Source organism: Cornus florida, unplaced genomic scaffold (assembly GCF_030987335.1).
Source record: "Cornus florida cultivar Cherokee Brave unplaced genomic scaffold, ASM3098733v1 CherokeeBrave_3.0.0_Hap2_Chr04, whole genome shotgun sequence".
Classification (NCBI taxonomy): domain Eukaryota; kingdom Viridiplantae; phylum Streptophyta; class Magnoliopsida; order Cornales; family Cornaceae; genus Cornus; species Cornus florida.
The window spans coordinates 92,435,040-92,505,101 of NW_026775574.1; the positions used below are offsets into that span (position 1 = coordinate 92,435,040).

Here is a 70,062-nt window from a genome sequence, read left to right on the forward strand (position 1 = left end):
GATGGTAGAAAGTGAAAGAAATGAAGTGAAGGAAAAGAAAATTAAGTTTTCATGGTGCATTTGGTTAGCATGAAAATTTTTCAAGAAAGCTGTGAGAAAATATTATGTTGTTAGTTTGTATAGAATGAAAGAGAAAATAAAATGATTGTACTTGTCAAAATTGCCCTTGTAATTTTAAATACTAAAAATATAAATAAATTTGAGTAAAATTAATTCATGCATCAAATTTTGTTGTTGAAAATAATATTCTGAACATGTATAAGACACCAAGTCATCTGAATTACTTTAGTCAAAAATATTTTAATATATATATGTGTGTGTGTGTGATTTAGACACAATTTATATAGTAATTGTAAGGACTTTGATGAAATCAAATAAGATTAGGATTGCTCCACTAGATGTTTGTTTATATTAGAATAACCAAAACCAATAGAATTTTACAAATACCAACCATGTTTATGAGGGTTTTCTTTTTGACTTCAACTAAAATTATATAACTATAGAATATTTTGTATTTTTCTTTTTAATAAATGTATATATTTCTTAAAACTTATAATAACTCTAGTATCCAAATTCTAAAATCTAGTTGATATGTAAATGTACATATTGTAAATTAATATAATGCACTTAAAAAATACCCACCATAATATGTTATATGTATATATCTATTTGGAAGAAAAAAAAAAAAAATGAAGAAGAAGAAAAAAAAGGAAAAAGAATAAAGCGATAAAAATAGATTAAAAAAATGCTAAAAATAAGATCTCCTCACTTTCATGAGTTCATTTACTTTTGGGAAAAAAAAAAAAAAAAAATGTCTCTCAAAAAAGGAGAAAAAGATAAAAGGAAACCAACTGATAATTATGGGTATAATAGGAATTTAAAATATAACTTCACAACTTTCCCGAGAAACAAAATTTTTCGCGTGTTTTATACATGAATCGTTTTAAAGAAAATTAGCTACTTTCGGGAATCCCAGTTTCCTGAAAACTTTCACTTTCATCATAAATAAACGCGCAAAAAGTTTAAATATTTTCTGATTCTTTTCCTTTCTTGCTAGTTATATCTAACCAAACGAACCCTAAGATTAGAGATCAATAATATCTAGACTAAAAGGTCCAATGGTGGTATAAAAATAAATTGCAAGAGCAGTTGTGAATTTGTGATCGAAATGGTTGTGGATCCCAAATGGATACAATCTTAGTCGATTTATTTTCATTTTTATTTAGTATTAACTTGGGTTTTTTCTATTTTTTTTTTCCATGTTCATCTGTCTCCAAGAGGTAAGTAGTAGTAGTTCCGGAGCATATTTATAAGTATCTATCATTCTAGCTACAGATCCATATTATAAAATCCACTTCGATTTGAATTTCGAACGAAATCTGACCCATATAATTTAAACATGATTCAAATAATATAATAAAATACTCAACTCATGCCAAATCTCAAATAAAATTAGGGATGGTAATTTCCTCCACCCCGTTGGGTTTTTGCCCCACTCCGCTCCTAATGGGGTGGATTTGGTAGCTCCATAAATGGGTTTAGGGCAGATATGGTAAAAGAATTGAAAACCCGAAGCGGGTTTGGGGTGGGGGCGGATTTAGTAATGCCCCCACCCCACCCCCGATTATATATATATATAAATTATATATTTAAGTTAAGTGTCCATTAATATATTTTGATTAAATATTCGCTAGAATCACTACTTACTAAAATTTTACAATTGTGCACGTGATTCAATCTTCAAGAATCAATCAAGGATTCAAGACCTTAGTATTCTATCCCAAGTCCAAGAATTAATTCAACAGTTTCAACTTTACCGCAATTAAACGAAGTATGCGGGGCGGAGTTGGTATTTTGTCTATCGGAGTAGGGGCGGGGATGGTATACCAATTATAAACCTGTCCCGGAGTTGGAGTGGAGTTGGTATGACGGATTTTTTAACGTGGCGGAGTAGGGTTTAGCCAACTCCACCCCAACTCCGCCCCGTTGCCATCCCTAAATAAAATTCAAATTAAAGTGTCAACAATCACCCAGATACATAGCCAACTCGAATCCATGCCCAACTTCGGATTTATATTGAGTTTTTAAACTATCAATTTTTTTTTCAGATATTGGCATTATTAAATGGGACAAGTGCAGAAAAAACTCCTAAAGTATACTCCCGTGTAGCATTTTTATCCATATTTGAAAAAGTGTGCAAAAAATATCCATAATCTTTTCACATTGTGCAAAAATATTCCACCTGACATAAATTAGTGTTGTAATACCCGCTTTGTCATTTTACTCTTCTGAAAATGCCCAAGGGGTATATATGCTATTAATATCATAGAATACGGTTGTTATGTGCATATTGCCTTATAGATATATATTTTTTTTTTCTGAAACTTTTTTCTCTATATATATCTCTAAACATTCTTTTAAAAAAAAACTTAAAAAATTTGTAGAACAAGTATTTGAATATTTTGAGATTTCAGTTTACTCTTTTCTACTATTTTTTTCTTTACTTTCTTTTTTTCGTAGTTAAACAAAAATTTAAAAAAATTTCCCAATATCAGTGTGGACTGGTTTTCAGAGCTTAGAGCAGATTTGTTTTCTTTAGTTTGCACTTTATTTTCGTTTTTTATTTTCTATTTTTATTTTTTTATAATTTTATTTTCTTTTATGTTTTTATCTTTATTTGTCCATTGCAGGCATCATCCAATAGTGTCATTTTGGTTATTTTATAGATTTATTTATTTTTATATATTTTATAAAAAGGTTCAGTAAGGGTAATTTAGGGTTTAAATTTGTCAGAGGGACCTATTTGTACTAGATTGAAACTTTAGAGGTATTTTTTGCACGTGATGCGCATCCTCCAATAGTGCCATTTTTGGTCATTCTACAAAATTATTTATTTTTATATATTTTATAAAATAGTTCAGTAATTTTGTCAACTTAGGGTTTAAATTTGTCAAAGGGATCTATTTGCACCAAATTGAAACTATTGGAGTGTGATATGCATTGTAAGCATACTTTATGTAAGTTTAAATTTGTCAAAGTGATCTATTTATACCAAATTGAAACTTTTGAGGTGTGATATGCACTGTAAGCATATTTTATGGGGTTTTCTGCACTTGACCCTTAGTAAATACTACCTTTGTCCTATATTAGTAGTTTACTTATCTCATTTTTATAGATATCCCAAATTAGTTGTCCTCTCTCAAAAGTCAACGTAAATAACTTTAAAAAAAAAAAAAATCAAACTGGTAACTATACATGTCTAAACTAAAAAAAGACAAATTAATAATTTAAAAAGACAACAATGCATTAATTACATGTCTCTTTAAAAACTCTAAATTCTAAATATGAACATCTAATATGAAACAAAAGGAGGATGTGAAATTACTAAAATCCACAATATCGTTTTGTAAAGAAAGCATTGAGTGGGAGCAGGTCAGGGCTCCTCCCCCTGGATGCAATTGGGGAACGATGCTTCAATGCTCTCCCCCATTTCTTTCTGAGCAATGACGTACACTGGGATTAAAAAGTTTACAATAATTTTTTTATTATTATTTTGCTGTTATGTTTAAATTTAAAATAATAATAATCATAATAAGATGACTAAAACTCGTACAACAGAAACTCGTCTCCATTATCTTCTTCTTCTTCTTCTTTTTTTCTTTTTTTTGATAACCCAGAACTCCCTGAGGCAGGGCCCTTCGGAACCACCCCCAGGGCACCAAATTGTGGATACAGCAACCGGCCCCATTATCTATTTTGTCTACACATTCTTGCACTAAAATCATTCAATACTTGACCAAACTATCATTATAAGAACAAACTCATATATACTCATAATACTCTGTCACATTCCATTGTCTATTGTTGATTTAAATGCATTAAACGAAGTTAGATAAGTAAGATGAAAAAAAATAATAGGGATGGTTTAATAAATGACATGTTATTTGTGTGGGATTACAAAAATGACCATGTCCAAAAAAATATTACTTCTAGCAAAAATGTATTACAAATACAACAATTTTATACTAATAATTACTTATTTAACAAATGCCTATACATTTGGGTCCAATATCCATTACCAATAATTTTTAGGGTAAAATGCAAAAAACCCCCCTGAACTATTGGGCAATGAGCAATTAACCCCTTGAATTACTAAAGTTGCAACTAACCCCCTAAATTATGCATATTTGTTGCAAATGACCCCTTCAGTCACTGTTCCGGTCGGATCGTCATCATGTGATGGTCACATGACATACACTATAACTTTAATGACTATAATGCCCTCATGGCCATGAAAAGACACTAATGCCCTTACTTTAACTATTAAACCCACACCCCTTTTAAACACCCAAACACACCCTTATACTGTTCATATTCACTGTTCATCTTCCTCGCTGGAACATAGCTCTCATCTCCTCTCTCCCTTCCTCTGTTTATATATATGTGTGGCCTGAAAAAAAAGAAAAGAAAAAACACAATCAATTTCACAAAGGATGCATACAGGCATGATCGACTCAATCTTCTGTACTGTGTCGACTCGCTCTTCTAGGCCCTTGATTAATTGAGGCACATATATCCAAACCTCAAATACCTAAAAGTTATTTAGTTCCTTCTTTGCACCAAACACGCAGATCCACCGATAAAACCACAAAATTGATCACAAATCAACCAAGCCACACAAAACCACGGTGGCGATCTGTGACCTTCCACTTCCAATTCCAGCGACGGCGAAGAGAAGCGGACCGGACAACGGCGACGATGAGCAAACTATCCGGTGATGACCAGCTGATCCACAGCCATCCTCTCCACCACCGGCCACCATCATCCAAAGCTAAGCTTCCAGCATTCAATCCCATCGGTCACCATCAAACCCAATCACGGCCCATCACCGAAATCGCAATTTCTTTAGTCGCTGATTCGATACCGTCCCGAACCAGCCATCTCCATTGGCCGAGCACACCACCGTCTGTGTTCCGAGCACGGCCACAAGCTCACCGCCGCCTCCTTTACAGCCGACACCATCAAAGCCGAGCTAGCCGCCGCGAGTTCACCATTACAGCCCACTGTTCACTGCCCCAAGCTCTCCACGGCCGAGCCAATAGCCAAGCAATCCCATTGCAAAATTCTGGTGAACCTTGACCCATTAACCCCAGCGAAAGCTCCGAATAAAAACTTCCCATTGAAAACCCAATTCCATCTCACCGGAATTGGGTTATGTGGATGCTAGGAAGAGAGAGAATGGAGAACAGAGAGAGAGAGATTAGGGATAGAGGGGAACAAATTTTTTTTTTTTTTTTTTTTTTTCTGGTTTATGAAATTATTGATGGCCTCTCTCAAAACAACGTAGTTTTTAAAAAGGGTAAATTTGTCTTTTAATATTTCCGACCAAGTCACCTACCGGAATGCAACAAAACAATAATTTATGGGGTTTTTTTGCAATAAAATCATAGTTCATGGTGATTTTTTGTAGTTCAGGGGGTTAATTGCAAAACCCCAATAGTTCAGGGGGGTTTTTTGCATTTTACCCTAATTTTTATTCCCTCTATGTCACCGCAGCTCTCTTCTATATCACATCTGAACAAAAACCCAACCACCCATCAACCAATAATTCTTAATGACTCAAGCTTCTTCTCAACTTCTATTCAAGAATCTCATAAAACCAAGCATTTTCATTAGAACTCGAACAAATGCGACTCATACTATTTGGATACGGTCATGTTGGTAACTTAGCAAAAATAAGTTGTCATTTAAATTTGTTTTTAAATGTAAAAAAAAATAGTTATTTTTTTTAAAAAAAAGAGTAAATTACACCGACCTCCCTATGGTTTGCCATAATTACAAAGACCTCCTGTAATATCCTGTAATTTTAAGGGATAAATAAATGGGATTTATAGAATTTAAATTGGGTTTAAATTAATTAATTATGTGTTTATTTGTGTTATGGTTTAATTATTATGTTTTAATTGCATTGGGTTGTGTTCACTGGGTTATGTTTATTGGGTCGGATTTTATGTTGCCGGGTCATGGGGTTTCATGTGTCAGCTTAGAATTCAAGTTGGGCTTCTTGGTGGGTTTAATTAGTTAGGGCCTGTTTAGGAAGTGTTGTGATATTGTTTTTCTGATATTGATATCCAAATTTGGGCCCATATCATGTTTGGAACAACTGATATTGGTTTGTAATAGTTCATAACATATTAGATTTTTTGGTCAAAACCTATATCATCAAATTGGTGATAGTGTGTGTTTTGGTATTATAACGGAGGAACTAAAGCAAATTTATGAAATTTTCAAAAGAAATTTTCATTACTAAACATGGCTTCGATTTCCACCCAAAGCACTCATACAACAAAACAGTTATTTTGGTATTGACCAAACACATAACACCTAAAACACATCGGCTAAATGACCTTTAGTGTTGGAATAGTTAACTTATTATTCTTTATGTAAATAGGATGTACATATATGATTGTAATTTATATCCTAAGTTTTAGCTCTTAATTTAGGAAAGTTGCCTAGTTTAGCCAAACGTAGGTATACTCTTATATTTATATATCTATGTGATTCTTCTATAAAAAAAGTAGAGTGGTTCATTCTTCATAAACTGACACGATATCAGAGCCTATTTAGATTCTTTGGGAGTTTTTTTCCCAGCGGCCTTCATTGCTGTCAGTTTTTTCACGGCATTCACTATAATGATCCGGTCATTTCCTTTCATTTTCTTTCTCTCAGATTTTCACGGATATTTTTTTTTTTTTTCCATTAATCTTTTATTTTCTGAGTTTGGTTTCTTGTCACTTAATGTCATCTTGAGTGCTCGGGAATGGTTTTCGAGACTCTTTTCCTTGGATTGACAATTTTCTTTGAGGACCGCGTCAAATCCACAATTTCATTTTTCGACACTATTCCCTATTTCGTCTTTTCCCGTTTATCATTTTTCTTTGCATAACCTCACTTCTTGTGCTCGGATTGATTCCGGTTTTGCATGCATCCACTATATTTAATTTCCATAACATTTGTATTTTTACTTTTGTAGAAAATACATTCTAGCTGCTTATTTTTTTTGTAAAGGGTATGAATGCATAATTTTTTTGTAATATTCATAACTTTTGGGATTTTAATGTAATTATGCAAATCAATTATTTTTCGTCCTAGGGACCATTTTGCAATTTAATTTGGAAGATATTTTCAAAAAAGACTTTTTGCAATTTTTAAAAAATGTGACAAGTGTCACATTTTCATGGTGCCACTTATTGGCATTGGGATTGAGTGACTTGGATGCATCATCATGCGACATTTGGAGTGTAGAGATTCACCCACTTGTTGGCTTAGGTCATTGACAAGTGTATGCTTAAGATTAAGCCTAGGAAGGAGTCTTGGATTTGTGACAAGTATAGGCTCACAATTTAGTCTTGCATTAGTGTGTGTGAGAGGTAGTGTAAGATCACATAATGAGTGGAGGATTTCTATTTCCTCCACTCACACTTAATCTCATTTGTAACATTGTCTTCCTTACCACAAACCCTAGCCACCATTAGAGGAGCTCGATGCTTAGGCTTTGACCTTGATTTTTGAGGGTTTTCCATTCACCTTAGACTATATACCTTGAGAGACAAAAGTTTCATCTTGCTCTCCTCTTCAAAACCCTTGTCTTGTTTTTCATTTTTGAGCTTGGTTGTTTGGGATTATAGAGATTCAATTCTCTATTGAGGTAAGGGATGTTATATTTATTTTCCGAGTGTTTTACTTGCTTTTGTATGAAATATAAGTTGTATGCATGTCTTTTATTAATTTGAGAAATTAATGATGTATCTTGTCTTGTATATAACTCGTTTTAGACTTGATATATGGCATGGCCATGACTTGATCTTTGTTATATATTAAATTAGAATGATTTAAATGAGTTTTCAAATCTAGAGATTAAATGAATTTAATTTAATTTAAATTCTAGTTAATTGTGTTTTGTTTGTATTCCATTTTAGACTTGATATATGGTATGACCATGACTTAGTACTTGATATATATTAATTTGAGATCATTTGAACAACTTTTGAAATCTAGAGATTTAATTGATTTAAATTAATTAAATTCTATTTGATGGTATCTTGCTCATTTTGCACTCTTAATTTGATATATGTAATGACCATGATATGTTATTTAACATATATTAAAATGAGGACATTTGGAATAAAATTGAAATCTAGAGAATTTAATTATTTTGTTTAATTAAATTCTATCTAACGGCTCCATGGATTTATTTGTATTTTAGAAGTTACTTCTATATTCAAATCATAGAATTGAACTTATTGTGTATTCACTTGGTTGTGTTTTGAGCATTGGATAACATTGTTGTTATATTTATATTCACGAGAACATGTTTTCTTTATGGAATATATTGTTGCCTTGTGTAATGAATTGCACACTTTGTATTTAACATCATATATGACATTTTAGAATTTAAACTTTAAGGCATAGATTGTGTAGTTTCAACCTACTTGTGCATGGAAGGTGATTTCGTACATTATATAAATTATGTATAAGTTGTGAACTTATTTGATTTATTTTGGAGTCTTAGGACATTGTTGTTATAAGTGACATGGCTAGAGTTTGGCTCTAGTGCAGAAGGTATGAGTTCTCCCCAATTGAGATAGTGCGCACTAGGGTAGTCTTCCCAGCGGGTTAATGCCCGGAATAACCATTGAGGTCTCGGCAGAATTCCGAGCTTGATGTCCAAGTCTTCCACTATTTAATTTCGCATTTAATTCCAAGTTGACAATCATGTTTAATTGTGACTTGTGGTTTTGGTTATTGGCGAATTTTGATGTTGTTAAGTACATCTATGCATTATGATTTTGAATGAATCATAGTATACTTTTAATGTTGTTAAGTACATTTATATTTTATGATTTTTGATGAATCATTGTAAACTTGATGTTGTTAAGTACATTATGCTTTAAATGTTCAAATGTAGCTTAGGAATAATCTTATAGATTCATTTGGATCATAGACGTTAGGTGGCATGACCCACTTTTGTCATTTTCGTATTTTAGATTTAAAGTTGATGACTTTGAGAATCTATATTTTGTTGCTTTGTATATCATGCCCTTATGTTGTTTGGGATTGCATGCATGATGTGATTTATGCTAGAAATGTTCTAAGATAGCTTAGGATGCTCCCTGAGTCTAACCTTTGACCTAGACATTAGGAAGCATGATCCCTTTTGAATTGTTTCAAGTTAATATAAAAATCTATAAAATATCGAGTCGATGCATGTTCATTCCCTACGAGTAAACTTGTTTACTCACCCCGAAGTTACTAGGGTTTTGTTCAGGTACAGGATTCAAGATTTGGAGATTTGCACTTGTCTTAGGTGGTTTGGAGATTTGAAGTATTTTTGTATAATGACATGCAAATGTTTAACATGCCTTACTTTTGATGTCATATTTTGTTTACCATGGGTGTATGATATTTTAGAAGCCAATGTAGCTTCCTTGACATGTAATGATACTAAATTGCTTACTTTTGACATTATAAGCATGTATGTAATAAGGCCAATGGCCAAACATATTTACTTTATTACTTGTATTCATTGGTACCAACTTTTGCTTCAAAAGTGCATTTTAACAAAATTTGGGGTTTGACATGTGAGATCATTGTATTTGTCATGTATAAGGCCATAAGTTGTTGTAACACATTCATTTATTCATTTTAAGGTTGTTGACATGCTCACATACTCAAATCTCATTGAAAATCACATTTAAACTTTCATTTTTGAACCAAATCATCATCGGATTCAAAGCTTGGGTCGAACCTTAACACCTTTGGTATACAGCAGGTCATATAGCAGCATTTCGAGGTGTTTCGGTCGACTGATAGCTTTTGATAGCTTCATTGCACAGTAATTCATCAATTCAAGTAGCCATTTTCAGCTTTTAGGACCATTTCGGTCGACCGATGGTTTAATTCGGTTTACCGAACCAAACTCACTTTAAAAATCAAGATTCTAGCAAGTCTCTATGAGTTTCGGTCGACTGAAACTCTATTTTGGTCGACCGAAATAGTTTGAACATGCACAACTCCTCTATTGTGTTCTAGCACTGAAGTTTCAACTTCAAACGGTCATATCTCATTCATTTCTAACCCAAATGGGGTGATTCTTGAGCCTAAATTCATGGATTTTCAGTCAAATTTCCAATGGTACCAATGCCATTCTTAGATTCCAATCACAGTTGGAGTTATTTATGTTTTAGTGAGGTAGTATCAGTTTTCGCTTAAACCGGGAAAGGGCATTTTGTGGGATTCTTGTCCAAAGTTCTTAGAACCTGTTGGAATGTTGTGAAATGATTAGATTAGGTTGTATTCACCTTGTTTGACTTATTTAGAGTCAATTCTCTCTTTTTAATTGTAACGACTCGGTCATTTACCTTCCTTTCCCTTTTTTTGAAATTTTACGGATAAATTTTTTTCGTTTAATTTTCTTTTCTGAGTTATGTTTTTTGTCACATAGTGTCATCTCGAGTGCTCGAAAATGGTTTCTGTGACTCTTTCATGTGGATTGACAACTTCCTTTGAGGACCGAGTTATTTCTGCATTTTCACTTTTCGGACACTGTGCGTTATTTCGTCCTTTTTCTTATTTTGTCTTATCTCCGTTTGTCAGTTTTTAGTACAACCTCACTTTTCATGCTCAGAGTTAGTTTTTGACTTCACGTGCCTTCATCTTGAGTGGTTTTCTTAAAATACATATCTTTACTTTTACAAGAAAGTATTCAGGTTACTCTCGGTGTCCATAGGGGTATGGATGCACAATTCTTTAGAATCTTTTTCTTTCTTGGGATATTTTTCGTAAATATCTTTTGAAGATTTTTTATTTCAGGGGCATCTAAGAAAATATCTTTTGGAAGATATTTTCATTCTGGGGCAGTTTCACAGTTAACCCTTTTTGTAGGGTCCATTGTGCAATTTACGAAAGTTATTGCAAAATGTCTCGTCTGGAGTCTGGATCCTAGTACGGGATTCATTTTCACATTTCATCGAGTTGTGAATTCTTAGAATTTCCTTCTGGTCATTTTTCTCCAGTTTTAGAGTTTTTGGACCCGATTGCCGCTGAACTTGTTCGGGGCATATTTCTCTGCTCGGGACTCAATTTTTGATGTCGTTTCTTCCATTATTCATATTTTCTCATTTTGAATCTTTTTTGTTCACGGAGTTTTGCCGTTTGAGCACGTTTGCTCAAATTCCACTTTTCTAGACCTAGCGGGGCCCTTTCGGGGCACTTTTTGAGACTTACTATTTTATAGGGAACTTAAAGTCAAAAAGTCGGATTTTGATCATCTTCCTCCCCCTCTTGGCCGACAGCTATGGGAGCTCCTTGGGCTGCCACCCTTTCTCCTTCTCCTCCACTTGATTTCCTAAGTGAAAACTCTTTGGCCTTTACGTTTATTGTTCCCCTCGTAGTGCTCTACCATTCCCCCTTATTAGAATTCATTTTTAACCATTTCTTGAGTTCGGGTTTGAGGTCAAGTTGTGGTTTTGATGGGGCTTCTTGGGTATTCATTCAGATTGTGTTGTCCCGGACAAAACCCTTCGGTATCGTCGGATTCAGAACACTTTTTTTTCGGTAGAGATTTGAGATTTCCATCTCAAATTGAGGTAGGGGGTGTTATAATTTACTTTCTTGCTATATTAAATGTTTGTGATGCTTATACAACTTGATTACATGCTTGAATAACAAAATCTAGAGATTTTATTATTTATTTTTTTTGTGAAGGATTTAATTTTCCCCGATATCCATAGTTTTGTTTAAACATGTGGCATGATAGAATATTATCCCTTGATATGTTGATTGACATATATTAAATCTGGATCATTTGGACAACTATTGATGATTTTATTTAATATTTATCTTGAATAAAATATTAAATCATGTGGCCTTAACTAGCTTGAAATTAATATGTGTTAGCATATTATATTAGGCCTTAGCATGCTCTTCAACATAGGTGAATTTGAGAGTAATTGGAAGTGTTTTGAAATCTAGTAATATTTAATTAATTAGATTAATTAAATTGCTCCGAGTGTACTACTCGCTCCATTGGAATTCCAGCTTGATATTCTTGATGTGCATGCCATATAGTATCACATATATTAAATCTAGAATATTTGATTAGGTTTTGAAACCTTTTAATTATTATTTTTCTAGTGTTAAAGTTTAATACTCATGACCGTACATTGCATGGAAGTCACTTGTATCATGCTAGTAAATCAAGTCTTGACATGTTGCATAACATATATTAAATTGAGGTCATTTGGATGACTTTCAAAATCTAGAGATTTTAATTAAATGAAATACTTAAAATCTATTCAATGGTTCCATGAGCACAATTAAGTTTCTAACCTTGTATTCATGATTTTCTTGACAAGTTCCTTCACGTGTATCAATTTGAGAATAATCGGATAAGTTTTGAAACTTGTATTTAATTATTTTCTATGTATGGAACTTAACTCACATGGTCACGTCTTGTATAAGATGAACTTGTAACTTGATTCCAAACTTGGCCTTGATATGATGATCGACATAACTTGTTCGTAGAATATTTGGACTTGCCATGCAACCTTGATAATTTAATCTCTTAAGTAGATTAAATTCTCTTTTGTGTCTTCCTCGAGTTAATCATGCCTTAGTATCATGTATCTAGACTTCTTGTATCTTGGTTTCATTAATATGTTTAATGAATATGTTCATTGTCTTGGAATGGTTTATGTACACATGTGTTGTTTATTATGCAATTAATATCATGTACCTTATACTTGTGGTTTATTTGCTTCGATGGATTTCTTGTGCTAATTATCTTGGTTCTAGTTTATATAAATGCACACTTTGATTTCTTGACATTTCACATGCCATCATAATTGAGAACTTAGGGCATGACTTGTGTGTTCTAAAATCTTGGTTGTGCATGATATGTGGTTAATGCATTTCTTGTATTTTGGTACAATCTTGACTTGCACAACTTGTTGATTTTGGGACCTGGGATATCAATCAAGAATTGACATGGTTAGGACTTGGTTCTAGTATGGGTGAATGTCCCTCTACAACTATAGTGTGCACTAGGGGAAGGTACCCATGGGTTAGTAGCCCTAAAGTGATCTCAAGAGTACGATTTTAATCCAGGCAATATCCGAGTTTCCACATTGGTTGATTTCACTCTTTAAATTTCAAGTTGCTATTCCTTGAAGATTTAAACTTGTCGTGTATGTGAAATGCACCAATCTTGTCTCATTGCATAGATTTTATGCTTCAGTCGTGATTTAACTCCTTAAATTTCAAGTGTTGTATTCCTTGAAGATTTAAGATTCTTTTCATGTCGTATGGAAGATTTCATCCTTATTTACTTGCATAGATGTTATGCCTTATTCTTGGTTTCATGTATAACTCTTACCTTGTTAATTGGAATGTTCCAATCTTATTTCATTACATAGATATTGTGCATTATCCTTGATTCCATATACTTTCTTGTCTTGTTCATTGGAATGTTCCAACCTTGTTAAATTGCATAGATATTATGCCATGTTCTTGATTCGTGTATTAATCCTATCGTGTTAATTGGAATGCTCTGACCATGTTAATTACATTGATAATGAAATCCTTGTATTCTAGTATCCTTTTGTCGTGTTGTATGGACTATTCTAAACCTTGCTTAATTGTATTGATAATGCAATTTATGTTAATCTATGTTCTAGTATCCTTCTTGTCATATACTTGGATTATCCCAACTTGACTTGTTTCATATGTGTATATATATCATGATTCTTGTTGCTATTACTCCATGGTAGCTTAGGATGATCCATGAGTCTAATCTTTAACATAGACGTTAGGTGGCATGATCCCTTTTGAATTATATCATGTTAGTCCTAAAAATCTTTAAAGAAATCGAGTCGATGCATGCTCATTCTCTACGAGTAAACTTGTTTACTCACCCCGAAGTTACTGGGGGATTTGATCAGGTACGAAGACTTGGTTCGTGATGCTTGCCATTCATTGGGATGTCTTCCAGCTTTTCAGTTTCTATTTCATGTAAATGTTAGCATGAAATACCATTTCATAGCCTTTTATATAAAACTTATATTCTTTGATTTCATATATGTAAAGTGTGCATAAGTACACTTTTTTCATTGTATTCAACATGTATAAGATGAGGCCGGAGGCCAATGTCATGTATTATGTATTAACTTCAAGAACATTGTGAAAACATTGAAAAATCACAAGTTTTTGCTTCATAACTTTTGCATCGGGCATGGGAATTCCATTCTTTCTTTTTCATAGGATTTCTATGATCATGTATGAGGTGTGGCTAAGGGCCAAACACCATTTCATTCTAGGTTTCTCGTTTTACTTCCATTTATTCCATTTTTAGGCATTTTTGGCCGTTGAGAGGTCATATTTTGCCTTCTTGACATTTTGAGGCCGCAGACCATTGGAACGCGTTTTAAATGTCTTTTTACGTTTGCGTGCATGTCTACATTTCACAAAACCTTTAAGTTTTAACTTTTGACCTATTTTGGGGCGATTTTATGAATTTTTATGAAAAATTCCTCCATGGGGTGTCATTTTGAGTTCCCTATTGTTTTAGCATGTTTTGAATGCTTCAATGATGCTAGGGAATGTTTTCAAACATGTCCGGATCATTTAGAAAGCATATAGAGCCTTAGAGATGGCCCAAGCATCACACACACACATTGCAGCAGCTTTTCTGAGCTGCAACAGATGTGTCGGTCGGCTGATGGAGCATCATCAGCCGACTGACAATGCTCAACCCATTCCAGTAGCCAAAATGGCATTTCGGCCGACTAAACATTGGTGTTCGGTAGGCTGATGATTGACTTTCGGTCGGCTGATCCTTGCCGTTGGTCGACCGAACCTCCCTAGAGCTCTGTTCTTCATCTTTTTCTTGGGCAGCTTTGTTGTTCCAATTTTGGGAGATCATGTCTTGTTCGTTTTTAATCCAAATCTGGTCATTCTTGATTCTAAGTTCAAGAGCTCGAAGTTAGCTTTCTATTGGTACTAACAACTCATCAAAACTCTACCTATAGTGTGAGTTATTCCAGTTCTAGTAAGATAGGTTCATGGTAACCCTTAAACGGCGAAGGCCACTTTGTTTTAAATTCATATCTTTTCCGTCTGGACTCGGAATCAGGTGATTCTTGAGTCTAACTTCGTTCTTTTGTCGTTATCTTTCCAATGGTGTGCTCAATAGAGCCCATTCCATTTTAGAAATGACCATTTTGCCCTTTGGTTTATTCTTGTCCGTTTGTGAACCGTTGCTTCCGCACTTGTTTTTCTTGAGTTCCATGGCTTCATGGGAAGTCATCTTGGCATCTTAGGGATAACGTACATCTCTAGAGGCCCTTTTTACTTCTTTTGCTTTCGCATCTTGGATCCGGTTCGGGTCATCACAGTAGACACTAGGTTAAAAAATCCAGGGTTGTTACATTAATTGTGAATTGACCATTTTGCCCTTAATTGACGGATTTTGCCCGTTTTGACCTTTGTTTCCGCTTTTGCTTACCTTAAGTTCCGTGGCTTTATGGAAGGTCACATTGGTGTCTCAGGGATGATTTATATCTCTAGAGGCCTTGGTTTACCTTTTACTTCTGCATTTCGGATCCGTTACCGGGTCAACTTTTGGGCATCGTTGACTTACCGGGTTGAAAAACTCGAGTCGTTACATTCACTGCCGTCAGTTTCTCTACGACCTTCATTGCCATTTTTATCTTCCTTTTTTGCGGGCTTTATCACACCATTCAACCATCATGTCATCCTCTATTCATACTAAAAACCCAACCATGCAGATCTCCACTTCCAAGTTGAATAGAAGAAACTTTATGGAGTGGTCCTAATCGTCCAAGATTTCCCTGAGAAATAAAGGGAAAATTAAGTACGAAACCAGATCTGCAAAGCCTCCGGCATAAGATAATCTAAAGTATGAAAACTGGGAGGCCAAGAATTCCATGGTGATGTCTTGGCTACTCCATTTAATGCAACCAAGATCAACAAAACATATATACTCTGTGACGACCCAAATTTGCTGGATCCGAATAACTAATCGGGTCCTTACCCGAACCCGATGACATGCAAGGGTATTACAGTCATTTCACCTTAAATTAACACTTTAGGGTCCAACGAGGGCAAAATAGTCATTTAACTTAATTATAATGATTTAAAACCCAAAAAAGGTAAAACAGTCATTTGTTAAGGTCATACTATAATTAGGATGAGGTCCGGGGATAATATAGTTGAACCTGTGGCTAAAACACAACAATTAAATTTTTACTGGGTTATGTGGTAAATATTAGTAATATTAAATGGGTGATAAGAGGTAAAAGGAGAAAATAAATCACAAATGGTATATAGCATGAATCGGTCTATGCGGACACTACATGTCGACTGGTTTGGGACATTCGATCGACGTGTGAGTATTTCACGATAGATAGGGCCATCCACAGTGAAAATATTCGCTCTCCAAAATCTTGAGCTACCACACGTCGACCGAAACTCCATGCGTTTATTTGTTTCTTTTATTACTAAACCACGTGCAATGTGTAACGACCCACTCCATCACATGGTATGATATTGTCCGCTTTAGGCATGAGCCCGCACGGTTTGACTTTTGGACTTTACCCCAAAATGCCTCATACCAATTGGAGATAACACCACCATATATAAGCACTTCACCTTTCCCATACCCAAGCGATGTGGGATTGTGTACCCGTAGCTAACCTAATCTGGTAGCCTGCCAGTGCCTCGCACCCGCCCACGGCACACCCACCAACAAGGTTGCCGCAATCACCCCACCTTTGTGGCCCAACGTCCTCGTTGGCCACACTTTCGGCTGGGTCAAGCTCTGATATCATTTGTAATGATCCACTCACCATATGGCATAATATTGTCCGCTTTGGACCTGAGCCCGCATGATTTTACTCTTGAGTTTTAACCCAAAAGGCCTTATAGTAATCGGAGATAATGTTACCACATATAAGCACTTTATCTTTCAGGCGATGTAGGATTGTGCACCCGTAGCTCGACCAGTGTGGTAGTCTGTCAATGCCTCGCACCCGCCCACGGCATTCCTGCCCACAACGTAGCCAAAATTACCCCCTTTGGGTCCCAACATCCTCATTGGCCACACTTTCAGCTGGACAGGCTCTGATACTATCTGTAATGACCCACTCCACCACATGGTATGATATTGCCCGCTTTAGACATGAGCTCACACGATTTTGCTCTTAAGCTTTACCCCAAAAGTCCTCATACCAATTGGAGATAACACCATCACATACAAGCACTTCACCTTTCTCTTATCCGGGTGATGTGGGATTGTGCACTCGTAACTCGCCCAGTGTAGTAGTGTAATGACTCGGTCATTTTCCTTCTTTTTTTTTTTTCTCAAATTTTACGGATAAATTTTTTCCGTTGATTTTTCTTTTCCGAGTTCGGGTTTTTATCAACTTGTGTCGTCTCGAGTACTCGAAAATAGTTCCCGAAACTTTTTCCTTTGAATTGACAACGTCCTTGTGAGGACCGTGTCATTTCCATATATTTTTTTTCGGCACTTTTTATTTTTCGTCTTTTTCCCGAGAATGATTTTCTTCTCGTAACCTTACTTTTTGTGCTTGAATTTGGTTCTGATTTTGTATACATCCATGATATTTAAATTACATGTTTTGTGTATTTTTACTTTTATAGAAAAGCATGCTAGTTACTTACGTTTACGTAAAGGGCATGGATGCATAGTTTCTTCGAAAACATTATTTGTTTTTGGGATTTTTTCGTAATTATAGAAAGTAATTTTTTTATTTCTTAGGGACCTTTTTGCAATTTATTTTAGAAGATATTTTCAAAAAGGACCTTTTTGCAATTACCGAAAAAGTGTGACACGTGTCACACTCTCATTGGCCACTTGTAAGCATCTAATTGGTTCACATTTGGAAGCCTTGGATGGTGACATGTGGAGGGTGGAGATTCACCCACTTGTTGGCTTAACATTGGTGTACTTGTTGGCTTGGATTGTTGACAAGTGTAAGTTTTAGATTAAGTCTAGAATGAACCATTGGATTAATGACAAGTGTAGGCTTCTAATTAAAATTTAGCTTTTGTGTGTGTGAGGGTATAGTGTAAGACTAGGTGTGTTTGATTTCCATTGACCAAGTGAGTGGAGAAATACAATAAAGTGTTTTAATTATTTCATTTTACATATTAAACTTATTCTTCCTCACTTAGAAACCCAGCCACCATTGAAGGAAACCATTAAGCTAGGCTTAAAACTTTGGTTTTGATCTCTTTCCACTCATCTTAGACCTAAAAGTTTAGAACACAAAAGACTTGCCTCACCTTCCTTTATATAACCCTTGAAGGAAATTCAAAAATTACTTTGTTTGCTTTGGATTCAATAAAAACAATCCTCTTGTGAGGTATGGGTGATTTAGGTTTTTAATTTAAGTGTTTTAATTGTTTTTATAGCTTACAATAAATTATTTACATATCTTATACTTAATTTTTAAATTAATAGGTTATAGTACCTTGCTAGAAATTAAGGCAGGACATGATATTCTTGAAGGCCTGATCTATAACTTGTATTAGTATAAAGTCATTTGGAATTGTTTTAGAATCTAGAGATTTAATTATTTGAAATTAATTAATTTCTATTTAATTGTTCCACTTATTGTAATTAAGTTTTTGAGTTGATATATGTGATTACCATGATAGTACCATTGACATATAATTATTTGGAGTCATTTGAAATTGATTTAAATTCTAGAGAAATTAATTAGTTAATTTAATTAATTTCTATTTAGTGTTACATTCATTTAAATTGACATTTGACTTGATATATGTAATGAATATGTTCTTTAACATATATTAAATTGAGAATATTTGAATGAGATTAGAAAACTTTATTTAATTATTTTCTTGTATAAAATTTAATTCACCTAGTTGTACCCAGTGTAAAATTAACTTGTAACTTGATTTTAAGTAATGTCTTGACATGTTCTTTAACTTATATTAAATTGAGAATATTTGAATGAATTTGGAAAACTTTATTTAATTATTTTCTTGTATGAAATTTAATTCACCTAATTGTACCTAGTGTAGAATTAACTTGTAACTTGATTTTAAATAATGTTATGCATGTTCTTTCACATATATTAAATTGAGAATATTTGAATAGGTTTTGAAACTTTTATTTAATTATTTTCTTGTATGAAGTTTAATTTGTCTAGTTGTAACTAAGGTATAATTAGCTTGTGACTTGATATTAAATGAGGCTTTGATATAACCCTTGACATATGTTATTTTTAAAACTTTTGGAGTTGCTATGCAATCTTGAAAAATTAATTAGTTAGTTTAATTAAATTTCATTTATATGCTTCAATTGAGGTAATTTGGCATTGATGTTGTTTTCTTACTTAATTTATAATTTGGAACTTGTAATATGATTACATGATAGTATTCCATGAGTTGAAATTATTATTTACCTTACTTGTATACACATTATATATTTGACATGTCGTATGCTATTGTAGCTTGAAGATATAGGACATATATTACGTGTTTTTACATGACTTGTTTGTGCATGGTAGTTGACTAAATGTATTGAGTATATGTAATACACCTTGATGCGCAACTTGTTGATTTTAGGAAGCTTGCGTGGACATTGGAATATATTACGGTTAGGGCATGGCTCTAGTACGGGGGATGAGAGCTCCCTTTACAACATATAGTGCGCACTGGGTGGTACCCTGAGGGCTAGTAACCCAAAAACACCAATGTCTCAATTTTATTCCGGATTTAGTGCGCACTAGGTAGCACCTTGAGCGTTAGTAACCCGAGATCACTTGCTTGGTCATTGAGACCACATGTCATTATCTTTCCACCACTTGTTGATTTCGCATATAAATTCTAAGTAGTTTACTTTGTGAATTTATACTTTATTACATTACATTTAGAAGTTCCAATGTTAGTTAAATTACATTTATATTGTAACTTGCGTTGAAATGTTTTAAAGTAACTTAAGATGATCCATGAGTCTCACTCTTGACATAGACGTTAGGTGGCATGAACCTTATGAATTATGTCACATTAATGTGATAAACTTGTAAAACGTTAGGTCTATGCATGCTCATTCCCTACGAGTAATACAAGTTACTCACCCTGCTAAATGCGACTTGTTTCAGGTACAGGAAATCATTATTTGAGATTCATGTTATGCCTTGGATGCTTTGTAGACTTAAAATATTTAATTCATGCAAATGTTAGCATAAAATGCTTTGTTTTTATTTTATATGTCAAAACATGATTATTTTGTTTCAAATATGTAATGTGCACATAAGTGCACCTTTTGATATGTATTTGACATGTATGTAATGAAGCTTGTATTCTAAGTACTTTTACTTTCAAGCTATATTATTAAAAAATGAAAAAATAGCATGCTTTAGTATCTTACATTTGCATGGAGTGTGGGAAATGTGCTAAGGCACATTCATAGGGTTCCTTTTTATATGCATGAAGTGTGGCAAAAGGCCAAACGGTCTTTTGAAATCATTTTATGATTTTAAGTTTCAATTTTTTTTTTTTAAAGTCCATTTTAGGCCAAATTGAGCTTGGATAGGTCGTATTTTGCATTGGCTGTATTTCGAGGTCGTAGACCATCCTAGCGCGTCTTAATACTTGTATTACGTTTGCGTACACGTTCACTTTGGCACACAACACCTCATTTCATGAAATGAGCATCATTTGGACTCATTTTTCATTTCTTTTGCAAAATCTGATCTAAGGGCATTTTGGGGCTTTTCCTTTGAAAAATAAATTCCGACCTTGACATGGTCATATAGAAAATGTGATTTTAAGGTGGGTTTCTTCTTTGAGTTTTTGCAAAAAAAAAAAATTGTTTTGATACTGAAAACAGCTCACAGATCTGGAAAATCTGGTGTGCGCTCTTTTTCAATTTTTTTTTGAAAAAAGTTCTGATGTAAGGACATTTCGGGTATTTCACTTGAAAAATAAAAACTTCTTTTGACATGGTCATGTAGAAAACATAATTTGGGGGGGGGGGTTTCTTCACAATTTTTTTTTTATAAAAATATCGTTTAAGCCCTCAAAATCCCATTTGAAATCCAAAAATCTGTACAAGCCCTTCACAGATTTGAAACCCGTAAAGTCTAATTTTATGAAACTTTGAAATTTCATATCTTCTTCGTCTGGATTCCAAATCAAGTGATTTTTAAGTCTAAGTTGATTAATTTTTCCTTGTGAATCCAATGGTATGCACAGTTGCGTCCAATTCTATCTGAAAAGACCATTTTACCCCTTATCAAGTACCCTTGCTGCATTGATTTGAAACCCAAAAGTCTAATTTTATGAAACTTTGGAGTTTCATACCTTCTTTATCCGGACTCCGAATGAAGTGATTCTTGAGTCTATATTTATTAATTTTTCCTTGTCTATCTAATGGTATGCTCAGTTGTATCCAGTTTTATTTGAAAAGACTATTTTACCCCTAGTCAAGTACCCTTCCCATTTTATAATCTTAGCTTCTGCATTTGATTCTTTTGAGTTCTGTGACTTCATGGAAGGTCATCTTGGCATCTTAAGAATGTCGTATATCCCTAGAGTTCTTGTTTCTATTTTTTGCTTCTGCATTCCAGATCTGTTTCGGGTTATCACGGATGCACTGTTTTGAAAAACTAGGGCGTCATAGGTAGCTTACAGTGCCTCGCACCCGCTTACAAGGTTATCACAATCACCCCACCTTTAGGGCCCAACATCCTCGTTGGCCACACTTCCGGTTGGTCAGGCTCTGATACCATTTGTAACAACCCACTCCACTACATGATATGATATTGTCCGCTTTGGGTATGAGCCCGAACGCATAGTTTTGTTCTTGGGCTTTACACCAAAAGGCCTCATACCAATTGAAAATAACACCACCACATATAAGCAGTTCATTTTCAGCTTTTGAGTAAGCTTTCTAATGATACCAGTCTCATCTTCAAATTACAATTACAAAAAGAGTTGTGACTTTTTTAGTGGGACTTACTTATAAAATCTTATATACCGAGGGTGGGAAATTGTGTTAACCACTAAAACCTTATGAAATGGATTTAATTGGTTAAAATGAGTAGAAATAATCCAATTCGACTCATTTAGAGTCAATTAATCCTTCATATCTGGTATGAAATAACTATTTTACTCCTAATATGCCCTCAGGTTCAGATAAGGATCCGAAACCGAATTACCGCCCATTAATGACTCGAATACCCAATTTAGGTCGTTATAGTTCCGCATAAGGCATATTGACATTTGACTTGATCATTACGAGGTTTGTTATCAGGGATCGAGGTATTTATATATAATTATTTATTTATGCATTATAGATATTTGAGAATAACAAAATTCAATTTATTGGGATTCATGTTTTATTTGTGATTAATGGTTTACACGAATAATTATAGTTTATACCATCAAGTTATTTTAGTTCCTTCCACTACCTTGAAAGATCAAATAGAATCAACAGTAGTAAGGAAACTAGACACTGATATGTTTGAATGTTACTTGGGGTACGTTCTAGTTTTACCCACAAGTAGCATTCAAATAATTTGATAATGAGAATGATTGCCATGCAATAGTAATAATTGTTTATGTTAGCAAATAATTTGATAATCCATGCCTAGGAAAGACGGGTTATATTACATCCTAGTTTAGAATAGTTAGATAGACAATTCGTGCCAACCGAAAATAGATTATACTTTTGAAGTGCTAATAAATTTATCTCATTGACCTAATCATTGCAAGCTTGTTGCCACGTGATTTATAACGTACATATAATGAAATTTCCCAAATTTAATATGTTTGACCTTTGTTACGAGGTTAGTGGTGAAATCAATTCCCTAAGCCCCGTTCTTTTGATCACTACTTTTATTTAATTTTAGTTTTAATTTCATTCCATTTAGCAATAGAAAAACAACACAAACTTCTTCTTTTTGAGTCAAATTATAATTATTCTCAAACTTAACAATCCACCACAGTTCTTGAGGTTCGACACATTCAACATAGCTTTATCCTACAAGGATTCGTTTTATTAAGAGTAGTTTTATCATTAAAAAACTCCACATTAATTTTTGACGCGGTTTACGTAACAGTTATTATTAGGTTAAAGATTCATGCCTAATATGTATCATTCCAAACCCCTTGGCTTCCTTTCTTTTCCTTTAGAAAACTATACCAAACACACTATTTTATTTATATCCGTTACCATTCTTTTCTCTTCCTTCATTTACCCTCCAATCAAATTGGGCCTTAAAATTTACCAAGGATCTTGTGAGGCAGTAATACATTTTTTACCTCCAAAGTGGGAATGTGTTTCTTGTAATTGAAAAAAAATAGAACTAGGGTTAAACCTTCATTTTCCCTCATTTTTCTTTCAGACTCGCTCAACAAATAGTGAGTACAACACGCTCTAGTCCTGATTTTCTTTCCTTTTCCTTCCAATTCCTAGAATCCAAACACAATAACCTAAAAATCTCCTCTCGAAAAGAGCGTTCTTTTCTCAAGTTCCCGACTAAAAGGGAAGCAAAGCTACGGTACACACCCTGTGCGCGGGTTAAATAATGGCGCCTCACGATCTCCGCCGTCCGTTCAAGCGTCCGGCGATCTCCGACCAACAGAAGCGCCGAGAGCTCTCTCTGCTCCGGCAGGAACAGAACCGCCGCGACGCTCAACACCAAGCGCGCTGTTTAGCATCGTCCATTGTCTCTCTCCACAACCACAACTCCGAACCTCTCTCCGAACCAGAAGCCTCCCCAGAGCTCGACCTAGTACCCGAAGCCGAAGCACCAGAATCTGAGTCCGAACCCCAAACTGGCGAAATTGATGTTCGTCAGGCGTCGAAGCTCAAGGGCGCCGAAGCTCGTCGGTGGTTCGCGAGACAACTCATGCTTCCGGAGTGGATGATCGACATTCCCGATCGCTTGAATCACGATTGGTTTGTTTTTCTTAACTATTTTTTCCGTTGACATTACATATATGTGTGTATTTTGTGTGTGTGTGTAAATATATATATATATATATATTTATGATTTAGGGTTGTGTTTGTTAGCGAGAGGAGGGTGTTTGATATAAGTAACCGTGATAGGGAATGGATTAGGTTTTGCACACATATTATATATTTTTTCACATACACAGCTACACATATATAGCAAGCGAATTGTATGTATTTATATTGCTTTTGTGTGTGTGTTGATGTTGTGATTTAGAGTTGGGTTTATTAGCAGAAGAAACTGAAGTTATGAGGTAGTGGCCCATTCTTATATTTGGGGTCTAATGGTGCTTCATAGAAGTAGGAATGGACTCCTCCTAGTGCCCAGCATAGCTCATCGGACAACCATATGCTTGCTTTTGCAGTTCAATCCAACTAAGAGTAACTAAAATTAGGAAAAATCAATTGTTTCTTTTGGTTTACGGTCCTATTGCAAACTTACTATGGCTGCTTGTTGATAAGTGCATATCAAGTCCTTTGCCACATTCAACGTGCTTTACTTATGACTGGTTTTATTGTTTAGATTAATAATATCTTATATGCTTGCAAAATCAGTTGATAATGGACTTTGCTAGAAAATCAGACACCATAATAAACATGGATGTATTTTTAGGCTTTTTTCCGAAGTAAAGCATGTGTTGCCTTATGAAAGGCATGCTGGATGGATATCTTTGAATGTGACATTTTTAATGTAAATGGTGAGAAATGTTTATGTACAACATTGGGGGGTTTTTGTAGGTATGTATTTGCAAGGCCTTCTGGGAAACGATGCTTTGTTGTTTCTTCTAATGGAACAACAATAAGTAGGCTAAGGAATGGTTCTCTCCTTCACCACTTTCCATCTGCTCTACCCGGTGGTGCCAGGATCAAAGACGTCTCTCGTTCTGCTCAATCATATTGTATACTTGACTGCATATTTCACGAGGTAACACTTACATCTCATTATTCAGATGTTGGAATTTGGTTGTAAGTTGTTATATTTGTTCATTTGTGATGTCTCTAATGTGGTTGTGATTTGTGAATCTGAGTTGCAGTTGGATCAAACTTACTACGTGATTGACATGATTTGCTGGGCGGGTTATTCTCTCCATGAATGCACAGCTGAATTCAGATTTTTTTGGTTGAACAGCAAGCTTGCCGAGACTGGGGCTTGTGACCCTCCCTCACTTTACCATAAATTTAAATTCAGTCCGATTACTGTTTACAACTGTGATCAGGCAGGGCTACACACAGCTTATTCAGAGGCAGTACCTTATGTCAAGGATGGGCTCTTGTTTTATAACAAGTAGAACTCTTTTTCCTCTATCATGAATTGTGTAGGAGTCTCCTAATTGCATTGATTAAAACAGTCTTAACGAATATACTCCTAGTCAGTTGCCATGAAATATGATTTTGCACTGTTGATTTTAACTTCTGAAACAATCCTAATATGTAGCCTTGAACCACTGCAGCGCGGTGGTCCCTGCAATATCTACAATGTGGTGCTTGAAATGCACTAAGCCGCTGACTGGTGTTGTCTTAAAAGGGGTACCTCTATGTTTTTCAAGGCCAGGCTTAGAACCTGCAGTTAGGCAAACAGGTGCATACCTTTTGGCTTTTAGTGTTGTGTACTATAGGATGTACTGTTACTAGCCAGTATTATCACAATTGGCTCGAATCCCCACATTCTCCAAATTGAAGCATGTCATGCTTTGGTTGTAGAACACTAAATTCGGCTACCTCAAATTTTTTTTCTTTCTTTTTTTATAAAATAAAAATAATTATGAACCAAAACCTAATGGAACATAAATGTTTGGGACAAAAAGCTAAACAACCACAGCACAGGAAAAACCCAAGCAAGAAGGAAATAAGTGGTATTGTGCCATTATATTCTTTAATTTGCATAAAAGACCCCAGTAAAAAAAATTTGGGTCTAAATGTAGTGTCACTTGTATAAATTATAATCATTTGAATGAAGAGAAAAAATCTGTCCATCAATGCCTTATACTTTAATTTCTAATTAGCAAACTATATCTGCTATGTAAACCTATCCTACCTACAAAGTATATCCAGTACTTTTACCACATTTATGCATTTTCTAGGCAAAGTTGAAGGTATCAATCAAATTTGTTAACAGTTTCAGGATGTCTAAAACAGGAATGATATTTATACACACACATATATACATGTGTAAGTATGTATATATAAATATCTTGCTAGTAGAACAATACAAATTAAGTAAGGCTTTTAAGAGAGTCCCCTTGTGATAAGAGTCATGAGAGATTAAGGCTACTTTTGAGATCTTTGGAAAAGGCAATTATCAAATCTCAATCCAATGGTTAATAAGGAGAACTTATAAATCTTGTCATGAGAGGACTCTCTTGATAACCTTACTCATATGAATTTTACACTTAAGGTATTTTAGACTCGCAACAACCTCTTTACGGTTCTTTGATGCCTATTTTTGGTGAACTTCTTCTTTATTAAGAGGCATTTGGAATCTATAGTAGCCCTTTGTTGCTTGGAAAAGAAAAAGATCTAAAACTGCAAACATTGTGCTTTAGCTAAGAGTTGTTCCATAAATTGGAAATAGAAAGGGTTGAAGTGGTCTTTGCAGATTAAGGAACTTCTGGTATTCATCATGCAGTGAATTTAGAGTTTCTTTCTCAATTGTTGTGATGAAATGACAGGACAGACATTTATGCTAACTTCTCTCTCTTTCTTCATTTTTTTTTTTAATTTTTTCCAGTTCTTTTCTTCTTTTTAATGTTAGTGCATCAGTTCTTACACTCATTTTACATTTGGTTAAAATCTTTACTTTAGGTCAATACTGTATTGCGTTGCTTGTAACTTCAGGAAGACTTTTGAGCCTATAGCTGTGTGTCACTACCTTTGATAGATTAGTGATTCCAATTTATAAGAGTCTTTTCACATGAACTGCTTGATATCTGCTCTCTGGTTTTGTCAGAAGTAAGCACCCGTGGCTATTTTTTTTTCTCTGTGGGGCATTAAGCTGCATTTGCTGCCTGAACTTGTTCATCCCTAGCCGTGACTCACATTTGTGACCCAAGGACTCCTGCTTTCAGCCGTTTAAATGAAATTCAAGAACTTAGCAAGTGGTTTTGAAGTTAGCGGTATTATTGTATACTTTTCTAGTTTATAGATTAGCTGATATGACTGGTCAATTAAAATTTCAATAAACTAGAGAAATTAAGAGGTAATCTGGTGCATGAGAACATATATGTTGAGACATTCTTTTTTGAGGTGTGATATAGTGTTTAACAGATATTAAATGTTCAGTACAATGTCGCTCATGAACAAACTTCTTGAAGAACTTAAATAAGACCATTGCTAAAAATAAATAAAAAATGCTTGATAGAACTTATTTCAGGCCTCTATATTAAATCAACCCGACACCTATTTTTGACTGTCGAGACAACTCACTCACTTAATAGAAAGCCATAGTTGACTTCTATTGCATGTAAAAGAGTAAATTTAGGAGGGATGTTCCTCACATTTATTAGAAAGCAACAAAGTCAGCAGCTTCCAAACATTGGCAACATCTGTCTATTCTTGGCACTTAATGGTTTTGTTGTTCATTGATGTTATTTATTTTAAACTTTTAGCTGGTATTTTAGAACATACAATATTAGTATCTCATGTTGTATTCTGTGAGCTCTAACTTATTAGTTCCATCTTTCATTAGATTAATTTTCATCCTAATCCTGTTTGCACTGCTTCTTCCTCAGGCATGCACATTATCAAACAGGTAATACGCCATTGGCTTTAGTTTGGAAGGACGAGAATTGTAGTCAATATGTTATTGATACAGATAGTAAAGGACAGATTCCAACCCACCAACAGGTACATTTAACTTTGTTGATACCTAGTATCCATCTGACTAAGTTGTTTCAAATTAACTAGGCACTCCATGTTGTGAACAATTTTTATTGATTTATAATCACTTGAAATTAGGGAGCTTGCATGTGGATTTTTTTTTTTCCCTTTCAAATGTATACATACATATGACTAAGTTGTTCAGATTAATTGGGTGCTCACTATTGAGAACAATTTTTATTGCTTTGTAATCACTTTAAATTGTGGAGCTTGCATATGGATCGTTTTTCCAAGTTGAAGACATGAAAGATGCAAATAGAACAATGAACTGGGACCACATTTTTATTTGGATTTGGGTCATGTTATTCTAGTTGTTGTGTCCCTTGGCACTACACCCTGTATAAAGAAAGGAACTACGCCCTATACTGGGAAAGGAAGTTTTGTCTTGGAGTCTTAATGGTAAATGTTTCTTCTGGGCAACTTTAGCATCTGAAATTTTAATACCAGTAACGCATTATCATAGGTCAAGTTTTGTAGTCAATTTAAGCCATCTACTGATTCCACCGGATCTGGAGAGAGTAAAAAGCTACATATTCAATATTAAGAGCTTGATCGAGTTGAATAATTAGAATTAACAGCCTCATGTGTTGGGAGAGTGAATACTGTTCTGGATTGGACTGTATTGGCTCTGCAGGGATTCATTAAATTTTAGCATCTTTATTTCATCTGTTAGTTGCATAATCTCTCCAAACTTGTTTAATTATTTCATTTAACAGGGGGTTTGAGACTTCAAGTAATACTGGGTATTTGCTTTGTGTAGTAGTTTCTTCTGTGGGAATAGTGGCCCGAGGATCTATTTCTTTTGTGCTGTTTAATCGTGTTTAGCTGCTACTTTAATTGCTACTCTCTTGATGAAATATTTTTGTAGTTTAGATAAGGTTTTTTACCTGCAGTTCTTTGTAAATGGTTTTTCACAAAAAATCATTTTTATATTGATCATTAATACATCTCTAGAGGTCATTTTACTATAAAGTTGAAGCAGTGTATGCCAAATATATGTAATCACTTTTATTTGTTGATGACCTGCATGACTCAGATACGAACACATTTATTTGCATTTACAGCGAGAATTAGCTTTATATTGTAATTAGCTGATCTGTTTTTTTTGGGTTTCTTTTTGTTTGGACAATTAGGTGGTTTTGGAGCTACAAGATGATGGGAAAGTGACTACATCAGATGATCCTCCTGTTGTATTTGGCTGCTTGGATGGGGACTTCTTACAAAAGGTTTGATCATTGGAAAATATGAACAAATTCATATAATTTATCAAGTGAATTGCTAAGTGATCATTGCTTATTAAAGTTTTTGTCTGCCTTTTGAAAGTGTTTGTGGCATTGTACGTTCAAAATCCTATGTATTCGTATATTAGGGATCACCTTCACCTTGCACTAGTTAGTGGCCAAGTCCCAAGTGTCTATTTATGTAATTAGTCAATTGTTTGAAACGTGGCATGTGACCATCACCATACTTGTTGATGCAAGATTTTGCTTCGACCCAGTGGACGTCGTACTTGGAAGAGAAAGAGAAAAGGTGATCGGGAAGGCACCGATGTGGTACCGGCCTAAAAGCCTCCGATGATCAAGTCAATGCTAGATCGTAAGGGTGGTAGGAAGGAGAGAGGTATTGCTTAGGGATTTGTATCGTACCTGTTTGGTTGACCCGGACCTCTCTTTATAGAGGTACTAAGTTGCATTCAAGTAGGAAAGTTATTGTTTTTTCTTCCTCAACACGGATGGGGAAACCTCACCTTATCTTTTTATCCTTCAGTCAATGGAACTTATCCAACTTTATAACCTTCGTATGACGGTCAAACTTCCTGGGTGAAGACTCCTTATCAGTTTCCCCCCTATTCTTGTGTTTGCATTTCAAATTTAGAGAATGTAAATATTGTATGTCTTGAATTCTTCTTTACCTTGAGTCAACAAATACTATGAAGAAATATTAAATAATGATGTGCCTTGTTAATTTATAAATTAGTTCAAACAGTAGAGATAGTGTATGTATATATTATGTGCTGAACATAGAAACATGGACTCATGTGGCCCATCTGATTGGAGCATCTCACTAGTGTGCCATGGGTTCAAACCCTCCCTCTAGCACCAAAATTATTTATTAAAGGAAGAAGCATACGGTAGGAGGCCGCCACGTGGTAAGGTAGCACGCTGCCACGTGGGTCTTAGAAGACGTTGACACGTGGAGACTTGAGAACGACGTGGTAACTTGAGAAGATGCCGCCATGTGGCGAGGCGGCACGTTACGACGTGGCAGGTCTTCACTAACTCCGTTGAGGCATGGGTGTTGGCAGTATGTTCCAAGCATGGTTCGCGGTATAACGGACTCGGACAAAGTTAATGTAAACTTGCCGATACAAGTCGCGTATCGGAGTTGAAAAAGTATGTCGCGTATCGGACGATACGGCGAACTATGGTTCCAAGTGATACTGATATATATAAAAGTAAAGTTGAGAAGGAAATTGACAGATAACGCTGCTGTACTGCAAAATCAAAGCAAGAGATGGCTATTAGGAAATAGGAGGTTCCTAATAAGAGATATCTGTACTGCTAAACTGAGATTCCTAATAAGAGATATTTGTACTACTAAACTGAGATAAGCAACTGATATCATAGATACCCTAGTCTCCTCTAGGAAGTACACAACATATTTTGCTTTCAAATTCAAATTTGAAAGAGTTTTCAAATTATACCGCCCCTTCATGCCTATTTAAAGCCATCTTAAGGGAAGGAGTTGCATCCCTCTCGATTTATCAAGCTTTGGAGGTAAATTTTTTCTCCCTACTTGTTATTTCCTTTCAGCAGTTCTCATACTTTAGTTCTTGCTTCTTCCGCCATGAACAACTTACATACGGTATTGGAAGACAGCGTCCAGTATCCCATTTCAGAATCTGATTTGAGAAATTTCCATTCCTCGTACTACATTCCTAGATGTATTTCTATCTGTCCTCCTCTTCCCTACGAAAGGGCTTTGAAGGCTCCAAATGGTGAACCCTGCCTTTTTGAGTGCGCCTTTCTCGCTGGGTTATGCCTCCCCTTCCCCCTAGGGAATTTTTGACCTTCCTCCATATTACTCTCGGGCAACTCTAGGGAATGCCTAATAGGGTGTCTTGTATTATGGAAGGGTGGTGGCAACACTCCAGTAACCATAAACGAGATCTTATACTGTTTCCTTCCGAAGAGAGTAGATCGATGGTGGAACCTGACTAACCAGTGTGAGTGTCCCCTAATTAAGGGACTTACCAAGTCCAATTCGGAGTGGAGAAGCCGCTTCTTCTTTGGAAGGTAACAATATAAGATCTCATTTATGGTTACTGGAGGGTTGCCACGAGCCTTCCATAATACAAGACACCCTATTAAAGTTTTCCAGGCATTCGCGGTGAGTTGCCCAGGAGTAATATTGAGGAAGGTGAAAAATTCCCTACCAAAAGCGGGGGAAGGGAAGGGAAGGCGTACATGAATAGAAAATTTCTCAAATTGGATTCTGAAATGGAAGACTGGACGTTGTCTTCCGGTACTGTATGTACGTTCTTCATGACAGAAGAAGCAAGAACTAAAGTAGGGAATTTTTGACCTTCCTCCATATTACTCTCGGGCAACTCTAGGGGAATGCCTAGAAAACTTTAATAGGGTGTCTTGTATTATGGAAGGGTCGTGGCAACCCTCCAGTAACCATAAACGAGATCTTATACTGTTTCCTTCCGAAGAGAGTAGACCGATGGTGGAACCTGACTAACCGGTGTGAGTGTTCCCTAATTAAGGGACTTACCAAGTCCAATTCGGAGTGGAGAAGCCGCTTCTTCTTTGGAAGGTAACAATATAAGATCTCGTTTATGGTTACTGGAGGGTTGCCACGAGCCTTCCATAATACAAGACACCCTATTAAAGTTTTCCATGCATTCGCGGTGAGTTGCCCGGGAGTAATATTGAGGAAGGTGAAAAATTCCCTACCAAAAGCAGGGGAAGGGAAGGGAGGGCGTACATGAATTGAAATTTTTTCAAATTGGATTCTGAAATGGAAGACTGGACGTTGTCTTCCGGTATTGTATGTACGTGGTTCATGACGGAAGAAGCAAGAACTAAAGTATGAGAGCTGCTGAAAAGAAATAACAAGTAGGGAGAATAAATTTACCTCCAAAAGCTTGAGAAATCGAGAGGGATGCAACTCCTTCCCTTCAGATGGCCCTTAAATAGGCATGAAGGAGCGGTATAATTTGAAAGCACAATATGTTGTGTACTTCCTAGCATCCGCTAGGATATCTTTGATATCAATTGCGTATCTCAGTTTAGTAGTACAGATATCTCTTATTGGGATTCTGCTATTTCCTAATAGTTATCTCTTGTTTTGATTTTGCAGTACAGATGTCTCTTATTGGGACTCTGAGCATCTCCTTCATCAGTTTCCTTTACCTGTCAGCTTTTGCATATATCAGCTTTACCTGTCAGTTTCCTTTTCAACTGTACTTTTATATATGTCAGTATCACTTGAAACATCCTGCCAACGCCTATGCCTCAACAGAGTTAGTGAAGACCCTGCCACGTGGCAGCATGCCGCTTTGCCATGCTGACAATTTCATTGCTACTTATGCAATCAGTCAAATTGGTTAGGATGACCAATTTGATTGCTCTTTTACGTGGAAAGGAAGGTGGCCTGGATCACTACATCAATTTATCTCTTTTTTTTTTTTTTTTTTTTTTTTTTTCTTTTTCCGGTTGGTAAGCAACACAAGTGCACAGCCCACACTGCCCATGTTGGGCTAGAACTGCTCACCTCTCCTTTGTAGTACCACCTGAACCAGTGGCCGGGTAATATAATGTCTTTCAATACTGTGAAGACATCATATTGGGGTAAAGCTGTAAATTCAGTAGTTTTCAGACTTCATTTTTTTTAATTAGCAAACATTCTAAAGTAATTATGCACTTAAAATCTCCGATACTTTAATTTTCAGTTTTCTCAACCACTACCTCAGCGTGGATCTTGATCAGCACGTGAGAAGTGGTGGTAGTAGGTACATGGCTTAGTATTGACTTGGCTTAAATAAGGCATGATAACATTTCTTTTATTTTCAAGGAGTACTTCAATTTATTTTGATTAAATTATTAGCTTTCCATTCAATACATGTTCAAATCATAGATGTGAACAAGTCCTGTTGTTGGCAATCCTTCATGAGATACAAAGAGGTTAGATGAGTGGGTTAGGCATATGTATTGTGTACTATTTAGGTGGTGTTGTCATGGAGTGAAGCTTTTGCGTTCTGAAGTAATTGCACAAACATTTCCTACCTTAAGTAATGTAAATGCAAGAACCACATCTATATTTGCAATCTCTTTCTCGTTGATCATATTTCTTATAGCATCATTCCTTTTTGTGGCATAATAATTTGACTGATGAATATGTGTGACGTAAATTGTTTTTATTTTCAGTCGGGACTGCATTCTGGAAATCTTCTACGTTTCGTTTTTAGTGATGGAGGATTAAGTTTTGTGGATGGGAAGCTTGAGAAGGCTGAGATGCATTACCTCGGCAAGTCCAACCGCGCACGTGCTTTTGCAGATAGTTACTCAAAGGTTAGTAGATAAAAACCTGTTCCCATTTCGAGTCTAAAGATAGATAAATAGACACATTCCATTGCACTGGCGTCCGTAGTGACTGAGGGAATGTGGATTCTAGATTTTGATATGGGTTCTGATTCTCACTGATTGCAGTTTACACTAATCTGGTCAAAGTAGGCACTATTTGTCCCACAAAATGTGTTAAATGACGCTAAAACATGATGGATAATGTTTCTGTAGTATTCTTTTATAAGTTTAATATAATTGGTGGTTTGGAATTGTGGTTGATCACCATCCTCCTATATGGTTGTTTATGAATTCAAGGGAAGGTCATGCTGTGGTAACTTGGTCCATATCTCTCGGCCTTGTTGCACAAAATAATGCTTTAACATCAACTAGGGCAAATTTTATCTGAATGCGCAGTCACCTTATATAAACCCACAAATGGTATGTGATTACTCAGTTAACTTTTACATATTAATTATTTAAAAAGGCCAATTACACAATTGTCGTTGCTTATACGGGGTGCTGGAAGGGAAAGACTGTAGGCAAACCTAATCTTTGTTATTGGCTTGTTACAAAATGGCGGTTTCTATATCAATCCGTGCCCCCTTGCTTGTCAGTTTGAACTTTTATCGTTGCACTAAGTATTCACATATGACAGGCCATCATGTCCCACCTTTGCTGTGAGTTGGGAAGGAAGGCTACCGGAGACAGATCTAACTCCCTCCGCGCCACATAAATAAGAAACGGCATTATTTTTCTACTTTAAGACTTGGATCAAAATCCTCTCCTGCGCAACAGTAAACCGGTCCCCTCCAGTTAGTGATACATGATAGGAAAATGTTGAGATGCAAACCTAACATCACAACATTTTACTATCTTGCATCACTAACTTGAGGAGACCGGTTTACTATTGCACAGTAGAGGATTTTAGTCCTTAAAGACTCGGGCTTGCTTCTGACATTCCAAAATCCATTTAATATTGTATTGTGTAATATAACCTCCTGTGAGGTGGCATGTGGATTGTGGCTGGTAGTATGCTTAAAAGTAATTGTAGGTGCTTAGGTGCCATTTAGTGAGTATCAGTTCCTGTGCTGCTTACAACTGCCGTCTAACATGCCTTCCACTTCTATATTTTTCCTTTAAAAGAAAAAAGAAAAAGAAGAAGATATATTTTGTATAAAGGCTTGCCAAGATATAATCTTTGCTTGGAATTTATGCTCTCAGGTTATGTTCCAGTACACAGCTCGGCATTCTCCTTTACGAATAGATGATCTGCTCATGTCCATTAACTCATCAAGTGAACAAGACAATGGAACTCTTGATGTCGAGATGATTGGTTGATGAAGCTGTAACTGACAACGATAGGAAGCTTTATTCTCTGTAGTGCCCTCAGGGGCATATAATATTGCCCTTCAAAGGATCTGTGTAATTCTTACTTTTCCTGAAGGCTGATGAAGCTGAAGGCTGATGAAGAGAGTGCGCGAAGAACTCCGGAAGAGTTCAAACTGCAGGTGGTTTTGGTGCATGAAATGACTGTTCGATGTCAGTCTTGAGTTTTGGTATGAATTCATCCGTTGGTCATGTGAGGAGGATTCTGTCATGCTGAAAATTACTTTTCCTGCTTATTATCCTTGTATGAAAACAGAGATATATATATAATATTATATTATATCCACATGCGATCATTTCTACATAATACATATCAAGAAGAACTACTTTTCTTTGTTACATAGGTGTGTAGATAATATGTTGTTGTATTGCACTATTGCAGCACCTTTCAACAACTTATTAACCTTTATAAATGTGTCCAATAAGAGGAAAGCAATATGAGGATTATAACAGGTTATCACACATTATTTGCTCGTGGCTGAGCTAGACTTTAGCTGTGAATGCATCTATGCATTTTTCTCGTGCAATTGGAAGTAGGTTGGGAATCTTTAAGCCTCATCGTGAGGCTTAAAAGACTAAATTTGTTATATATATATATATATATATCAAGATCAAAATGAGCCGGTCAATAATTTTGTTCACGAACGAGTTTATAAACAAACAAACGATCCGAACATGGAAAATTTGTTTGAGCTTGGTTAACTTATTAATCAAATGAACAGGAAACGAGCTCGATTTGTTCGTCGAACGTTTGGTTCATTTACAGTCTTAATAAATAGGGTGGGATTGTGACGATGGAACACTAACGGTGATTGTGATTAGTTTACATCTGACGAGATGCTATATGAATAATGATTTCAATGACAAGGTAGTAATTTCACAGCATTTGTTTTGAGAGAGACGCATTCCCTTCTCTATCCGGTCCCCTCATTGATATCATTGCATAACAGTGATAGAGGGAGACACGTTCCCCTCCCTATCCATTCCCCTGCCCCTTTCATTCCAACCAAAGGGAGCTTCAGAGATGATTGAGATCAATGCATGAGTGATAGAAGATGAACAATTTGTTCTATTTTAATAAAATGCCTCTTTTATGAAGAAAAGGAAATATTGGACAAGTAGAAGAAATAGGGATGGAGAAGGTTGGTACGACCGAGCGTGTGCACAAAATAATGCACAACACTTTAGGTTTAGAAATAATGTCAAGTGGGCATCATATTTTAAAATTTATAAAACCACTAAACACTTATACTATGGAGTATGAAGTGAGCATGGATCGTCCCAAGAGATCTAAACAATTATAGGTTTTCCAGAATTGAATTCTACTTTAGTGCTTATGTGATTGCCAAAAGGGTTTTGTTTGTGATTAAAATTAATTTTAAACTAAATGATTGCAATAAAGAAATAGAGTTTAAGAGATTGGAAAGAGACTTAGGGTGTAGGATTCATCACTAAGCACATTCCCTAACTTACTCACTTTCAACTAATTGGGGAAATAATACTATGTAATCTATATGTGGCTAACAAGTGCAATGAAAAGTGTAAACCATCAATTTCAAGCATGAATCAACAACCTAATGACAATTAAACTAAGTGTAGTGCAATTCACCCATTCAAAGTATGATTTATCAATCCAAGTTACAAATTTAACACACATTAATCTAGAAGATAATGCAATTGTGACAAAAAGTATGGAATTCAAACATAAGTATGGATGGTCTACTTACCTAATAATTGAATTGCAATTAAATTAATTAAACTTAAATTAAACTAATTAAACATTAATTTAAAACTAATTAGACAACAAATTAACCTAAACATGTAGTACCATCTATCAAATGGAAGCATTTTTCATCAATTTGAAACACAATTACAACTAAGCAATACCATGCATAGCCATCACAAGAATCAATTAACAAAGAATTCATGTGTAAAATTTGTTTATCAATCAACCACACATAAGACAATATGAGATTAATACAGATAATCAATTGGAAGAATTTAATTCATAATATTCAAGACTATACACTACTTACATAAATTAATCCCCAAAAAGTATGAAAAGAGAGAAAGAATAGGTTACATGCTTAGGGTTTATCCAACCCTAAGTAGAAGAATCAGCCACTCATGATTGATGGAGTCGAAGACAGGACAATCCCCATCATCTTCTCTGAACTTTTCTTCCAAACCCTAACCTGTTCTTGCTTTTTCCCTTTCTTCGCGTGTTTTTCCAGAGAGAAAATACGATACTACGATACAGAAAAAAAAATAAAATAAAACTCTTTTTTTTTTTTTCTCTAATAATCTTTACCTAAATAAAAACTAAAACTAACTCTAATCTAATGGTTCACTGGGCCTTAAGTAACAATCTCATTAAAGCCCAACAGTTCCCAAAATGAGCCCAAAAATTAAATAAAAACTGTAATGTTGCTAAGTCCTATTTCCTTTAAGCCCTATTTAGCTCCATTTTAGCCCCGAACTCATTAGTTTGCTTCTTCATCTTTGGGAACATCATCAAAAGCCTGAGATTAACCGCTTTTGAAGAATAAACACACTATACGAGCAATGGGCTGCGACCTCCTTTTTGCCATTTTCTGAGCTTTTTCTGAATATCTTTGCTTGACTCTAAAAAGACTTTAATGGACCGTTCTTAGCTCAGTTTAACTTTATTGCCCTGAAATACACATAAACATAAATTAGGACTAAAACATGAAATTAAGATAGCTACAACGACTGAAATACCCTAACTTAGGTGCTAAAATGTGCAACATTTAAGCACTTATCAAAGGTCCCAAACAAAGTGAAAAAGAAAACAACCAAAAAAAAATAAAAAATTAGATGACTATCCCATCCATATGGAAAAATGGTGCAAGGGAGACACGGGGGAATGGATGAAGCATCCTAGAGAAGGGTAGGTGTCTCCCTCACTTTTGTTTGGTTGGACAGAAAGAATAGTGAAAATGATTGATGGGATAAAACCATTATTTTGTTTGGTTTGAGGAAGAGAAGGAGAGTTTATATATGTATATTACCAATATACTATCATTATTTAATATTATTAAAAAAAAATAATTGTTTTATTTGGAAAGGTCAAACTTGGTATTTTATACATTTTAGGTATTTATTCACTATTTCCCTCCTCTCTTTACGATAAGAACGGATAAGAAAACTAAGGAGCTTTCTTCGTCTCTTCTTACATCCTCCCTCTCTTCCCTTCCAACCAAACATGGGAAGGCTCACCTATCCCTCCTCTCTTCCATCTTCCATCCTTCCTCCAACCAAACATAGCATAAAAAAGAATTAAAAAAAAAAAAACAAAAAACATAACGGGTAAGAAAACAACAATAGGCAATATATTAGAATTTATGACCTTATATTATTTTGACTACATCCCATACATATGGGATTAAGGCAACTTAGGCAAGGATGATGAAGATATTATTATTTTGACTATAGTTTATAGCACAATTGCATCGTGGAAAGCCACTTTAATCAATAAAAAATAACACTAATGGTCTCCCCAGAAAAATTACAAAAACAAACTAGTTCAGGATGCTAAAGTGGTTGCTTCACAACCATCATGTACACAGGCTAAGACATCTCTGTAGTCCCTTGAGATAGTGAAGGTATCATAGACTTTTCCATTGCTGCTCTTCATGTACTCGAAGAGAAGAGGAGTGGTTAAATGCTGTCAACCTGACAAATCCGTAGTCATAATCTTTGTAAAGACTCCAACTGGTATTTACTTGGCTGAACTCTGATAAGTGGCTTCCTCCTCCACCAACAACAACGTGGATTGTCCCATACACAGTGCCCGAGTAGTGTGATGTTTCTGAATTCACACACTGATTCTGCGCAAAGTAGATCAGATAGATGGCAAATAAGTGACCATTTACTTGAAAGTTGAAACTCACTATGGCAAACTAATTATATTGTGATTGATATTCGTTTAAACTATAATTTTATTTCGCGCATCAACTATATGTTTTCTCTGCCTCTAGCAGTAAATAACTCTTGTACATGAACATGGAGTTCATATCCTCGGCAGTTTTCTGGTTTTAAGTTAGTTACCATTCTGAAGCATGTGAGGAGCACAGAATTAGAGTATGCTCGCCGTTCCTTTTTCTTTTTCCCCTCCAAAGAATTAGTTACTTGCTAGAAAAGGAATACTGATTTTCTTTGCCAAAGTAAAAATATAAAAAGAATACCGATGATTCTATGGGACTTTCACAAGAGTTTGTAAATAGGTGGGTTAGAGACAGATGTGTCAGAACTGAAGTTTTTGCCCCAGCCATTTTCAGCGTTTTATGTACTTTATTCTCTTTAAATTTTCTACGGTTAGTGTTTTTGACAACCATAAAAAATGTTGTTTGGCTGCTGGGTTCTGGATCAAAAAATCCACATTATCTTTGTTCCTACTATAAAGGGCCTTATAGCATGCAAGAGTCTGGAAGTTCAACCGATATTAAGATAGTTCATGGTGCTCCAAGAAAATAGTGTACTAAGTTTTATCTAATAGGGGGGTAGGGGGTAGAGGGTTTTTGTACCTGGTAAATAGGACAAGACCTTTCGTAGTTATGGACGTGACCATAAAATGCCATGTCCACCTTGTATTTCCGCCAGAGTCTCTGTAAGCTTTCCCTTCCCATGGGCTCTTCAAATGAGCCCTCCAGTCCATACCATTTATCAGAAGAATACCCAAGGACCCGATGAGCAGAAAAAATCAACCAAGGCTGTTTCTGCCTGTCTGCTGATGCAAGGCAATTCTCAATAAAGCTGTACTGTTCAGAACCCTCCCTCCAATCGTGCTCAGTATCAGCTATGCAGAAGCGAAACATGCCACAATCTGTTGAGTACCTGTGGATAACATATATACATAATTTAGACAACATTTTTGACATGGACTATTTTATTTAAATTACAGTTTATTTTAGACAAAATATTACAGTAACATAATTTTTTTAGTGGAATAGATTATGGAACTTTGGTGATGCTATATTGGTTTTTCAAGTAAGTCTAATCTTTCCTCGAGGAAAAATCGGAATGGGGAGATTTCTCAAATTTATCTTTATATTGTCACTAAGTTGGGGACCTGTAATTGTGATGTGGATTTACACTTGTGTACAATATGGCAAGCTTTAATGAACTCAAAGTCCCAATCCAGATATTCTAGGGATACTAAACTTGAGTCAACTAAGCCTTATTCCAACTAGGTAGACCAGGCCCTAGAGTGCTACCCAGGTGAACATTACTGCATTCAGAGAGCTTATTGGATCAATTGTCTTGCATCACATGCATTCAGAATTAATTCGGTTTTTGGTATACATGTTGCTTTAAGCAAGGCTTCATAGGACAATGTATGGCTTTTGCAAAAGCATAGAATAATAGAATGAGAAAAAGTATGGAAGGGAGAAGAGCCCCATTCGAGGGGGCGGAAGTCCCCTGTAGGTTCAATTTGAGAAGAACCAGACCTCCCAAAGAGCAAAATTGCTATTACTCAATGCTTCCTTTTGTGAAAAGCAACACGGCATCCGCATATATAAACATATAACAGCTGAAATAACATCCCAAAACTGCTAATAACTACCTAATCTCCTAATAAAGTAACACCTTTTAACCTAATTAAATAATGAATATTTCCTAAATAAAAAAGGAGTAATACTAAAATACACACACAACATTCATGTCCTTCTAGAATGACCTAGTCAAGATCAACAGAAGAAAAAAAAAAATACTAATCCACCAGATTCCAAAGTTGGATAGGCACGGTGTATCAACCAAATCATCACCAGGCTAGTTTTGTAGCGTCTTTGGCTTCAAAGTTTAGCTGTTGACATTTTACAACCATCAATTCCAGAACAATTCGGAACCAATAATGGAATAAAGTAGGACTTCTTAAACTAATGAAAACAGTGAAAGGATAGAGGCAATTAGCATGATCAGATAGCTGTGGTGTCATGAGAATCCCGTCTTCCACAAGGATACAAGACATCGAAGGATTACCGTTTCATAGAGATAAAGAAGATAAGCAGAAAGATTGTTTTTCCTATGGAAGTTCAACAAAACAACCTGCCCATAGTTTTCCCACAGCATTTGGTTAAAGGAAATAAATTATTCTTTTTTTGTTTATCAGGATTAAAGGTAATATCGCTAAAGGTAGAATACAATTATCAATCTTGCTTAAGCTATGGAGAAGTGTTAAAACCAAAGAAAATTGTCCAAATGATAATCTAGTCTAATTACAGAAATCAACTTCCAATAAGAAAAGGAGGAGTTAATTGGAAGTTTTTTGAGCCCTTTTCTTAGTCTTGCCTAGTTTTAGATTCTATATGTTTTGCCCTACCTTTACTTACTCTACTTGTACAATTACTTCAAAATCTTTACAGGAACTGACTGCATTGCTGGCAAAAAACTTAATGCTTTCTCTCTCCAAAAATTGTAACATCAAAGAATCATTTCATAACTAATATAATTACCAGAACTTAGCTCTGTTCTCCGCAGGAACATAGAACATGGTCTCAGCTAGCACACCACATTCCCCACCTGAATCCATTGTCATAGAAGTATCCTGTCCCAGGCCAACATGATTGCCACTGTAGTTAAAAGTAAAACAAAGAGATCATACAACCTCATGAGATATAACATTTATAAAAAAATTAGAATAAATTGTTAACTAGTAACTAACTAACCTTGCGATCATATATGGTACAGTTGAAGCAATGGGCTCCACCTGTGATGTGAATTGGTCCCACTGCTAGATTTATCCATTTTATTGCATCATGCTTCTGTCCATTTTATAATATAGCTGGGCTATATGTAATGGACCTAGCAATTCTTACAACACCCTGAAAGTTCTTAGCTATTTCAATAGACAAATTAAGTACATAGATAGAGCAACACAAATTAGCATTACCTAGGAGGCCAGGGACCATACGCTTGTCTAGCTAAAACCTTAGCTAACACAGAACAGAACAGACTTATCAAAGTACAAGCACAACACATGATTTCATAAGAAACTAGAATTATTGAAAGTAAACAACAAAGAAATGCGAAGGAAAAGAGAAATGTGAAATAAAAAATAATCTTTGTATTTAATCCAGATGCTTGAATTAATGGGTGAATATGGTTGCGTTGTGCTAGGAGCTGCTAGTTTTTGGTATTGACCGCAGAAGCTCTTTCCTAATTTTGTTATATATATATATATTGTTTCAGATGCTTCTTTCAAGCTAGTGAGTGCCTTATTCATATCAAGGTTTATTCAGATGTCAGAGACAGGATTTGTAATGGCATAATAAAAAGCATGTGAAAGGGAAGCATTTCTAATTTCTTTCTGAAAGTTCATATAGCCGACCAAATACACCCAAAAGTAACCCGTGACACAACGATTAGGGTAGGGGTATTGGATAAACAGTAAAATCGAACAAAAAAACACATGAATTTAAATGATGTTGATATTTCGGGGAGTAACAAAGTACAGTAGAATACCTGCTCAAGAATTAAATTCTGTAATTGAACCCTACGCTATGAACCAGATATCGTTGATACTAACCTTGCTGAAGACGTATCATTGTCGAAGATCGGTTTCGTTCGGCTCTGTCGCGATAAAATGAACAGTTCTTAGCTAAGCTAAGGGGTTCGCATTATAGCAAGTTCCATCGCCTTCCAAACTCAAACTCAAGAATTAAATCCCCTAATAAAAACCCCTTTACAAAAAACCCCTTGTTCATTTTATCGCGACAGAGCCATCGCCAATAGCAAACGAGAGCGATCTTGGACAAGGTTGATACGTCTTCAGCAAGGTTAGTATCAACGATGTCTGGTTCATAGCTTAGGCTCAGTTTGGTAGGGTGAAAATGGGAGGAAAGGGAAGGGAAGGTGATGGAGGGTGATTAAAAAATTGTGTTTGGGGAAAATTGGTGGAAGGAAAGGAAAGGAGAGGGAAGGGTTTGGAGGGTTAACACAAAGCTTCTACAGTAGATTTCTTAACCCAAAAATGGGCGAAAACGGAAGGAAAGGGAAGGAGAGGCTTGGTGAGTGATTTCTTATGCCAAATTTGCCTTTGATTACACACAAAACCCATACGTACAAGTTAGCAGTTGCAGAGAGAGAGGGGGGCAAGCTTGAAAGATCGATATGGCTGAAATTGGGTTTTGATTTTTTGAACAATCTGAAATGATGCGATATGGTTTTTGTAGTTTTGATTCTTGCAGACAAATATATAAACTGAAATATATGGGTTTTGTACTTCTGATCCTTGTATTTGCAGTTGGAGAGAGAGAGAAGAGAGAGAGAGGGGGGGCAAGTTCAGAGTTGAGGACGAGATAATAGAGATGGAGGCAGGGACGGTAATATTATATATATATATATATATATATATATATATATATATTACGTTGAGAACGAGAGAATAGAGATGGAGGCAGGGGAGGCTAAAATGATTTGCCCTAAAAATATTATATATATATATTACGTACGTTTTTTTTTATTTTTTTATTATTATTATTTTTTATTTACATACTTAAATTTATAAATTTTTCTATTTAAAGAGTATAATAGTAAATTTACTAAAATACTTCCCTTTCATTTCTTTTCCTGAATATAACCATTATCATCTCTTTTCTTTTTCTTCGTTAACTAACCAAACACGACAGGAAATTAAAATTACCTTTCCCTTTCTTTCTCTTTACTTCATAACTAACTAATGTTATCTTTCCCATTCAAACTCACTTTTCCTGAATATAACCATTATCATTTCTTTTCTTTTTATTCGTTAACTAACCAAACACGACAGGAAATTAAAATTACCTTTCCCTTTCTTTCTCTTTACTTCATAACTAACTAATGTTATCTTTCCCATTCAAACTCACCGTATCAAACATAGCCTTAGGGTCAGGTTGAGAGGAAAAGAGAGGTGATGGTGGAATTACTAAGTTGTCCTTCAAAAGGAGCATCAGAAATGATTGAGATCATTGCATGAGTGATAGAAGATGAACAATTTGTTCTATTTTAATAAAATGCCTCTTTTATGAAGAAAAGGAAATATTGGACAAGTACAAGAAATAGGGATGGAGAAGGTCCCTAACAAAGTGAAAAAGAAAACAATCCAAATAAAAAAATAAAAAAAAATGAGATGACTATCCCATCCATATGAAAAAATGGATGCAGGGAAACAGAGGGGGATGGATGAAGCTCTTGGGGAAGGGTAGGTTTGGACGGAAAGAATAGTTGAAATGATTAATGGAATAAAACCATTATTTTGTTTGGTTTGAGAAAGAGGAGAGTTTATATATATATATATATATATATATATTACCAATATACCATCATTATTTAATATTATATATAAAAAAAATGATTGTTTTATTTTGGAAAGGTCAAACTTGGTATTTTATACATTTTAGGTATTTATTCACTATTTCCCTCCTCTCTTTACTGATAAGAAAACTAAGGAGCTTGCTTCATCTCTTCTTATTTTGACTATATCCCATACATATGGGATTAAGACAACTTAGGCAAGGACGATGAAGATACTATTATTTTGACTATAGTTTGTAGCACAATTGCATCGTGGAAAGCCACTTTAATCAATAAAAAATAACACTAATGGTCTCCCCAGAAAAATTACAGAAACAAACTAGTTCAGGATGCTAAAGTGGTTGCTTCACAACCATCATGTACACAGGCTAAGACATCTCTGTAGTCCCTTGAGATAGTGAAGGTATCATAGACTTTTCCATTGCTGCTCTTCTTGTACTCGAAGAGAAGAGATGAGTGGTTAAATGCCGTCAACTTGACAAATCCGTAGTCGTAATCTTTGTAAAGACTCCAACTGGTATTAACTTGGATGAACTCTGATAACTGGCTTCCTCCTCCACCAACAACAACGTGGATTGTCCCATTCACAGTGCCCGAGTAGTGTGATGTTTCTGAATTCACACACTGATTCTGCGCAAAGTAGATCAGATAGATGGCAAATAAGTGACCATTTACTTGAAAGTTGAAACTCACTATGGCAAACTAAATATATTGTGATTGATATTCGTTTAAACTATAATTTTATTTCGCGCATAAACTATATGTTTTCTCTGCCTCTAGCAGTAAATAACTCTTGTACATGAACATGGAGTTCATATCCTAGGCAGTATTCTGGTTTTAAGTTAGTTACCATTCTGAAGCATGTGAGGAGCACAGTATTAGAGTATGCTCGCCGTTCCTTTTTCTTTTTCCCCTCCAAAGAATTAGTTACTTGTTAGAAAAGGAATACTGATTTCTTATGCCGAAGTAAAACATACAAAAAGAATACTGATGATTCTGTGGGACTTTCACAAGAGTTTGTAAATAGGTGGGGTAGAGACAGATGTGTCAGAACTGAAGTTTTTGCCCCAGCCATTTTCAGCATTTTATGTAATTTATTCTCTTTAAATTTTCTACAGTTAGTGTTTTTGACAACCATAAAAAATGTTGTTTGGCTGCTGGGTTCTGGATAAAAAAATCCACATTATCTTCGTTCCTACCATAAAGGGTCTTATAGCATGCAAGAGTCTGGAAGTTAAACCGATATTAAGATAGTTCATGGTGCTGAAAATAGTGTACTAAAGTTTATCTAATAGAGGGGGTAGGGGGTAGGGGGTGTTTTGTACCTGGTAAATAGGACAAGACCTTTCGTAGTTATGGACGTGACCATAAAATGCCATGTCCACCTTGTATTTCTGCCAGAGTCTCTGTAAGCTTTCCCTTCCCATGGGCTCTTCAAATGAGCCCTCCAGTCCATACCATTTATTAGAAGAATACCCAAGGACCCGATGAGCAGCAAAAATCAACCAAGGCTGTTTCTGCCTGTCTGCTGATGCAAGGCAATTCTCAATAAATATGTACTGTTCAGAACCCTCCCTCCAATCGTGCTCAGTATCTGCTATGCAGAAGCGAAACATGCCATAATCTGTTGAGTACCTGTGGATAACATATATACATAATTTAGACAACATTTTTTATATGGACTATTTTATTTAAATTACAATTTATTCTAGACAAAATATTACAGTAACATAATTTTTTTAGTGGAATAGATTATGGAACTTTGGTGATGCTATATTGGTTTTTCAAGTAAGTTGAATCTTTCCTCGAGGAAAAATCGGAATGGGGAGATTTCTCAAATTTATCTTTATATCTTTATATTGTCACCAAGTTGGGGACCTGTAATTGTGATGTGGATTTACACGTGTACAATATGGCAAGCTTTAATGAACTCAAAGTCCCAATCCAGATATTCTAGGGATACTAAACTTGAGTCAACTAAGCCTTATTCCAACTAGGTAGCCCAGTCCCTACAGTACTACCCAGGTGAACATTACTGCGTTGAGAGAGCTTATTGGATCAATTGTCTTGCGTCACATGCATTCAGAAATAATTCGGTTTTTGGTATATGTTACTTTAAGCAAGGATTCATAGGACAATGTATGGCTTTTGCAAAAGCATAGAAAAATAGAATGAGAAAAAGTATGGAAGGGAAAGGGCCCCATTCGAGGGGGCGGAAGTCCCCTGTAGGTTCAATTTGAGAAGAACCAGACCTCCCAAAGAGCAAAATCACTATTACTCAATGCTTCCTTTTGTTAAAAGCAACACGGCATCCGCATATATAAACATATAACAGCTGAAATAACATCCCAAAACTGCTAATAACTACCTAATCTCCTTTTGTCCTAATTAATTAATGAATATTTTCTAAATAAAAAAGGAGTAATACTAAAATATACACACAACATTCCTGTCCTTTTGGAATGACCTAGTCAAGATCAACAGAAAAAAAAAATACTAATCCACTGGATTCCAAAGCTGGATAGGCACAGTGTATCAACCAAATCATCACCAGGCAAGTTTTGTAGCGTCCTTGTCTTCAAAGTTTAGTTGTTGACATTTTACAAGCACCAATTCCAGAACAATTCGGAACCAATAATGGAATAAAGTAGGACTTCTTGTAAGACTTCTTAAACTAATGAAAACACCGAAAGGATACAGGCAACTAGCACGATCAGATAGCTGTGGTGTCACGAGAATCCCGTCTTCCAAAAGGAAGAAAGACATCGATGGATTATCGTTTCATAGAGATAAAGAAGATAAGCAGAAAGATTGTTTTTCCTATGGAAGTTCAACAAAACAACCTGCCCATAGTTATCCCACAGCATTAGGTTAAAGGTAATAAATTATTCTTTTTTTGTTTATCAGGATTAAAGGTAATATCGCTAAAGGTAGAATACAATTATCAAACTTGCTTAAGCTATGGAGAAGTGTTAAAACCAAAGAGAAGTGTCCAAATGATAATCTAGTCTAATTACCAAAATCAACTTCCAATAAGAAAAGGAAGAGTTAATTGGAAGTTTCTTGAGCCATTTTCTTAGTTTTGTCTAGTTTTAGATTCTATATGTTTTGCACTACCTTTACTTACTCTACTCGTACAATTACTTCAAAATCTTTACAGGAACTGACTGCATTGCTGGCAAAAAACTTAATACTTCCTCTCTCCAAAAATTGTAACATAAAAGAATCAATTCATAACTAATATAATTACCAGAACTTAGCTCTGTTCTCCGCAGGAACATAGAACATGGTCTCAGCTAGCACACCACATTCCCCACCTGAATCCATAGTGTCATAGAAGGATCCTGTCCCAGGCCAATCACGCTCATGATTGCCACTGTAGTTAAAAGTAAAACAAAGAGATCACACAACCTCATGAGACATAACATTTATAAAACAATTAGAATAAATTGTTAACTAGTAACTAACCTTGCGATCATATATGGTACAGTTGAAGCAATGGGCTCCACCTGTGATGTGAATTGGTCCCACTGCGAGATGTATCCATTTGCATACGTTATATCTCCTATGTGGAAAACTATGTCAATGTTCTTTAGGTCCTTGATGAGTTGGTCCGTTGTATTAAGCGAACCTGGCTGATAATTACTATACTCATTTGAACCATCACGTTCTGCCTGAAAAATGCAGGTAAGAAATGTAAATCTCTTTGTTTAATGTAAGTGCACAATAATATATACCTACAGGAATTGTCATTACAAGAAAATTCACTGTATGCCTAGCATGGGTTCCTTTACCCTAGATAAACATGTCATTTTGCGCTATCAGATTGTAAAATTTGATATGATGGGATAGACCAAAATCATCCTACCACCACCAAGCGAAGAAAGAGAATAGTTCATGATATTTTTGCATAAGCTTCCTCAAACAAAAGTTAAAAGTGACCAAGTTTTTAGTTATACATAGGGATGCTAACACACACTCTTAACTGAAAGAGAATATAAGGAAACGGATGGTTGATGATAAGGGCAATAATTGTGGGATACACAAGGTAACATAGAGATGTAAAGCCACCATTGATTTGATCTCAAAAACAAGATATCCTAACTAAAAACCATAATTCAAACCTTTCTGTCTGCCTGTTTCAGGTATGAGCACAATACCCTGTGCTATTAGCCAGAGTATTAGTTTAGGCAAAAATAGAGCAGCACATGACAAGTCAGGAATAGTTGAAACCGATCATGTCAAGAGGCATAAAATATTCTGCAGGTGGATGCATTCATCAGTGACATGCAGACCTCAACACCTCTGTGCTTATATCCCTCTGATTAGCTAAGCTACAAGTATATGCCCTAATGATGTCCTTGGTGGTCTGGCACTCTATCCTTTTCTTCTTTTTATTTTCTGTTCTTATTGATTTATTTATTTGAGAGAAGAGGGAGGCATATAGTATAGATATTCAAAAGTAAATTTTATATAGTCAACATTACCTTCCCCATGTCGCCAAATATTATAACACGCTGTAATGTGTCCTGTCCAGGATAAGGGGATGATTTGAATGAATACATCTTGCTCCAGATATATGAATTATTGGGTAATCGATGACCCATCTTGTAAGTGTACCTAAAAGAATTATCATCACAACCTTACAAAATAAAACACTGATGCTTCTCAGCAACTTCTATGATGGACGAAAAAGCCTTTTTCAGATACTTACATGGAGTTTGGCCATAGATCCTTTAAGAAACTGGTATGTATGAAACCAGGATCACGCCAACCAACTGTCCGCGCAGGTGAACCTGCAGGACAACAAAGGAGCTTCATAATGCTAAATCTTGTGTGCTTCTAAGTGGTGAGAGTAAATTTTCAATCTATGGTGAGAACTTGGAAGATCACATATGATCAGTTTGGGAATGAAAAGCAAGTACCTGACTGGTAAGGAATTAAGCTGACCAACAAAATCATGACACTGATTTTACAAAATGGAGCTTTCTAAGAAGGATTCGGGCTTTACCAAGCTATGGTGAAGCCTAACATAATGTAAAGTGGCTTAAGCATTCAAAGGAAATTATAGGAAGAATCCTATAACTTATCGGATCAACACACGATAAAATAATAATGTAACACCATTAGATGGGGATGCAGGACAAGGCACTACTTTTTAGATATCAACTTTATGATGGAAAATCTTATACTATGTGATATGAGATATTAACTATAGACACAATGAGAAAAAGCTCAAAGTAAAAACTGAGTACAATGGTAAGTTATAGAGCACAGAGAGAGAGAGAGAGAGAGAGATGGAATAAAAAATTTGTAAGTCATAGAGCACACACGATGATGTATTTATATGGCAATTTCCAGTTATAAACACATAGTCAAACCTTAACAATGAATTATCAAAGCAAATTCGGTGACCAATTAGTACTTTCTAAAGCATGCAATTTGATTAGATGAAGAATGGTATATGATAATAGAGAGGCTATAGTAAGCATAATATCATTGCGATAATATAGCCAATGAAGTGTGTCCTACCACACATGGTGTTTTGAGAAAATGTCAATGTTCCAGCTGGTGAGCGCATTTGAATATCTCCCTTCAAACCCCACTCAACAAAAGGAATGGCTTCATCTATGTTATAGCCACTCGTCCAGGTTACTGTCATCTGCACAACAATATATATATATATATATACATACACACACACATAATATATCAGTAAGAATTGTGATTGTATGTACAACGTAAAACATCATACCAGTACTTTTGATTTTGCAATTCTAGGATGCTCACTTAATTAAAAAGAAAAAGATTAAGAGAAAGAAAGAAAGAAAGAAATGCCATCAAGTATACAGACAATTGAACACTAGAAGTATCAAAAAATAACTTAAAAGACATGAATTAAATAGAGATTCCAGAGATGATATTATCCTCAGAGAAACACCATTAGCATCTTAATGTTGAAACCATAAGCATATTACCTTGGTTAATAAGAATGGAGAAATACCTAATTTCTTATTCCATAGTAAAAGTAAAAGGACAAAAAGAGTGACAGTAAGGATACATGAATTGTTCAAATGGGCATGACAAACATGTGGTTTTTCCCTTGGGACACTTCATGATTTAAGTAACATAAAGCTTTAAAAGATAATAATAATAAATTGAAAAAATAAATGAATTCAACATTGATAAATATATTGGTTCAAGCCTAGCAAGCTAGCAAGTCATCACGATGTCCATGACGAAGAACTCACAGCATGCAAAAACATTAGTTGAGAAACTTACTTCATCCCAAGATTTCCCTTGCGCAAGACGTGGATAAAGGGGTGCTTTAGGATTTGCAAATGATATATAATTTGAAACTGCCACCAATTTTGGCTGTAATTAAGAAGTATGTATTAGTCCATGTGACAGCGTAACCGGGGAAAAAAATGATAAATTAAGACATTAAGACGTGCAGTAAGATTACACACTTAAATATGTCTATGATGGGAAGAATATAATGAATCAACAAATTCACTTCAAATAAAATTTAGAAATTATCAGCAGAAGAACAACAAAATGAACCATTTAACACACATTGGACAAACCGCCTGAAAATAATCCAAACGAGAAATCTGCCCGTTGATTGATCAACTGGAAATCCAGAGAACCTTTGCCAGTCTTCATATAATTTGAGTTGGAGTAATTAGCATACTTGTACTGTGATAAAAGCATTCAAAAAGATGAAACTTTATTTAGAGAAGATCAATCTAAATGAACTTCAAAATTTACTTGAACTTAGCATCACAATTTGAATTAACTACCTTAATTGGGGCTGAGCATATATATGGAGTCTGTTCTTTTGGGTCGTTCTCTACATAACAATTTGATGAGCTGACACATCAAAAAACTTCCTTTAGTTTCTGAAACTATGAAACATTAACAAGTTACAGCATGTACAGTTATCCAAGGGAATGAATTTGATCCTAGAACTGTAGTAGAGTGAAAATTCTGTAGGGTGAAAGGATCCGAGAAACAGTGAGGGAAGAAAAGAAAAGATTCATTGCACAAGGTTACTGAACAAATGGTGCTCCTTTCGATCATATACTAAGCATGAAAAAAACAGCAAGGAAGATCAAAAGAGTAGAAAGATGAACACTACTTGAACTTTGCAGGAGAGAAAACTCCAACCCAATCATTCTCAGATGGATGTGGGTACTCAAGATCCACACGAACCAATTCAGTATCCTCACCCTGTCATTGTATGAGTCAAAATAAGCATTACTAATCCAAATCCTCCAAATAGCCAAAATTTTGTACCTGAATCTCAAAGTACTTGATCAAAATTTTAAATAGAAACTGTTCAAGTTACAAGAGTAGACATATAAAAAGAAAAATATTTAGTGTTAACTAACAAACAATCAAATATGTCCGGAATTGGACGGACAATGCCATCCATGGCGCTGGTATCTACCATTAAATATGTAGTTTATTTAAATAAATAAAAAATAGCAAATCCTCTAAATTCTCATTCCTTCTCCACAACTTTCTCTTTCCTTTTTATCGCTATATTAAGTGAAAATCTTCTTCTTTTTCTAAAGGTAAGGCGCACTCAGACAACCTTTTTCGTCCCAATTGGTGCTTGAATCCTCAAACTCCTATTTGAAAAGCGAAGGAGATACTCAAGATAATGTTTGGTGGAATATTGAATGAGAAATAAAACATCAAAGTAACATAAAAACCCAATTTTCCAACTAAGAAATTTACAGACTTGCTTATATTATCTGATTAGATTACCAATAATCAAGATAATCCAAATGAGATCATAATCAAGATTTTCAGCATAGCTCCAGCAATCTCAAGTGAAAAACAGCAAAATTCCAAAGAAGAAAGTCATATATACCAAAAAAATAATAATAATAATAACCAGCAAAATTCCAAAGAATATACTACTAAATAAATAAAAAAAATAAAAAAAAAAAATTCCAAAGAATAAATTATACACTATTTAAAAAAATATGAAGAAAAAAAAAATGTAAAATATCAAACATGTGAAGTGCAAAAACTTAAGAATGAAGTTGAACTTCTTGTTACCTTCAAGCCAAGCAGAACAGGGAAGGCTTTAATGGAGGCGGAGTTGTGGAGAGCAAGAGTGGTTTTCTCTATTGCAATTTGGGACAATGGTTGTATTCCGATTGAACCCACATGACCCAAAGAAGAATCGAATTCGAAAAAGATGAGCATTAACAGCAAAACCCACAAAATCTTGGGATTGCTCATCTTCTTTTCCTGAGCTTTCGATTCACAGTGACGACTGTGAAATCGAGAGCTTAGTGAGTCTTGTATTGGTATGGAAACAGAGTGCGGACGCTCTGAGATAATAAGCGTTGAAGTCGCAAAGATTCCCAGAATGATTCGAGTTTGACTTCTGAATGATATCTTAAGTATTTGAAATTGTGTATATATAGTAATATAATGTATCACGTTTATATATAAATACAGTTCGAATCGGCGGAGGATCGGAGAAAAAGAATATCATGGAAGTCGGTTCGACTATATGTGGGACAATTTTCATCACTCAATCCTAACCAGTTTCAGTGTAACACCACCATTTTTTTTCTATTATTATCAAATTAGAAACGAAATGACATATTAAGAACGTATTTATTAATAATCAAAATAAAATACATTCTCACCGACAAGAATTATATTTTGTTCTTTGAGAATAATAAAAATACAGTGTCCAGTTGAAAATATAAAAAGTGACTGAATTTGTCCTAGTTAATTTTTAAGTTCAAGATAAACAAATACTAACCATTAACCTCTAATTTTAAACATTGTCTAATGAGAATTTTATTAGAGTAGGAACAAAGCCCAAATAAATTTGGGATAACTAAAAAACAAAATATAAACTGTTTTGATTAGGGAGTCAGGGAAAAAACGTATTTGCCTCAGTGTAAGTACAAACACTTTATCTAAGAGAGTCATTTAGACAAGTGTTGGAGACAACGTAGATACGTAATTGGACAGGATTAAAAGTTTCCCGAACTCACAGTTAGGACACGACAATGTCATGTTTTTCACACTTTCGGGGAATAGTTTTGTAATTATTTTTTAAATAAAATTGAATACAATGCAATTTAAAATATCTTATTAGTTAATTAGAACAATAACATAAAATTTATAAAAAACAAAAAATAACAAACATCTAGTTTTAAGTTCCAAATTAATGATTTCATTCTATGGATAAAATGGGTAAAAATTATTATTGTTATATATATATATATATATATATATATATATATATATATATATATATATATATTTGACGTTTCCATGCTTTTTTTTTTTTTTTTGAAATTTATCGTATCATCGTGTTCGTATTGTGTCGTATCACGTCCATACTTCCTAATTCACCACTAGTGAAATGAGCGAGTTTGGAGCTTTTTAACAGGACGAATTGAAGGTAAAAACTAAGAGGGGAAAGGAATTCATGTTGATATTACATAATAATAGTTATTATTAATTTTTTCAGAATATTGCAAAATTATTTAAAAATTCCTATGATTGATTTGGAAAATCATATTAGTATATTGGCTTGGACAATTGTTTTGGATTGGGCTTTGATCCAAAGTTTCATGCCATACTCAACCAACCCAACCCTTCAATTTATTATTTATTTATTATTACTTTAAATGCACTTGAACCTACAATAACGTTCCTATCAACACTACAACCCTCAACCTCCCCTTTCGGAAAGAGAGATCAGATAAAGCTGCACCTCTCATACATTACACTAAACTATATTGAGGGAAAAAATAAAAAAAATATATGACAAAAATCACATGCTTTGTATTTAGGACAAAGACTAGGTAGGAGGTGGTGTGATAAAGACACTAATGATGAGATATTGATGTAATAACACAACTATAATCTATAAAGCAGCATAGTCCACATACATTGTATTGACCATAGATAATAGACGATATTGATGTAATAACACAACTATAATCTATAAAGCAGCATAGTCCACATACATTGTATTGACCATAGATAATAGACGATCACACTTTATAGAGGACAATCTTCAAAAGAATTATAAGATTTAGATCATGAAGCCAAAGTGGTAGGTGAACAACCATCAGGTACACAAGCCAAGACATCTCTGTAGTCCGTTGAGACAGTGAAGGAATCATAAACCTTCCCATCACTGCTCTTCTTGTACTCAAAGAGAAGAGATGAGTGATTGAATGCTGTCAGTTTGACAAAACCATAATCATAATCTCTATATAGACTCCACAATGTCTGCACTGGGCTGAACTCTGATAAGTGACTTCCTTCTCCGCTGACAACGACGTGGATTGTCCCGTTGACGGTGCCAGAGTAATGAGATCTTTCTGTATTCACACATTGATTCTGCACCACAATCAGTGATCAGAATGAATGGCCAAGTAGTGTGATCTCGCACAAAAGCTTGTCCGAGGGTGTGGTTGAACTAGTGAAGTTTATGTTTAGTACTATAGTATTTAGTGGAGGGTTGGCCTTGTCACAACAATAATGTTGCTCCATTGTGACCTGGAGGTCTCGGGTTTGAAACCAGAAATAGTTTCTCCGTGCTAAGAAGACTGTGTATATCTGACCCTCCCCAGACCCCATAAAGGGCCCTTTTTTTTTTTTTTTTTTTATGTGATGAAGTAGAATTTAGTGGACTACAAATCTTCCAATTTTTTCTAACCTGGTAAATTGGGCATGTTCTTTCATAGTTGTGGACATGACCGAAAAATGCAATGTCCACCTTGTACTTCTGCCAAAGCTTTTGCAAACTCTCTCTTCCCATGAGCTCCTCAAACGAGCCTTGCAAGGCATAATAGAAATCCGAGGAATACCCGAGGACATGGTGAGCAGCAAAGATCAACCAAGGCTGTTTTTGTCTCTCCACTGATGCGAGGCAGCTTTCGATGAATCTGTACTGCTCGGAACCCTCTCTCCAGTCATGCTCGGTGTCGGCTATGCAGAAGTGGAACATCCCATAATCTGTCGAATACCTGTAGAGAGGACAGTAAAACATGCTTTCAGAGGAAATTCTGTATATATAAAAAATAATAGTGTAACATAATGTGGATATTAATTCCATGAATCGGCCTAAAGGAAACGCTGGGCATGACATGATCTATACACCATATACCTTATGAAACTTGAAATTAGTCACCTGAATATTAATAGAACTTCAATTGTATAATTCAAAAAACTTCAAACCAAGCTCAAAAAATATTAAATCAATCTCATGTCACATAGAAAACCATTCCCAGTGCTTGGTCTGCCTACACGTACCGGGAAGGAAAGTAAGCACTGGCTGCTCTCAGGCTCAAAGTCGTATCCTCATATGCTTGTTAACCGTGCTTTTACCATTGCGCCAAACAATGGTCTTTCATATTCACACTTGAGAATTAAATTTCGGTTGTATAATTCTGAAACTTCAAACCAAACTCAGTTTTTAAATGTGTATCTAATCATTGAAAATGCCATTACTAGTGTTGGTCCTGCCTAACACAAGGTACTAGGAGTTTAGAGACAATATTTAATATTTGTCATCGACTATTCTCAAGCTCGATCCCACACCGTCACGCTTGGAGCTTTTACCATTGCACCAAGCAGCCTTTAGTCTTCACACTTCCATTTCAATGACCAGGAAACTTACTGGTTTTATTGCTAGTACCTTTCTTATTTCAGTGAATCAAAAAGTCACATTAAATTCTATTGTACAATCTTGGACAGTAAATTCACCCTCTTAGTGACCAACATGAACTGATATAATAATTCCATAGAAATTAATTGAACTTACCAAAACTTGGCTCTGTTCTCAGCAGGGACATAAAACATTGTCTCAGCTAGCACACCGCATTCACCACCTGCATCATTAGTGTCATAAAAAAACCCTGTCCCGGGAGTGTCGCGTTCATGGTTCCCACTAAAGTAAGAAATTGAATCACGGAAGTTTTAGTGAGTTAGATGCATATATAACTGAATATATGTGGCAGCAAGCACATAGCATATTGGCATGGCAACCTTGCAATCATATATGGCACAGTTGATGCAATCGGCTCCACTTGTGATGCGAACTGGTCCCACTGTGAGAGGTATCTATTTGCATATGTGATATCTCCTATATGGAAAACTATGTCGATGTTATCCAAGTCCCGGATCAGTTGATCTGTGGTGTTTAGTGAGCCAGGTTGATAATTATTGTATTCGTTTGAACCATCACGCTCTGCCTGAAAAAAAAAAAATACATATCTACTCCGCTATAGATGAAAAAAAAACCTGTGTTTCATGAACTCTTCTATATTCCCCAACACGTATATATGTCAAACTGACATGGCATGAGTGACCGGTATAGAATATGCGTTTGACACATTAACTCAAATCCGTGACCTTAATTCTCTACGTGTGATGATGGAAGAAGAAAAGGCTTAATTTGATAACAAAAAAGGCTTTCCTATTCTTGAAATATAATCCTCCTTTCAACCACATCCCTTTAAATTAAATTTTCATTGAGTATGCATGATGCATATAATGTAGTTATATCTGCATGATGCATCTATGAACTCATGCTTAACTTAACTTTTGGACATATTTAAAGCCAAGTATCCCATGTCCTAAAATTTGGGATTTAGGGAGGTCTGAATCATACAGATGGATATCTTATCCTTAGGTTTATTATACCCACACGATACACTTATCTGAGTCCATAAAGATATAGGTTTTGAACTTCTGATTCTTGTTGATTTTGTAGTTTGCACACAGAGAGAGAGAACGAGAATAGAGATGGAGGCGATTTGGGAGACTGATTTGCCCTAATATATATATATATATATATATATATATATATATATATAATAATAATAATAGTATAATCAAATATATATATATATATATATATATAAAATATGAATTTCCAAAAAAGAAAAAAAAAATTATATAATAATATAATCAAATATATAAATTTTTACATATCATAAATTGTGATCAAGAATGGGATTACCAAGAATATCAACTAGTGGTCCTGATGTGCCAAATGTTGCACCATTATGAATTTTATGATTCATGTATTTGTGTGTTCATATTTCTATGTATTTTTGTATGCATGATTATTATAGTATTTATGTAATGAACAATATGCCTACTTTTCTGTCTAACTTATGTTTATCCCAGATTCAATTATGGGTCGTCCAAAAGTCGCGTTGGAATGTTTAGCCCACTTTTTGCATTAAATTGCTGCACAGGGTGTTGTTTCCAGTAAATCGTTGACAGACGAGTAATAGAATCTCTCTTAAGCAGAATGACCACAGAATAGTAACTTACTGTTTATTATATAATATTATAATATTTATGCTATGCAGACCACAAAGCATTAACAATATTTCACAGGCATGTTGAAACCATCTTCCTCCTCTTTAGGAGTACAGGAAAACCAGGATTCAGAATTGGTAAAAAATGCTGAATTAGTGGAATTGACCAATGTTCAAAATAAATTGAATAAATGGACTATCCCTCCAGTAAGTGCTAAGAGCATTTACAAAATCGGAATGTTTAATGTAGCTGATCTATGGACTGTCAAGACCATGGAACAGACTATGCAATTAAGCACGAAAGACACAATAATTAAATTACTGTCTTCTCGTAACCTTCAAAGGCACATGCACAAATACAAGTACATCCATATAGGTTTAATTCAAATTGCTTTTAAACCTTTAACCTTGCTAGGTATGGATGCTTGTATCCAAGCAACCCTTCGGGATGCTCGATGTCTGAAATTTCACCGTTCTTTAATGGGTGCTTTGGAAACCAGTCTATGCCATGGACCGGTATATTTTAATGTCTATCCTAGTCTGAATTTATCTTTAACAGATAAAAACATACATGAGGCAGTTAGTCTTCGTATTCAGACCTATGGGTATGATTATTTACCTGGATCAGAAGTGATAAGTGTTATTTATCGCATCCATAACAAAGTACTGGATACTCTGTGTCCAAATGCCATACGCAAAGACTCTAAAGGAGTAACAGCGTTATGGGATACCAATATGTTCACATCAAATGTTGCCACAAAAAGGATGATTCCTTGGAGTGAAATAACATTTCCTGAACATTGGACAATTTCTAATGCAGTTCCGGCAAAGCCAATTGCTAACCATAGCTTGGATTGTGTTATTCAGGACCAGGATGGTGATGTTTTTCTGAATTTCAGAAAATCATTAGATCTACCCAGATCTACATCATCTAAAGGAAGTCATCTTCCTTATCATGTTTCTTGTCCTCCTTCTCGCCATTCGATCTCTTCGGATTACAGAAAGGAAGAGCTCTCTCCTGAAATCGTTGGTTCAAATCACCTCAAGTTGAAAGGAATACAGCAATCTCAGAATCACATTCCAAGAGGAGTATACGAGAAAGCACCCATAGGTATGTCTCGTCGCCAATTTGGAATTGAATTCAGCCCAACCCCATCCGAAATGGGAATCGGAAATGAATCTGTCAAGGATCAATTTGACGATCCTACAGACATAAATGACCCTCATGAATATTAGTTTTAATGGATTTTGTCCCAGATAGAATTGCCATTAATACTGAATTTCAACAGGATCAATATAAAGAATTCAGAAATTTGTATTTTAAAGCTTTTGACCAAAATCAATTACAGCTTTTTAAAACTCAATTTTATAACTTTCTACAAGAACGCAAAATGGTTATACCTTTTGTTTCTTGGTTTTTTATGACCAATCATTCTCTTGTTAATATAAACATATTGGATGATTTTCTCAAACCATGGACTACATCTGAAGATAAGGTTTATCACTCTGTCCATCCTCCCACTGACCATCTAATTCTGAAAAGGATTGACCCTGACAGTGGTGCAAAAGTGGAAGCCAAGGCTTATAGCCAACCTAAAATAATTGATCCATCCTGTAATGCTACTAAGAAAGACATTTCTCATGTTTACAGGCAGAACAATTATACTAATGTTTGTATGCAAACGATAGGGTCCCAGCTTGAGAGAATTGAAACAGGAATAGACAAGGTATTAAATACAATTAATACTAAGTGTATTACTATTAAACCCTCTCCTCCAGAAGATTCCTTATCCAAAGCATTGGTCAAACCTGCAATTGAAGTTAAAGGCTTCAATCTAACACATCCTAAGAAGAATGAAGAATTTCTTACTCTTCTTACTCAGAAAATTCAAGGACTTAAAATTCAGACTTTATCCCATGATGAATTTGAAATCAGTTCTGATTCTGATGTGTTACCTCATATTGAGGCTTTTCAAACTGATTTCACTCAGATGCCTGAGTTGAACAGAATTGTCTATGATAAGAATATTCACTCCAATACAGCACCTGCTCCGAGTAGATATTATTATCCCAGACCCACACCTCAAGATATCTTGTATGAAGAAGATTATTTTCATACACAGAAATCTTTTCATGGTAAGACCGTTTATGAATGGAACATAGATGGGAAATCTGATTATCAGATATATGAGGTTATTCATCAAATGTTGATGTATAGCCAAGTCTGTAAATTAAACCACAACACTGACCCAACCATTGCTAAATTTGTCGTTGCTGGTTTTACAGGAATCCTTAAAGGATGGTGGGATAATGTTCTCACTGACATTCAGAAAGCTAAAATCTTTTCTACTACCAAGATTACTCCTTTAGAGTCTTTGCGTATGGCATTTGGACACAGAGTATCAAGTACTTTGTAATGGATGCGATAAATAACACTTATCACTTCTGATCCAGGTAAATAATCATACCCATAGGTCTGAACACTAAGACTAACTGCCTCATGTATGTTTTTATCTGTTAAAGATAAATTCAGACTAGGATAGACATTAAAATAAACCGGTCCATGGCATAGACTGGTTTCCAAAGCACCCATTAAAGAAGGGTGAAATTTCAGACATCGAGCATCCCGAAGGGTTGCTTGGATACAAGCATCCATACCTAGCAAGGTTAAAGGTTTAAAAGCAATTTGAATTAAACCTGTATGGATGTACTTGTATTTGTGCATGTGCCTTTGAAGGTCACGAGAAGACAGTAATTTAATTATTGTGTCTTTCGTGCTTAATTGCATAGTCTGTTCCATGGTCTTGACAGTTCATAGATCAGCTACATTAAACATTCCGATTTTGTAAATGCTCTTAGCACTTACTGGAGGGATAGTCCATTTATTTTGAACATTGGACAATTTCTAATGCAGTTCCGGCAAAGCCAATTGCTAACCATAGCTTGGATTGTGTTATTAAGGACCAGGATGGTGATGTTTTTCTGAATTTCATAAAATCATTAGATCTACCCAGATCTACATCATCTAAAGGAAGTCATCTTCCTTATCATGTTTCTTGTCCTCCTTCTCGCCATTCGATCTCTTCGGATTACAGAAAGGAAGATCTCTCTCCTGAAATTGTTGGTTCAAATCACCTCAAGCTGAAAGGAATACAACAATCTCATAATCACATTCCAAGAGGAGTATACGAGAAAGCACCCATAGGTATGTCTCGTCGCCAATTTGGAATTGAATTCAGCCCAACCCTATCCGAAATGGGAATCGGAAATGAATCTGTCAAGGATCAATTTGACGATCCTACAGACATAAATGACCCTCATGAATATTAGTTTTAATGGATTTTATCTCAGATAGATTTTCCATTAAAACAGAATTTCAACAGGATCAATATAAAGAATTCAGAAATTGGTATTTTAAAGCTTTTGGCCAAAATCAATTACAGCTTTTTAAAACTCAATTTTATGACTTTCTACAAGAACGCAAAATGGTTATACCTTTTGTTTCTTGGTTTTTTATGACCAATCATTCTCTTGTTAATATAAACATATTGGATGATTTTCTCAAACCATGGACTACATCTGAAGATAAGGTTTATCACTCTGTCCATCCTCCCACTGACCATCTAATTCTGAAAAGGATTGACCCTGACAGTGGTGCAAAAGTGGAAGCCAAGGCTTATAGCCAACCTAAAATAATTGATCCATCCTGTAATGCTACTAAGAAAGACATTTCTCATATTTACAGGCAGAACAATTATACTAATGTTTGTATGCAAACGATAGGGTCCCAGCTTGGGAGAATTGAAACAGGAATAGACAAGGTATTAAATACAATTAATACTAAGTGTATTACTATTAAACCCTCTCCTCCAGAAGATTCCTTATCCAAAGCATTGGTCAAACGTGCAATTGAAGTTAAAGGCTTCAATCTCACACATCCTAAGAAGAATGAAGAATTTCTTACTCTTCTTACTCAGAAAATTCAAGGACTTAAAATTCAGACTTTATCCCATGATGAATCTGAAATCAGTTCTGATTCTGATGTGTTACCTCATATTGAGGCTTTTCAAACTGATTTCACTCAGATGCCTGAGTTGAACAGAATTGTCTATGATAAGAATATTCACTCCAATACAGCACCTGCTCCGAGTAGATATTATTATCCCAGACCCACACCTCAAGATATCTTGTATGAAGAAGATTATTTTCATACACAGAAATCTTTTCATGGTAAGACCGTTTATGAATGGAACATAGATGGGAAATCTGATTATCAGATATATGAGGTTATTCATCAAATGTTGATGTATAGCCAAGTCTGTAAATTAAACCACAACACTGACCCAACCATTGCTAAATTTGTCGTTGCTAGTTTTACAGGAATCCTTAAAGGATGGTGGGATAATGTTCTCACTGACATTCAGAAAGCTAAAATCTTTTCTGCTACCAAGATTACTCCTTTAGAGTCTTTGCGTATGGCATTTGGACACAGAGTATCAAGTACTTTGTAATGGATGCGATAAATAACACTTATCACTTCTGATCCAGGTAAATAATCATACCCATAGGTCTGAACACTAAGACTAACTGCCTCATGTATGTTTTTATCTGTTAAAGATAAATTCAGACTAGGATAGACATTAAAATAAACCGGTCCATGGCATAGACTGGTTTCCAAAGCACCCATTAAAGAAGGGTGAAATTTCAGACATCGAGCATCCCGAAGGGTTGCTTGGATACAAGCATCCATACCTAGCAAGGTTAAAGGTTTAAAAACAATTTGAATTAAACCTATATGGATGTACTTGTATTTGTGCATGTGCCTTTGAAGGTCACAAGAAGACAGTAATTTAATTATTGTGTCTTTCGTGCTTAATTGCATAGTCTGTTCCATGGTCTTGACAGTCCATAGATCAGCTACATTAAACATTCCGATTTTGTAAATGCTCTTAGCACTTACTGGAGGGATAGTCCATTTATTTTGAACATTGGACAATTTCTAATGCAGTTCCGGCAAAACCAATTGCTAACCATAGCTTGGACTGTGTTATTAAGGACCAGGATGGTGATGTTTTTCTGAATTTCAGAAAATCATTAGATCTACCCAGATCTACATCATCTAAAGGAAGTCATCTTCCTTATCATGTTTCTTGTCCTCCTTCTCGCCATTCGATCTCTTCGGATTACAGAAAGGAAGATCTCTCTCCTGAAATCGTTGGTTCAAATCACCTCAAGCTGAAAGGAATACAACAATCTCAGAATCACATTCCAAGAGGAGTATACGAGAAAGCACCCATAGGTATGTCTCGTCGCCAATTTGGAATTGAATTCAGCCCAACCCCATCCGAAATGGGAATCGGAAATGAATCTGTCAAGGATCAATTTGACGATCCTACAGACATAAATGACCCTCATGAATATTAGTTTTAATGGATTTTGTCCCAGATAGAATTGCCATTAATACTGAATTTCAACAGGATCAATATAAAGAATTCAGAAATTGGTATTTTAAAGCTTTTGACCAAAATCAATTACAGGTTTTTAAAACTCAATTTTATGACTTTCTACAAGAACGCAAAATAGTTATACCTTTTGTTTCTTGGTTTTTTATGACCAATCATTCTCTTGTTAATATAAACATATTGGATGATTTTCTCAAACCATGGATTACATCTGGAGATAAGGTTTATCACTCTGTCCATCCTCCCACTGACCATCTAATTCTGAAAAGGATTGACCCTGACAGTGGTGCAAAAGTGGAAGCCAAGGCTTATAGCCAACCTAAAATAATTGATCCATCCTGTAATGCTACTAAGAAAGACATTTCTCATGTTTACAGGCAGAACAATTATACTAATGTTTGTATGCAAACGATAGGGTCCCAGCTTGGGATAATTGAAACAGGAATAGACATAGTATTAAATACAATTAATACTAAGTGTATTACTATTAAACCCTCTCCTCCAGAAGCTTCCTTATCCAAAGCATTGGTCAAACCTGCAATTGAAGTTAAAGGCTTCAATCTCACACATCCTAAGAAGAATGAAGAATTTCTTACTCTTCTTACTCAGAAAATTCAAGGACTTAAAATTCAGACTTTATCCCATGATGAATCTGAAATCAGTTCTGATTCTGATGTGTTACCTCATATTGAGGCTTTTCAAACTGATTTCACTCAGATGCCTGAGTTAAACAGAATTGTTTATGATAAGAATATTCACTCCAATACAGCACCTGCTCCGAGTAGATATTATTATCTCAGACCCACACCTCAAGATATCTTGTATGAAGAAAATTATTTTCATACACAGAAATCTTTTCATGGTAAGACCGTTTATGAATGGAACATAGATGGGAAATCTGATTATCAGATATATGAGGTTATTCATCAAATGTTGATGTATAGCCAAGTCTGTAAATTAAACCACAACACTGACCCAACCATTGCTAAATTTGTCGTTGCTGGTTTTACAGGAATCCTTAAAGGATGGTGGGATAATGTTCTCACTGACATTCAGAAAGCTGAAATCTTTTCTGCTGCCAAGATAGTTAAAGATGAAGCTACTCAACAACCCGGACCCACTCCCGATGCGGTTTACACCCTCATCACCACTATTATCCAACATTTTGTTGGTCCAGAAGGGGCTAATAGTGAAAGAAGTCGTGAACTTCTACAGAATTTAAGATGTCCATCTTTAACTCATTTTCGGTGGTATAAAGATGTATTCTTGGTCAAGGTTCTCCAACTCAATGATGCAAATCATGAGCATTGGAAAGCAAAATTTGTGGATGGTTTACCAACCTTCTTTGCTGAAAGAATCAGGAAAAAACTTAGAGATATGAATAATGGTATCTCTATCCCTTACAGAAACTATACCTATGGTGGATTAGTCAATATTGTAATCCAGGAAGGTCTAGCTCTCTGTAATGATCTGAAGTTACAATCTCAGTTAAAAACACAAAGATTAACTGGTCGAAAGGAAGTAGGTGAATTTTGTGATCAATTTGCCTACCAGACTCCCTTATCTTATCCTAAACCTAGGAAAAGAAATAAGGCTGAAAAACCTTATAAAAGGAAGTATTCCAAAAGAAAGAATTATTCAAAGGAAAAGTATAATTCTCGACAGTATACTAAGCCTAAAAGGAAATATATTCCTAAAGCAAAGGGTAAAGGAAAGCCCAAAGCTGCGGCTAAATGTTTCAAATGTGGACGCATAGGCCACTATGCAAACAAGGGCAGAACTAAGGAGAAACTTAGTAGTCTTCACATCGAAGATGAACTAAGACTTCAATTAAGTAAATTGTTACTTAATACTAGTTCTTCTGAATCAGAGTCATCAGCTGATTATGGGGACGTTGTTATGGAATTACAGTCTTCTTCTTCCTCTGAAGCAGAAGTCGGAAATCCGAAATGTTCCTGTAATCCTTCTCATGATGATTATTATAAGGCAATTGTTGAAATGAATGGGTTAAGCTTAAATGTTTTAACTTCAACTCAACAATCCTTATTAGATCTTATAGATCATGTCCAGGATCCTCAAATCAAAATGAAAGTCTTTGAAATAGGTTCTGCTCTGGCACAACCTAATGAGGATAATAATAATCCTGATTTTTTGAGAGTAGAAAATCATTACAGCATGAAAGAAGTTCTAAGCAGATTAGAACACCAAGGAACAAATTCTCGTCCTACTAATATTCCTGATCTCAGAATGGAAATTAATCTTTTAAAAGAAGAAATTCGCCAGCTTAAGTCTTGTCAAACCAAGATGGAACTGGAAATTACTCTTTTAAAAACAAAATCTGCAATGTCAAATTCATCATCCCAGATTGAAGTTCCTCAATCAGAAAGCACGAATTATCTTCAACTCTTTAATCAAGTTACTTACCAAAAATGGTATATATCTATCAATTTGGTAATTAATTAAGAGTTCACCATCACTAATGCTATTGCCTTAGTTGATAGTGGTGCAGATATGAACTGTATACAGGAAGGATTGGTTCCTACTCAATATTTTGAGAAAACCACTCAAGGTTTTACCAGTGCAAGTGGTGGTAAGATGCAGATTAAGTATAAACTTAATCATGTTTTCATTTGTAAAGAATGTATTTGTTTACCATCTACTTTCTTACTCATCAGAAATATGGCACAACAAGTTATTTTGGGCACCCCCTTTTTAGCTTTGATCATGCCAATTGAGAAAATTGATTCTCATGGAATATGCTCTATTTTACATGGCCAGTCAATCACTTTTCAGTTTTTGACCCCACCAGTAAATAAGCATATCAATGTTCTTAAAGATAACATTATCTTTAAGGAAAAGCAACTGAATTATTTGCAAAAGGAGGTATCCTCCTTAGCAATTAATCAACGATTGGTAAAACCCACTAAGCAACAAAAGATTGAGTCAATACGACAAAACTTTTTAAAGGATATCTGTAGTGAGATTCCTAATGCTTTTTGGGACAGAAAGAAGTATATTGTTTTTTTACCTTATGAAAAAGGATTTACCGATCTTATAATTCCTTCTAAAGTTAGTCCCAGTCACATGAAAGCTGATTACTTGGAATTATGCAAAACTGAAATCAGCTCTTTAATGGCAAAGAAGCTTGTCACTGACAGCCACTCCCCATGGAGTTGCAGAGCTTTTTATGTCAATAAAAATGCTGAAAAAGAAAGAGGAATTCCTCGATTGGTTATTGATTATAGACCACTCAATCTTGCTTTGAGCTGGATCCGATATCCAATTCCCAACATCAAAGATCTTTTAGATAGATTACAATCTGCTGTAATATTTTCTAAATTTGATCTTAAGTCTGGATATTATCAGGTACAGATTGCAGAACAGGACAGGTACAAAACAGCCTTTTATGTACCTTTTGGACAGTATGAATGTACAGTAATGCCATTTGGATTAAAAAATGCCCCTTCAAAATTTCAACATATTTTGAATGACATATTTAATCCTTATACTGAATTTTTTATTGTTTATATTGATGATATTCTTATATTTTCAAAATCATTAGATCAACATTATAAACACTTGAAAATTTTCAGAGATGTTATTTACCGAAGTGGTTTAGTAGTTTCTGCTCCTAAACTAAAACTGTTTTTAACCCAGGTCAGATTTCTTGGTCATGAAATTTGTGATGGAAAAATTAGACTTATTGATCGCAGTATTGAGTTTGCTTCTAAATTTCCAGATGAAATTAAGGATAAAACTCAACTTCAAAGATTTCTTGGTAGTTTGAATTATATTCGCAATCACAACAGAGATCTTGCACAGGATACAGCAATTTTGTACATCAGGTTAAGGAAATCTCCTTCCCCATGGACTTTGGAACACACCAAGGCAGTCCAGAAGATTAAACTCAGAGCCAAACAAATTCTTTGCTTAGATCTAGCCAATTCTTCATGGTTCAAAATTGTGGAAACCGATGCCTCCAATATTGGATATGGTGGTATTCTTAAACAGAAAAATCCAAAAACTGGAACAGAGGAGCTTGTTCGCTTTACTTCAGGAACTTGGAAAAATGCACAATTAAATTATTCAACCATAAAAAAAGAAATTCTTTCTTTGGTTAAATGCATTTATAAATTCCAAGATGACTTAATAAATCAGAAATTCCTGTTACGCATTGATTGTAGTGCTGCTAAACAGGTACTGGAAAAAGATGTAAAGAATTTAGTTTCCAAACAGATATTTGCTAGTTGGCAAGCTGATTTATCTGCTTTTGATTTTTCTATTGAATACATTAAAGGTAGTTTTAATTCTTTACCTGATTTTCTAACTCGTGAATTTTTGCAGGGTTCATGAATCAGCCCCCTCATGGGCAGGGCCGGGGTAATATTCCAAAGGCTTGCGGCAAAAATAAGGCTAAGGCCAAAGTGGTTATACCACTAAATAATGATCAATTTTCATATTTGGATCATGTTGCTGATCTGCTCAGCACACCTTCTAAAGATAGCAGCAGTTCACAACAGAAACAACAGAAACCAACCATGAAAGAGGTTCTTGAACAAGAAACTCCATGGATACCTAATCAAAGGTATATTCAGACAGTATTGGTACTGGATTCTCAAGATGAGCAATGGATGCCAAATCATTGGGAAGTTAAAACCAGATATTTCCAAACACAACAATATGCTGCACCGGATGGTCGACATAGATATATCTATGAAGCCATTCTTACTGAAACTTCCTCTGTGGAAATCAACCACACGAAGCAATTTCCGAATTCCAAAGATAGTCCTCTTACTTATAGTAAAGCTATCTTTAAGAGGCTTATACGGCCTAGTGACTGGGGATTAAATCTTAATTTGCCAGGGAAAATATCCTATGGTCATAGTTACAATTATTGGGGTAATATCTCAGCATGGACATATTCGTTCTTTTATCAAAATCCGAAGCATAAGCATTCTTGGTTCCTCAAGATATGCCCTCAATCAGTTAAGGCTGATTTCCCAAACTGGGTTATACCCTGGTGGGCTATATTTGGCCCTGATTTGGATGTTTTGCCCGAATCAATTAGGCAGTTATACTTGCCATGGCAACAATTTCATCCTCAATTAAAAGGACAGGATAATATTCCTATAGGGAAATCCACCCTATTGTTCTTTACTGAATTTGGAATCCCTTGGATTTGGAAATGGGATTTTCAATGTGGTTATACCACTGATAAGTTACCAGTCCTTCAGAGGATCTTTTATTACCGATGGTGGTCAGGCATGACTCAGGACCCTATTCTAGCCCTCCTCCATCTTATCAGAAAGAAAACACTGTAATACATGGATAATGTTCCAAAATTAACTATTCCAGAACCAGAAATCTTTAACCCATTTGAACTTGTTAAAGATATGATCAGAAAGCAACAACCATTAATTACCGAAGCAGATTTAATGGTTAAATGCATGGATTTTATGCGAAACAAATTTGTTAAATCTTTTGATTCCTCTATACCTACAGTAAGAGACGATGCATCTATGGTGTCAGTCTCTAGCCAGACCAGTCAAGAAGGTAATCAGTTTTCCTGTCTAGCTGGTTATGCACAAGATCCCAATGAAGATTTTATTTCTGAAGAAGAACCCACAGTAGCTGATTATTAGGACTCCCTCACAGGCCACTTGATGGAAAAGATGAATCCACCCAAAAAGTAAAGATTCCTCTTATCTTGCCGACAAAAGAAGACAAAGCATTTTTTCCAAAAAGTCTTTGGTTCTACAGTATTTCCTTAATCAAATGTCTACTTTCCATCAGATAAGGAGACAACACTTAGTGGTGGGCCAACCGACTGCATTATTCAAGCACACGATCCCATACACTATGCGGACTTCAAAATGTTAATTTCAAGTCCATTTTTATGTATAAATAGAGGGCAAAGTTTCCCTTCAATGTATCTTTCGATTTTTTTTCCTTTCTCCTGTAATATTTCTCTTTGTACTAGTTTGGAAGTTCAATAAGAAGAAGGTTTTCTGTAAGTCCATATTTATATTCTGTTATCTTATATTATTGTTATATTATTGTTATCTTATATATATTATTGTTATAATATTCTGTTATTATCGATCCACAACTCTTTTTGGTATCAAATAATAGTAATAATAATAATAATAATAATAATAATAATAAATTCTATTCAGATGAAGTATGAAATTTTAGAAGAAGACGTGAAAGTCATATATTCTTTTCTGGTAGTTTAGTTAAGTGGAGTGTTTTTTTTGGAATTAGTTATCTCTCAACATGAGGACCGGGAACCTAATGTCTCTGTACCATTGATGCCCAATACTTCAGGAACCTGTATTTTTTTTTCCCCTTGGGTAAGAGACTCACATGCTTAAAATTGACTCCTATGGGGTGTTGAACCCTCAAACTTATGTTTGAAAAGTAGAGGAGATACCACTAGAGCTAAGCTTTTAGACGTTATGAAGTTGCAATTTCATGAAGGATGTAGTTGTCCTCTTTGGAGATTAGTCAGTGGGCATATCTTTAATAAAGTTGACCTGAAGTTTTGATGTTCTTTAAGTCAATGATGTCGTGATCATTAGGATTTCTGACATGCTTGACTTGACTTGAGGCAAAAACATTACATTCTCTCTCTCTCTCTCTCTCTCTCTCTCTCTCTCTCGCGCGCGCGCGCAACATACACATAGATAGCTAGTATTGCATATCCCTTACTCTTGATTGGTCAGAGGTTACCCCTTCTCTCTCTCTCACACACACACACCACACATATACACGTCCTGATCATTAGGATTTCTGACGTGCTTGACTTGACTTGAGGCAAACACATTACATTTTCACTCTCTCTTACTCTCTCTCTTGCGCGCATGCGCGCACAACACACACATAGATAGCTTGTATTACATATCCCTTACTCTTGATTGGTCAGAGGTTATTAGAAGCATTAGCCAATTGTTTGTTGAATAATTTGTTAGTGATCCACAAATATATAGCGATCCAATTATAAAATAAACTAATTAAACGATATGTTGAGGGAA

General features: G+C 35.2%; 3 protein-coding genes and 1 pseudogene across 4 annotated transcripts; 1 reads left to right on the forward strand and 3 right to left on the reverse strand.

Moving 5' to 3' along the window:
* Window positions 1-23,475: 23,475 nt before the first annotated feature.
* LOC132303955 (uncharacterized) lies at window positions 23,476-35,262 on the forward strand. Of its 2 annotated transcripts, none has more exons than XR_009481457.1 (7): window positions 23,476-24,034; window positions 24,827-25,013; window positions 25,123-25,373; window positions 27,817-27,931; window positions 29,098-29,190; window positions 29,446-29,584; window positions 33,400-33,449. XR_009481457.1 is itself a non-coding variant. In XM_059801410.1 (7 exons), exons 1-7 carry the CDS (start codon window positions 23,661-23,663, stop codon window positions 34,873-34,875), a joined length of 1,281 nt encoding a protein of 426 aa, XP_059657393.1. In that variant the 5' UTR covers window positions 23,481-23,660; the 3' UTR covers window positions 34,876-35,262. The 2 variants fall into 2 exon arrangements, 1 of the variants encoding a protein (XP_059657393.1); XM_059801410.1 differs by lacking the exon at window positions 29,446-29,584 and adding an exon at window positions 34,759-35,262 and having other exon boundaries at window positions 23,481-24,034; window positions 33,400-33,543.
* A 3,077-nt stretch (window positions 35,263-38,339) lies between these two features.
* On the reverse strand, window positions 38,340-43,262 carry LOC132303957 (probable inactive purple acid phosphatase 27; annotated as a pseudogene).
* A 1,169-nt stretch (window positions 43,263-44,431) lies between these two features.
* LOC132303956 (probable inactive purple acid phosphatase 27) lies at window positions 44,432-52,823 on the reverse strand. The gene is made up of 12 exons (XM_059801411.1): window positions 52,312-52,823; window positions 51,380-51,471; window positions 51,042-51,111; window positions 50,815-50,937; window positions 50,521-50,613; window positions 49,771-49,900; window positions 48,953-49,034; window positions 48,726-48,858; window positions 47,707-47,912; window positions 47,489-47,614; window positions 45,564-45,873; window positions 44,432-44,868 (listed from the first exon to the last, which is right to left on the reverse strand). The coding sequence occupies exons 1-12, from the start codon at window positions 52,495-52,497 to the stop codon at window positions 44,563-44,565; spliced, it is 1,857 nt and encodes a 618-aa protein (XP_059657394.1). The 5' UTR covers window positions 52,498-52,823; the 3' UTR covers window positions 44,432-44,562.
* A 1,388-nt stretch (window positions 52,824-54,211) lies between these two features.
* LOC132305360 (nucleotide pyrophosphatase/phosphodiesterase-like) lies at window positions 54,212-56,214 on the reverse strand (the record flags this gene model as incomplete). The annotated part of the gene is made up of 3 exons (XM_059803014.1): window positions 54,212-54,633; window positions 54,953-55,262; window positions 56,060-56,214. Coding segments are annotated over 3 exons (771 nt in total), but the record flags the coding sequence as incomplete, so codon positions are not given.
* Window positions 56,215-70,062: the final 13,848 nt, after the last annotated feature.

Bases quoted from the DNA above. Each gene is read 5' to 3' on its own strand.
- LOC132303955 (XM_059801410.1), top strand. From the start codon at position 23,661: ATGGCGCCTCACGATCTCCGCCGTCCGTTCAAGCGTCCGGCGATCTCC. The intron at 25,374-27,816 runs GTAGAACTCTTT...CTTCTTCCTCAG, and splicing joins GGGCTCTTGTTTTATAACAA to GCATGCACATTATCAAACAG. The intron at 29,191-33,399 runs GTTTGATCATTG...TTTTATTTTCAG, and splicing joins ATGGGGACTTCTTACAAAAG to TCGGGACTGCATTCTGGAAA.
- LOC132303956 (XM_059801411.1), bottom strand. From the start codon at position 52,497: ATGAGCAATCCCAAGATTTTGTGGGTTTTGCTGTTAATGCTCATCTTT. The intron at 48,859-48,952 runs GTAAGTATCTGA...TAATTCTTTTAG, and splicing joins GATCTATGGCCAAACTCCAT to GTACACTTACAAGATGGGTC. The intron at 47,913-48,725 runs GTAATGTTGACT...TGCATTTTTCAG, and splicing joins TATTTGGCGACATGGGGAAG to GCAGAACGTGATGGTTCAAA.